At 48.9% G+C, this 70141-nt stretch overlaps 2 protein-coding genes and 1 long non-coding RNA gene across 24 annotated transcripts; 1 reads left to right on the forward strand and 2 right to left on the reverse strand.

Moving 5' to 3' along the window:
• Nucleotides 1-3432: 3432 nt before the first annotated feature.
• MPP3 (MAGUK p55 scaffold protein 3) lies at nucleotides 3433-39643 on the reverse strand. 4 transcript variants are annotated; one of them, XM_058284323.2, is made up of 20 exons: nucleotides 39555-39643; nucleotides 39154-39234; nucleotides 38363-38416; nucleotides 38014-38132; nucleotides 37697-37774; nucleotides 36588-36668; nucleotides 36202-36339; nucleotides 34859-34940; nucleotides 33613-33698; nucleotides 31362-31436; nucleotides 28126-28322; nucleotides 18424-18488; nucleotides 17064-17084; nucleotides 16438-16479; nucleotides 15215-15379; nucleotides 15017-15097; nucleotides 12596-12689; nucleotides 12310-12418; nucleotides 10763-10882; nucleotides 3433-3760 (listed from the first exon to the last, which is right to left on the reverse strand). In XM_058284323.2, exons 3-20 carry the CDS (start codon nucleotides 38385-38387, stop codon nucleotides 3584-3586), a joined length of 1755 nt encoding a protein of 584 aa, XP_058140306.1. In that variant the 5' UTR covers nucleotides 38388-38416; nucleotides 39154-39234; nucleotides 39555-39643; the 3' UTR covers nucleotides 3433-3583. The 4 variants fall into 4 exon arrangements, with proteins under 4 accessions (XP_058140306.1, XP_058140305.1, XP_004468070.4 ...); XM_058284322.1 differs by having other exon boundaries at nucleotides 15002-15097; nucleotides 39555-39631; XM_004468013.4 differs by lacking the exons at nucleotides 39154-39234; nucleotides 39555-39643 and having other exon boundaries at nucleotides 38363-38767.
• Nucleotides 39644-54935: 15292 nt separating this feature from the next.
• CD300LG (CD300 molecule like family member g) lies at nucleotides 54936-69641 on the forward strand. 19 transcript variants are annotated; one of them, XM_071210679.1, is made up of 8 exons: nucleotides 54936-55045; nucleotides 55893-56219; nucleotides 57499-57600; nucleotides 58291-58528; nucleotides 59543-59655; nucleotides 61083-61159; nucleotides 64768-64887; nucleotides 67619-69641. In XM_071210679.1, the coding sequence occupies exons 1-8, from the start codon at nucleotides 55006-55008 to the stop codon at nucleotides 67766-67768; spliced, it is 1167 nt and encodes a 388-aa protein (XP_071066780.1). In that variant the 5' UTR covers nucleotides 54936-55005; the 3' UTR covers nucleotides 67769-69641. The 19 variants fall into 19 exon arrangements, with proteins under 19 accessions (XP_071066780.1, XP_071066784.1, XP_071066793.1 ...); XM_071210683.1 differs by lacking the exon at nucleotides 57499-57600; XM_071210692.1 differs by lacking the exon at nucleotides 57499-57600 and having other exon boundaries at nucleotides 58441-58528.
• LOC131275049 (uncharacterized) lies at nucleotides 55396-59075 on the reverse strand. Its single transcript, XR_009182480.1, has 2 exons — nucleotides 58919-59075; nucleotides 55396-56241 (listed from the first exon to the last, which is right to left on the reverse strand). It is a non-coding gene; the product is annotated as an uncharacterized lncRNA (long non-coding RNA).
• Nucleotides 69642-70141: the final 500 nt, after the last annotated feature.

The raw sequence follows: 70141 nt of genomic DNA on the forward strand, positions 1-70141 counted from the left end.
GAAAACCCAGGAAATTAAGTATATTGTCATTCCTGAGATCTCTGGTCAGTTCACCTTCTTCTTTATGGCTTTTGGAGATCTTTTTATCATTCTGTTGACTAATCTCAAAGTTATTTAGTTGCATTTAGAGGAGAGGAGCAGGGAAAAGTGAGTCTATACAATCTTGTTCCAGAATCACAAGCCTGACTTTTAAAGAAGTAAAATTGGGGCGGCAGACTTGGCCCAGTGGTTAGGGTGTCTGTCTACCACATGGGAGGTCCGTGGTTCAAACCCCCAGGCCTCCTTGACCCGTGTGGAGCTGGCCCACGCGCGGCACTGATGCGCGTAAGGAGTGCCCTGCCACGCAGGGGTGTCCCCGTGTAGGGGAGCCCCATGCGCAAGGAGTGCTCCCTTTAAGGAGAGCCGCCCAGCACCAAAGAAAGTGTAGCCTGCCCAGGAATGGTGCCGCACACACAGAGAAATGACACAAGATGACGCAGCAAAAAAGAAACACGGAGTCCCATGCTGCTGACAACAACAGAAGCGGACAAAGAAGACACAGCAAATAGACACAGAGAACAGACAACCAGGGTGGGGGGGGAGGGGAAATAAATAAATAAATCTCAAAAAAAAAAAGTAACTAGGTTTGAGACTATATTCAAAAGGCAGGGAAAAAATGAAGAAACCAATCAGTATTCCATCAGATAGAGAAATGCTGCTTATTGGTTCTGAACTATATGATTTAAGAATGGGCTTTATGCATATGCTGGCCTGCAGTTATTAAATAAATTGGCAAGTGCTCTCATTTATTGGATGCATGATCTTATGATTTAGTGGCATAAAAGATGTTGACACTGGATAAGTGGATGCAAAATTTGATAGGCTACATACCTTAAAGCATGAATGTATTCAATACACAATGGTAAAAGCACAGATGAAGACTGACATATCTGAGCACTGCCTGTGAATAATAGATGCTTATATATTTCTTAAACCAGCTCCTGAATTGGAGTGGTATGGTTGGCAGGAAGGTCCTAAATCACTGGATCAGGGGTGGTGAACAGGATTAATTTACTTGCTAACTCCACTCAATTGATCCTAGGCACTTTGTCTTGAAAGATGCAGAGGCAAAGCCTAGATTCAACATGAGATTCAACATGCCGTGATCAATTGATAATGTCTGCCACAGGTACCGGAATGGGTGGTGGTAGCATATATGCCACCCATTTTACATCTCTGATCTAGAAAAGCCCTCTGGAGCTCACATCCTCTCTGGTTATAGACACAGGAAGGGAGCTTACCTGTGCCTGAAGGCCCAAGTTTTTATAAAAAGCATTTTGAGGAATATATGTTAAGAAGGAGATTTCTTGATGTGTGGACCCAAAGTGATGGACTTCTGCAAAAATTGTGCCATGGGTTCAGAACATACATACTGGAGGTTGGAATGGGACTTGAAATTGCATTTACACACATTCCACCAATATATGTGTGTAAACCAATGCTTTCTTTTGAACAACACTTTCCTATTTTTTACAAACAGTAAAAACACTTCCCAAATGACCTCTGTCCCTGGGGCCCTAACCTTTCTTCCCCCATAGATCTAGCAGCATGCAAAAAGCTGGTAGCACACAAATAGTTGCAGACATGGCTTGTTTGGGCATGGGGAAGATGCCTTGACATGAAATAAAACAGACATGTTAATGTTCTGCTTCATAATACATAAAGAAAATTACTACCATTTCATCTGGCAATTGTATAAAAATACTGAGCAGCAGAAAATGTCTGTTGAGCAGTATGAAATCCAAAATGAAGTCCTGCCATCTGGTGCTCAACCAGATGGTTGGAGGAACAACCACCCAACTGGAACTTACTAAGAGTTAGTTAGGGTCTATAATGTTGGGCCTCCCTTAGGGAATTTTCAAGAGTAATTTCAACATCTGCATTTGTTGCCCTATGAGCTGTCTTTAGATCTGGCACTCCTGCATAACACACAACTCAATGTGGCATTCAGACATCAAGGGGCAGCCCCCCTCTCTACCTTGGTTGCTGTTAAATAGTACAAGATCACTACACTACAGAGCTGTGAAGGTGTCTTTGTGGAAGAAGGAAAGATGGCAATTTCCAAATGGGCAGCAAATCTTCTCCCTGGTGCTTCACCTTTAACCTAGCCTCCTTTTGTTCTCATGAGTAAGAGAGCTTGAAAGTTTATACTTGCATAAAGAAACTCTTTTTCAGTCTTAGAAGTTATAGCCACAATGCATATTATTATAAATTTTAGCTAGAGAACATTCCTCATTTATAAGTCAGTTATTCAACTGTTAGCCTCCATTGTGGGGACATGAAATAGTGGGGAAGTATCATGCAATGGTTAATGACCATTTCTGGTATGAGGGAGATCTGGGCTTAAATGCCAGCTTTGCCACATTTTTTTTTTTTTAGCTGTGTGGGCTTGGACAAGTTATATAAACTTTCTAAGCCTTATTTTTCTCATTTGTATAAATGAGGATTTTACAAATTCCTACCTCCCAGGCTGGCATGAGTATTTGTCAAGGTAATGTATACAGAAGCCCTAGCACAGGCCTGACACAGAATAAAGACTTATAAACACTGGCTACTAATAAGAAATAAAATCTCTGAGCAGCTATGGTATAGTACAAGTCCTGTGTGTTGTAAAACACTTCTGCTCAGAGACAACCCATCAGGTTCACACTCAGAGTCTATATACTTTTATTTTAACAGTCAGAATTGATGTATAGTGTTTTCGACATAATTTTGATAGGGGGAGGTGTCTGGTTTCCCATTGTTTAGCATAACAGGGACCCCTATAATCTGAAGGAGGGGACAAGCTAGAGCCAGGATGGCTGCCAGTAACAAAATGGAAGAGAAGGCATTAAAAAAAGCAGACACAAGGCTCAATTTTAGGAGTCTGAGGATATTTAGAAAGGGGGCAAGCAACCCTCCATTCCTCAAGAGCCCCTGAAGGCATTATCAAGTTACACATAGAACATGACAGTAATTTATGTTGATGGTGACGTGCGCCTCTGTCTTCCAGAAAAAGTTAATGTGTGCTCACTATTTAAAAAGGCAGAGAAGCAGTTGTCTGTTAAGAGGCAAGCATTCATGATCAAAAAGGCTGAAATTAACGTTCTACTGCTCAAAGACAGGGAAGCTTCAGTTGCGGGGAAAATCCTTGGGTGAAACAACTTAGCTTCCAACAAAACTGAATAAATGAAGTATCCCTGTGCATATAAAGCCTGAACATCTCTGCAGACTGGGACTGTAAAATTAACCACCCCTCCCCAAAAGACAGCGGATTCTTCACTTGGGTACAAAGAATCAGGGTCAACTTGCCTGTGATACTTTAACGAACGAAATGTGCTATTTTGTGACACGCCCCTTTGAAGTTGTGTTTTCTGATCCAAAAGGGTGCAGTGAAAAACGACAAAAAACAGCAAACGAGACTTTCCACTTTACTCTTCTTGCCGAGGGAGTCTGGGGAGAATGCCGCCCCACACTGCACTTGAGAGTCCTCGGAGGGAAAAGGAGGAAGGCTGGAAAAGATGGTCGCCAAGGTCCCCTTGGGCCTGGACGGTCTAAGATAGAGTTACCTGACCCAACTAACAGGTACCCAGTGAGTGTCCTTGCTCAGCTTGTCTAAGAGCACTGTGAGCTGGCTGCACGCACCCTGGAGGTCCTCCCTCACCAGCACGGCGTCCGCCAGGTGCCCGTAATGCTGCTCTAGGAAGGCGGCAGAGGTGGCCATCTCTTGCTGCTCGTCATCCTGCAAAGAGAAGAGCAGATATAGAGCAACGGGGTTTGCAAGAACCCTAGGCTATGGGGAGATGGTCTTGAGCCACGTGCCAAACTCTAATTTTTAAACAATGAGTGGATGACCACGTCCCATTAATAACAAACTGTCTATAAGAACAGAGTGGAGTGACAGCATCAAATCAAACTTCAGGAGAGGTAATGGGTGGTAGACATGATCTACCACCTACTGAGGACCAATTAACTATAAGCCAAGATATGAAGTGCTTTGGGGGATGCTGATTTTATATCTATCCAACTCTCTACCTATCTATCTATGTCAGTAACACGCTTACTGCTCCCAAATTCTTAAAATGAAGTAGTACTATTGTGCTGCACAACAATTTGGTATATAGGTTAAAGAATTACAAGAAAGGACTATAAATAATATTAACATATAAAAGAAAATCAAGAGAATAAAAGAAAGGGAAGCAGATATGGCTCAAGTGATAAGGTCTCTGCCTACCATATGGAGGGATCCGGGTTCGATCCCTGGGGCCTCCTGGTTAAAAAGAAGAAGAGAAAGCATGCCTGCACAGTAAGCCAGTGCCTGCGTGGTTAGCTGAGTGCCCACGCGGTGAGCTGAGTGCCCGTGAGGCAAACTGAGTGCCCATGTGGGTGCCCATGCAGTGAGCCAAGTACCCATGTAGTGAGCCAAGTGCCCGCACAGTGAACCAAGTGCCCATGTGAGTGCCCCCATGGCGAACCAAGTGCCCATGTGAGTGCCTGCATGGTGAGCTAGTGCCCACGCGGGGAGCCAGTGCCTGCACAATGAGCCAGTGCCCGCGCGGGGAGCCCGTGCCTGCGCGGTAAGCCAGTGCCCGCATGGTGAGCCAGTGCCTGCGCGAGTGCCCATGTGGTGAGCCAGTAGTGCCTGTGCAGCAAGCCGAGTGGCCATGAGGTGAGCCGGTGCCCACGCAAATGAGTCACACAGCAAGATGATGGCACAACAAAAGAGAGACAAATGGGAGAGTCAAGGTGAAGCGCAGCAGAGACCAGGAACTGAGATGGCGCAATTGATAGGGAACCTCTTTCCACATCAGAGGTCCCCAGGATCGAATCCTGGTAAATCCTAGAGGAGAAAGACGAGAAGACAAAAAGAGAAATAGATACAGAGGATCTATCGAATGGACACAGACAGAAAAACAGCAGGGAGGGGAGAGGGAGGGAAGGAAAAAAAAAAAGAAAGGAAAGGAAAAAAAAAAGCAAAGCAAACATTTCCAGAATAGACTGAGGGAAGAGGTAGGAGAATGAGTAACTCTAATACCCTTATGAAAACTCCTAAATTCAAAATGTAGAACTCAAATCACCTTTTCATTACCTCATACTGGGGCCACACACTAGCACAACAGACACAGTCAATTTATTTAAGAAAGTTCTGAACAACCCTGATCAAACTCTCCATTTCCTTAGGATACCTGATTTCTTTAATCAGCTTCCTTTCCTGACACCAAACACTGGTATAAATGGCTAACATTCCTTCTTTATCCAACCCGGGTAGAGTTTACTTTTCCATTCAAAAGACCCTCTAATAAGTCACATTTTAGACAGTCAGTTGACTGACAATTAGCTTGGCTTGTGGAAGAAAGGACAGTGGCAGATCCACTCTATGCAAAATTGCAAAATGACTTTTGGAGCCAGCATTCCCCCATCTCCCTTTCTATCCCTCTCCAGTCCTGTTGCCTTCTCTCTTCTGCTTCCAGGGGCTCAATGTTTTTATGCCATGGAGTGGGGGTGAGTTCTCTTCCCCCCAAAGAGACCCCTATTTAAAATATACCCTCCCCTTCCTCTCTGGCATCAGCGATCTCTGGAGATATGCTCTAAAGATCTAGGAAACAGTTTTCATGGGCTGCTACAAAGACAGTAAAGACCTAAGAGAAGCTGGAGATATTTCCTTCTCCTTACCACTTTCTCCCAGGAGGGGGAAACTGGATTAAACAGGGGGAAGCTACCCAATTCTAAATTCTGTCTCATGGGGCTACTCTCATGGTCAAAAGCTTCCTGCAGTGCCCCACTGCTGCCCCTGGATGCCCAATCCCAGTTTCCTTCCTTCCTTGTGCACGCGCGTGCATACACTCACACTTACACAGGTCCACAAGCACATCCTGTACACCTGTCTGCTGCCTCTGGAGTTTCCTTTCCTCCAGGCACCCACACTGCTCATTCTTGGCAGCATTTAGCTGTTAGAGATGTGATCAAAGGAACATTTTTGCCACTAAGGACCTTACTCTTCCTAATAAGTATTTGTACCTTGAAATAACTCAAGGAAGATTAGGATATTTGCTTTGCAGCCACAAAGTCCCTGAAGTCTTTCCCTGGCTCATAAAAGTGGAACTCACCCACCTGTGGCTTCAGCAAGAAAATAAGAGTTCTGAAGCTCACAGGAGAGCTGGCTCCCTACGGCCTCCTTTCCCCATGTCAGATTAGCTTGCTGGTTCCAAGAGCAGGAGCCCTGTTAACTGTGGGCAGGAAAGAGACAGACAGAAGATACACCTAAAAGGTGCTTTATGCAGTAGATCTCCCTACCTGGAACTCAGGTGCCAAACAGTGGACAAATATTTAATGTTACATAAAACTCAGACTTTTATAAGGAATTTCTCCAAATGTGGTCTGGGATCTGCTTATATGAAAATCACATGGAAGGATGAGTGTTGAAAACACAGATGCCCAGATCCCGCTCAGACCTACTAGATCAAACTCTCTGGGAGGAGGGCTGGGACTTTGAATTTTATCAGCCTCCCTGTGACCTTCATGCTTACTCAGGTAGAGAACAACTATGGCTTCAGTACAGCAGAAAACATCTGGAAATGCCAGAGGAGCAAAGTGGGAGTTTACAGCTGGCGGGTGAACTGACCCAAAGACAATGAACCCTAACCAGTGGGGTTAGAGTACTCGTCAGCCCACTGGCTTGGGATGCAAGATTCTGGTGGGTAATAAATGGGACAGAACAAAATTGGTCAGGTTGGAAGGAAAGCTATAATAGATCACAGTTCCACTCTTCTAGAAAAGACAACCACAGGCCAGGAGGGTTCTGATGCCTCAAACACTGGCATCTCCTGTGGACCTGATGATCTTGCAGAACTCTTTCCAGTGCAGCTGCCGATGTCTTCTTGACTATTTTTAAATAATGCTTTTTCCCCAGATATTTAATTTTTCTCTCCTAAAACATTTGTAAAAAATAGTAAACCAATATCGTCAAGCTGATCCTAAAATTCATACAGAAATTCAGGGGACCCAGAAGAGCCAAAGCAATCTTGAAAGTTGGAGAGAACTCAGGAATTTCCTGATTTTAAAACTTAGGACAAAGCTACAATGTACTACTGGCGTAAGGATAGACATTTAGACAAATGGAATAGAATTCAGAGTCCAGAAATAAACGCTTACATTTTTGGTCAATTGATTTTCAACAAGGGTGCCAAAACAATTAAATGGGAAAAGAATAGTGTTTTCAAGAAATGGTTCTGGGACAACTGGATAGCCACATGCAAAGAATGAAGGTGAACCCCTAACTCACACCAAACACAAAAATTTAACTGGAAATAGATCAAAGACCTAAATGTAAGGGCTAAAACTACAAAAATTTTAAAAGAAAACATGAGTAAATCTTTGTGACCTTGGATTAGACAATGGCTTCTTAGGACACTAAACACATAAATGACAAAAGAAAAAAATAGGTAAAATATAGTTCATCAAAATGTAAAACTTTTGTATTTCAAAGAAAACTTTATCAAGGTGAAAAGCAGATGTGGCTCAAGCTACTGAGCTTCTGCCTACCACATGGGAGGCCCCTGGTTCGGTTCCCAGGGTCTCCTAAAGAAGGCAGTGAGCTAGTGCAATGGGCAGGCGCAGCAAGCTGATGCAACAAGAGACACAAGAAGAAAAACATGAACAAAGCAGGGAGTGGAGGTTCCTGGTGCTGAAGAAGACGAGCAAGACAGTGAGTTGACCTAACAGGCAGCTGTAGGAAGCTGACACAAGATGACGCAACAAGAGACACAAGAAGAAAAATACAGAGACAACAAAACAGGGAACAGAGGTGGCTCAAGCAATTAGGCACCTCCCTCCCATATTGGAGGTCCTGGGTTCAGTTCCCTGTGCCTCTTAAAGAAACAAGGAAGACAAATATAATATAGCAAGGACAAACAACGAGGGGGAGGGGAGAAATAAAATAAATCTTTAAAAAAAAAAGAAAGTGAAAAAGACAACCCACAGAACTGGAGAGAATGTTTGCAAATCATATATCTGATAAGGTACCTGTAGCCAAGAAATATAAAAATTCTTACAACTCAATAACAAAAAGATAACCCAATTTAAAAATGGACAACATAGTTGAATAGACATTTCTCCAAAGAAGATATAAAAATGGACAATAAGCACATGAATAGATGCTCAACATCATTAGTTATTAGGGAATTGCAAATAAAACCACAATGAAATACCAGTTCAAAGCCACTAGGATGCCTATTATCAAAAAGTAAGTGTTGGCAAGGATGTACAGAAATCAGAACCCTTGTACCCTGCTCTTGGTAATGTAAAATGATGCAGCTGGTGTGGAAAGCAGTTTCTTAAAAAGTTAAACATACCAATTTCATACCCAAGTATGTACCCAAGAAAAATGAAAACATGTTCACATAAAAATCTTGTACTTCAATGTTCACAGCAGCCTTATTCATAACAGCCCAAAGTAGAAACAGCCCAAGTGTCCATCAAACAAATGAATAAACCAAATATGGTCTATCCACACAATGGAATATTTGGCCATGAAAAAGAATGAAGTACGGACACACGACAACTTGGACGAACCTTGAAAACATACTAAGTGAAAGAAGCCAAATCCAAAAGGCTACATATTATATAATTCCATTTATATGACATATCCAGAATAGTAAAAAAATAGACAGTCTCAAAAAAAATTTTTTTTATTAAAAAATAAAAAATAGAGAGTAGATGTGGATCAAGCAGTTGAGTACCTGCTTCCCACACAGGAGTTCCCGGGTTAAATCGCTGGCCCCAGTACCTCTGAAAAAAAAAAAAAAAGTGGATTTGCAGCTATCTAGGCCTGGGGAGGGAATGGGGGAAATGGAGAGTGACTGCTAATGGGTCCAGGGTTTCTTTTAGGGGGGTTGAAAATGTTTTTATTGATTGTACTGATGATGCGATAGCTGGAAAACCCTCTGACTATATTAAAAACCATTGAATTGTATACCTTAAGTGGGTGAATTGTATGGTATGTGAGTTATATGTCAACAAATCTCTCTTAAAAAAAAATGCATATTAAACATAGAAAAGAAATAAGTCATGAGCCCACTGTTCAGGGAGAACTACATTTACCATGTTGGTGTATTTTCTTTGTGTGACAAAAAATTAGACTCATGCTGTTTTATTTTCTGATTTATTTTCACTTAACATCTTATGAATTTGGCTATGTCTTCAAATATTCCTCAAAAACATGACTTTTAAATGGCTAGATAACATTCTATTCCATCCTGTGCCTGTGTACAATGTATTCAACTGAACCCCTGCAATTGGACATTGAGGTTGTTTCTGATTTGTTTCATAAGCAGTATGATGAACACGCTATGTGTTTCTAGGTGGCTCTAGAACAGGGGTTTTTAACCTTTTTTGTTCCACGGACCCCTCTGTCAGTCAGGTGAAAACCACGGACCCCTTACTAAGTCCACACTATACTATGTATTATTCAATAAATATATCACACATGCACCAACATGACCCCAAAAGAAAAATGTTCTTTTGAATTTCAATTCAAGCTCACAGACCCCTTGTTAAGAACCCCTGCTCTAGAACCAAACTGATGTTCTCCTCCGAGTTTCTAAAGGGGGAAACTTCTAACGGAGAAGCCCTGTCATTTGACGTGATGTGTTTGGTGTGGACAATTATTACAGAGAATTTATATGAACCAGGACTGCATCCAAATCATGACCCAAAAGGGTCCCCTTCGCATGGACGAGCTTTGGACAGCCTGCTGGCAAGCAAAGTCTGTTCCGAAACTGGGTTGCTTCTGACCCCCTCAGAAAAACCTCTGGCTCATTTCCCTAATTGACCCTATTTAAACCCAGAAAATGGGTCACCAAACTCAGGTCTCCTTGAGAGAATTCTGCCAAAATATTAGATTTCGGATGAGGGTCCTGGCACAGACTGGGCTGAACAGGGAATCGATGTGAAACAAGTTCATTTAGGAAAACACTGAATGATCTCATCCAATAGTTTTAGAAATAGATTAATTTGCTGAAGAATCAAATTGGTTTACAGGGCAGTTATTTAGAAAGCAAAGAGAACCTTGTGGTATTTCGATTAAAAACTTCTTGAGATGGTAGCACAACACTGTGAGCGTAATTAACAGGCCGAACTATATATTTGAATGTGGTTAAAAGGGCAAAGTCTGGGCTGCTGTATATGTGTTACTAGAATAAAAATTTTTTAAAAATCCATAGGACTCTACAACACAGGTGAAACGGGGGCAACAGTTCACTGTACGTGCTTTCACCAACTGCAGCAAATGTACCACACTAATGCAAGGTGTTAATAACTGGGTGGTATACGGGAACTCTGTATTTTATGCGTGATTTTTCTGTGAACCTACAACTTTTCTAGTTAAAAAAAATGTATAATCATTTAAATGTAAAATTAATTAAAAGTGGGTTTGGCATAGGAGTTCAACAGATTCATGTGGTTTGTCACACTCAGTCCTTGACAGATGTCAGTCTCTTATTTTCGGGGAAGGTGTGTATGTGCGGAAGACCGTTTGGGGACACTTCTGGCTGTCCTACCTTGAGTCTTCTGGTCATGTGACCCTCTTCCCCACATCTCACCAGAAGACAAAATTAGAAAGACAGTCTCATGAGAACACCCATCCCGCGTCCCTCTTCAGCTGCGAGCACCCTTATGCGGCTGGGGGAACTCCCTGTAACAGCCCCACGTAGGCCCGCGTAAGAGAAATGATCAACTTTAAACTTACGAGAGGGGCTGCTGTGTCCTCAGACGCTGGGGACATAGGTGGCGTCCTTTTTTCCTGAATTGTCGGCTTCACCAATATAATGTAGGGTTTGAACTCTGAGGTCCTCAGGTATTTCAGTGCCTGAGAAAGTTCAGAAATACTTTTTCTTTTAAAATATTTTTCGGGGTGAAACATAATTTTTATAAAAGTTCAAGAGCCGTGTGCTTCAGTGGCCAAAGTTCCTGATGATGTTGGTTATACAACAAACAACATCGGCTGAGCAGAGCAACTGCTAATTTTCTCATCTTCCGCTTTGAGGCTGGACTCAGCCGGGTCCGGAAGGCCCACAAGCTGAGAACAGAAGGTTCCAAAGCTTCTCTGCCTCAGAGGTTTGCCAGCTCTCTCAGCTCTCACGCCTCAGGCTCTAGTCAACCCTCCTGAGCCCTTCTCCATCTCTCCACTCCTAATGGGAAGCCAGCAGGACTCAGGGTGTTGATATCTAGTCAGAAGTCGTCAGTCTGGACCACACTAATACAAAATTTGTGCTATCACACAGGCCTCCTTATGATATTCAAAGAAGAAAAGATGGGCTAAGCAAATGAAGACACCTAAGAGATCACTTGAAACAAAATCGTAAGGACTTTAGAAGGTTTTCCACATGCAAATTATACTGTTCATTACTGCACTTTATCTCTAATGTTAAGGGCCTCTATTTGGAAACACTGGTATTTCACTGTTGTATGTATTGTCTGCACATAAAATCACTGTTCTCCAAAAAAAAGTATGAAATTTAGACTTTTAATTTCAACCACCAAACTTCTAGTAAGTCCAATTAGTGAGGGTTTTCTTTTTATAGGTACAATGTGCTCTCTGAAATATCTCAAGCCAACCTCTGTAAAATGAAGCCTACCGGTTATATCAGAAAATCAGGGGTCTGTTTCTATAAAGGGAAAAAACCCAGATTGAGATCAAAGCTTGGACATTCTTCCACAGTGTTACAAAGTGGCCAAGCCCTGGGTAAGCCGACAGCATGCCGGGTGTGCAGACCTGAAGATGTTTCTGAAGCACTTTGCAGGGTCGGTTTCCCCTCCCTCTTTTCCCCTTTCATCCTCTTCTCCAAGTGCCCTGCCCCTGGGTGGTCCCCACAGCTACTAATCTTGCTTGTTCTGGGGGGGGGAGGGGAGTGGGTGCCCTGACAGAAGAGCTCGGCCCCAGCTTCTTCCTGAGTATTCACACACATCCAATTTTCTGTCACATCCCAGTGGGCCAGTCAAGGCCACCATCTCCTGCATGATTTACTCCACGGAGGGGCTGGTCATAGCCCCAGTCTGCAGGCTTCGCGAAGGTTCCTGAGCTCCCTACAATTAACGCAGCCTTTGTGTCCCCAGGTGCACACTTTGGGGTGCACAGCTTTCATTCGATCCTCTCAGGGAGACTGGAGGATATTTAACGCCCAGTGCTCCGGGCTAAGAATTTCTTAGGCTGAGGTCAAGTGTTGTGTAAAATGCACATCCCCTCGTGTACAAATCCTGGTAACTGGAAAACGGCCAGTTGGCCCAGGAACTCACTTCTGGCTCCACGTCCACCAAACAAATTTTGTTTTGGGCCATAACAGCGTGAATAGCCTCCAGGCTGGTCCCATAGAGATTTTCCTTATATTCGCCGTGCTCCAGGAACCTAGGACACCACCGAGGAAACAAGGCCTTTAGTTCCTGGGCTTTCTGCAATTAGCAAAGTAAAACAGACTTCCCAACACGACTTCTCTCCCACTTCCCCCCGTCCTGTGCTGGGACATTAGGTGGAATGGGTTTTCCACAAGATACACAGCTGCACGGACCCATCCAACAAACGTACTTGTTGTGATGTACGTCGGCCTCAAACGCTTGCTTAGAGACAAAGTGATAGTCCACCCCCTCCTTCTCGTGGCTCTTCCGGGACCTGGTGGTATCTTTTAAGGAAAAAATGAAAGCTGAGCAAAGAGGTATCACGTCACAGTGAGCGAGCAAAGCAGCAGGGAGCCCACGCCCTCCTTCCTTCCCAGAACCATTCCTCGGGGGTGTGTCTTGTGGGGACCATCCACCTGCCCTCACGGAGTGTCACTGTGTCTGTCAGCCACCGTGCCCTCTCCAGTCACATAGTTTACTCTCACAACAGCTATCTCATACAAGGAAAACGAGGTCTCCCATTTTGCAGTTGAGGAAACTGAGGTGCAGAGAGGTTAAGCACCAGGCCCGATAAGCCGGGGTCTGAAGCTAGGCCGCGGCAGCTCACGTAAAGCATCTGCCCTCAACCACACTGCTAAGCTCCTCGAACGCCGCCACTTTTAAAGAATCACTTCAGGGGTCCGGAGCCCCAAGCTTTCCTTTCTTAATTGCTTTACTCTCTGAGAGTGAAGCGGGAACAAAAACAGAGGACCCCACCGAGGGCAGGCTTCTAATTCTTGGCTCAATTATTTCTCATTTTGAGAGGAAAGGAGACACGAAGACAGACGGCCCTCTATAGACTGGACGTATTTCAGCAAAGCCGACTCTCAGAGTTTCAACACAGTGTTTTCCCGCTGATTTCCACACTGGAATTCAGATGTGCTCTTCTGGGGACAATTGGGTCCTCCACAGAACAAGGACCCAGGAAGAAACACACAAACTTGTTCCAGAACATTCCAAAAGAAAAGATGGCGTCTTGGAAGACAGTGTTTTCTGGCCCTTGGGTCACCCAGTGGGATGCCCTTGAGTTCTAGTCCAAACTCTGGCAGAGCTGCTGGGGTCGCTTTTTGAACCACGTCTTTCCCTTGCTTCCAGGTTTTTACTCACCCACAGAGGACATTCTAAGCACCTTAACCGAGTAAGTCCCGCTGCGATCTGCCCAACCTCTGGTTATGCTCCACACTAGCACGTCCTCCACGCTAACTTCTCCTAGCCCCCAGCCCTGCTGCTCTGAGTCACACCTTCATCCCTCTGCACGTGCTATTCCCTCTATATAGAAAACCTTCCTTCCTTCTCTGCCTGGAGAATGATTTACCCTTCAAACCCAGCACAAAAGTCACCACCTCTGGGAAGCCTTCCCCGACTCCCCCAATTCCTAAAACAAGGAGGGAAGTCACCTGTCAGTGGGTGACAGGTGTGCCGACCGGCCAGGTACTTTTCCCAGGGCATGGACAGGGGCTTTCTGCAAATCCTGTGGGCAACTTCCACATGTCCTGTTTCAGTCCCTCCTACCAGCCCAGAAGGCCGCAGCGCCCCAAAGCTGACCAGGTCTCACAAAGATGTGCTCCCAGAGTGGCCTCCCCTCCCCCTCCCGCCTGCCACTTCAGGCTGTGCTCTGGAAGGTTCTGACAACCCACAGATGGGTCTGTGGGCCTAGAGGTCCGAGGGAGAGCAGTGTAGTAAAAAGAAAAAACTTTGTAGCTGCCGTGCCCGAGAACTCTCTGCAAAGGCCCCATTGCCACCACCACAGCACCCCCTCTTGGTGAGGGGCCACCAGGCCACCAGGCACTTCAGAGGCCAAAAGGACAGAGGGAGTCCCAGAGAGGAAAGGGGCAGGAAGAGGCAGGTGACAGGCAGGAGGCCACCATGTAGCCTAGTTAGGACTAAGCTACCTGGGTTCAAATCTTGGCTCTACCACTTAGCGTATGACACTGGGCAAGTTACTTAACCTCTCTGAGCCTTGGTGTCTTCCTCTGCAGTACAAGACGACAATGCCTCTTCTCAGGGGTACTGGAGGGCTGACTGAACTACTGCACATAAAAGCTGTGGCAGAGTGCCTGGCACTCTTCCTCGTCCTCCTCTTCATCACATTCACTAGATCCCGGCATTCCCAGTGCCTACAGCAGCAGGAAGACTCGGCAGTCCTGATGGGCTAGGATCCAACTACAAGGGAGTACCAGGCAGTGCCACTCACCAAGCTCTCTAGTATTCCTGAACTGCTCTCTCACCCAAGCAGAGGGACAGGGTCCACAGGGCGTCAGGGTCACTGTGAAGAGGAGACTAGAAGGCTCCCCACTGCCTGGGGCGGGGGGGCCTGGTGTTAAGTCTGTCACTTTTCCTATAATGTATTCTGGATTCATCTTTCACCCTAGGAAGGAACCAGGCAGGTGGTACTCCAGCTTCTGCCTCAGAGGGTCCTAGTGGACCACTGCCTGGGTCCTACAATTTGCCTATAGCATGCAGTGCCTCGGGGCAACTCGTAGGTATTAGGATGGATGTGAAGAGTCAAGTCCCCACAAAACATCCACGTACATGCACATGTGCAACACACACGCACTGTGAGCCCTCTTACGTGGAACAGCAGCACCAAGGTGCTGTGGGTTCTCGGCCACCACCTTCTGCTTCAGCTCGTGCAGTCGAGCTCCCAGAGATCCTGTGAAACAAAGGGAGGTGGGCCAGCGTCCCTGCTCAGCTCCCTCCCCAGCCCACAGGAGAAAGCAGCCTGCCCCCCAACACACACACCCCAGACGACACCCCAGGCGTCACCTACCGATCAGAACCACCAGGCGGGGCCGCTGGCCAGGCTGCGGCTGGTACCTGGCCACCTCCTCGTAGGTCAGCAGCTCCGGAGACTCGGCAGCTGTGGCCGTCTTCCCGTCCTGTGGGCTGCCCGGCCTCTCCCTGCGACCCAGCCGGAAGCTCCTGCGGAGACCAGCTTGGGGGGCGGGTAGGAGACAGGGACACACAGCATTTGCCTAAGCTCCCACTACAAACCTCCTCCACCCGGCCAGACCAGACGCGGCAGGCACCGAGTCCCGCTGGCCCCTCCCCGTCGCCACCTCTACAGGAAGACGGCCGAGTGGGGAGCGCAGCAATGGGAGGGGACCACCTGGCACCCAGAACCCAGAGTTCACGGGCACTGTTTTACGTGGCATGAGACTGACCTCCGGCAAGTCAGTTCACTTCTCTGAGCCTTAATTCCCTAATATGTGAAATAAGGATGTAAATGGACAAATGCAGTGTGTGGTCCTACATTCGATCCTGGCTTAGGGGAAATGCTATAAAGGACATTATTGGGAAAACCAGCAAAATTTTAAGGTGAACAGCATCGTAGAAAACAGAATTGTATCAGTGTTAAATTCCCCAAATTTGATCACTGTCCTGAGGTCCTGTTAAAATATCTTTTTTCTTAGGAAATGCACAAGTAGTTAGGGGTGAAGGGATACCACGTCCACAGATAACTCTCACATGGCTCAGGGGAAAAAAGGAAAAAATATAGAAAAAGGAAGTAATAGGTAAAATGTGGGTAACTGGCAAATCTAGGTGTAGAGGATGTGGGAGTTCTCTGTACAATTATTACAACTTTCCAGGAGGTTTGAAATAATTTCAAAATAAAAAGTTAAAAACCAATTTGCCTGTCTCTAAGACCTTTGAAAAGATTGACCAGACCACAGAAGGGGCAGCATCTGGGAGACTAGTAAAAGGCTACGTTACACGGTGGTGGTGTCGACACTGATAAACTACAGTTAGGATGATGACAATTAAAAAATTTGTCATTGGCTCAGCAGTCCGTGTGCCTTTCCTGCCAGGGCTCCACTCCCAGTTGGCTGGGTGAAAGCTGGGTGGGGGGCCCAAGGCCTGGGTGGGCTCAGCCGCTCCTGAAGGGTTGCTGAAGCTCGGGTCACTCAGCCTTTGTCTCCTGACCCAGGAGCGTGTGTGGGCGGCGGAGGGTGGTGGGTGGGTGGGGGGTGTCACCCAGCCCCCACTACTCACCCACGTAGTGCCCTTTGAGGTATCCCTCACAGTCACAGGTCTCTGGGAACCAAAAAGAGAGAGAAAGGCCAGTGAGTCGCGCTGGACACACACTCGGCCCACGATGGCCAGGCAGAGCCCTCTGGGACCACGGCGCAGGAAGGCTCAGGAGAAATCCCATGTCCTGGTCACCCCCGAGGAAGCAAATCCTTCTGTTTTGCCCAGTTCTCCAGGCTTAGGCCCCAAAGAGCCTTTCCAGGCCTGGTTGGGAGTTCTCAGCAGCAGGCCCCTCCCCAGCCTCTCTGAGTAGAGGGCAATGTGAATAAGGACAGACAACAAAACCCCCCCGGCCCCACCCCTCTGTCTCTCGACAGAGTCCCCCGACAGAGTCCAGTCACATGTTCAGCACAGGCAGAATCCGGGAAAGCCAGCGCCCGGTGTGCCAGGCGGGCAGGGAGGGGGCCCCTGGCCTTAGATACCGTCCCCACAGCTCTGCACGCCCTCAGGAGCAGGCAGGACCGGCTGGCCGAGCAGAGGTGTGCAGAGCCACCCCAGGTCGGGGGAAGGAAAACAGGCCCCTCGAGCCCCAGACTTTCCACAGAAGAGGGGCCCCCTCTGTGTGCACAGGGGACAAGTACCAGGCCTACCTTTGTCACAAGGCTGATCATCTGCGGTTTGCACAAAAGACAGATGGAACAGCGTTAGAGGAGGGGAACCGGAGGCCCTGCGGCCGAGAAGCAGCCGCAGCCCGTGCACCTAAGGGCCCTCCATCTGTCCCCTCTTCCTTCCCCCTAACAAACCTGCGATCTGCGCTGTGATGCACTATTCAACTCGGAGACCTGCTCTTCTAGCCTTCCTGTGTGTGTCTTACCAGCTTATCACTGGCATCTTAAAACAGCCTCCTAGGAGCCAATTTATCCAGCGGCTCCTGCAACTTGAACCTGGGAAACTGGCCCTTGGCAGAGGCCACTGAGCCAGAAGAGCCGCTTACTCTTGGATGCCTGTGGTGGGACGAGGACCTCTTTGCTCTCTTCTGGGGCTTGAGACTTGCCTGGGCAAGTGCAGATGCCAGAGCGCAGGAGGGGCGGGGCAGAGCTGAGGGCCAGCTGAGCTCCGGCCACCTGGCGCCTAGTAGGGGTCCTCACTTGGCCACTAGTCCTTTTGGGCCAGACCCTGGAAAAGCTTCTTCTCTGTGGGGGGCGGGGGGGAGGGAAAGGTCTCGCCCGGGCGCTCTGACCACAGGCCCTCTGGAGCCCTGGCCCCAGCGCCACTTACTTAACGTTAGAGACTCTCCTCCCATAAGGGAAAAGGGGTGCCCCAATTCCACCCACTTCACAGGGCTGTCACGATGAGTAAAGGCAAGAAGGCAAGTGGAGGTCGTTTCTAAAAGGTAAAGTGCTACACAGAGTAGGCTTACCAGATAAACGACAGGATACCAGTTAAAGCTGAACTTACATAAAAACAAATAATTTTTTTAAGTATAAGGGTGTCCCAAATTTTGCGTAGGATATATTTATACTAATAAAATTATCCATCGTTTATCTGCAATTCAACTTTTACTGGGTATCTTGTATAAAAATGGAGCTTGCAAAGTCTGGCAGCCCTAAGACAGAGGCCCAGGATCACTCCAGAGCTGTCTCCTTCCCTTCCAACATCGGTGATTATTAAACTCTCTGGAGTCTAAGAGCCCCTCAGGAGTCTGTGGATCCTCTCCCAGACAAACACACATGACAGCTTTGCAATCAATTTTGGGAGCAGTGTTAACACACTCCCAGTGTTAATCTATGGACCCATGTAGAAAAGTTCCACTCAGGGAACAGCTCCGCACACCCTCACCCCCACTTTCTCTCCTACGCCCCTTCCTTCCACCTCCTTCCTCTGGAGGCCGGCAAGCCCAGACCGGCCCTCGCTGTACATCCCCCAGCCCAGTGCCTGTTTCTTCCAAGCAAAACCTGTGCGGCCCGTCCCCAGTGCCTCCCTGGGAGGCTGTCCTGCCAGTATACTCACAGGGGGGCTTCTTGAGGCTCTGGGGGCTCGGCAAGGTACCTGCGGCTCTCCGGTAGCTCAGTCGCCTATGGAGATACAAAGGAATGGGCGGGACACATGAGCTGGTCCACAAGGACCAACTGGAAGGAACATTCTGGAAAAGGCAGGCTGGCATGAGCTGGGCATTCCAAGGGCCTCCTGCCTCGCACCGAGTTCCCTCGAAGGAAGACACTTTCATGCGGGATCATCTGTTCATAAGGAGGAAGAAGGCCAAGATGGCCAAGTGCGGGACCCCAAAGCAGCGCACACGGCCACCAGCTGGCCGCTACTTTTCTATGGCTGGTTCTGAGGAAGGGAGATGCCCCTCTCCACTCTCATGCCTGCCCTCTATCTCTGGGAAAGTTGGAAAATAGTAGAGCAACTCGCAGGAGGCCGAGAGAGAATGATCCTAATCTAATGCCCCACGTCCACCCTGCCATGGGCAGCTCGGTCTGCCAACCTCATCTAATGGGCTGTTGGTGCAGAGGCAGCTGCCACGCCCTCATTTTTGAGTTGAGCAAATGCCCCAGGGCTCTTGGGGTTGTCTAGATTTCCACAATTAAATGCAGTTAAAGAGCACTCCCAGATCACCTGGAACACCGATCACTTGGAACACTTTTTAGAACACAGAATGCTGGGCCCACTCCTGGCAGTTTCTGATACAGCAGGTCTAGGGTGCTCAGGACTTGCATTTCCTACAAGTTCCCAGATGATGCTTGTGCTGCTGGCCCAGGGATCCTGAAGTCCTGCGAGCACCGTATTCTACACACCAAAAGACCACTGCCAACCTCAGGGGAAGCCCTGTGGTTCTCCTGCCACTCCTTCTAATCTAGGATTTATACTTTGGGAACTGTATCCTAAGGAATTAATTTGGAATATGGGAATCCTCTATGTGCAAGATAATTTTTACAGCCTTTTATAGTGAAAAATTGGAGATTAACTAAAAGTGCAGCTAAAGAGAAGTAGTGAAGTCACTTAGGTACAAGCCTTCTACCGAGAAGCCACCCCTCCAAGTCCAGATGAGGGCAAATCCTCCCACTATGAACTTGGCGAGCACCCTCCTCCAGCACCCATCACATTTACGTAAAGTGGATGTTTGAACAATATCCAGCTTTCCTGCTCAACTATAAACTTCTTCAGGGCAGAAACCATGGGTTCACAGCAGCAGACAAGATGCTTGGCACAAGGCCAGCTCAATTCATAACAATACTTCTGTAGTAGTTTGATATAGTTATGAATTCCAAAAATAGATATTGGATTATGTTTGTAATCTGTTCTGTACCTGGGCATGATTAAATTATGATTAGGGCTTTGATTGGGCCATGTCAGTAGGGTGTTGAGTGCCTACCCCTTGGTGGGTGGGGACTCACAGATAAAAGGCATGGCAAAGGACAGAGTTGGAGGGTTTTTGATGTTGGAGTTTGATGCTGAAGTCTTAATCTGTAGGCCCAGGAATTAAGTACATAGAGGAAAGAGAAGCAAGCCCTGGGAAGAAAAGAAGTCCCAGGAAGAAGCAAGCCCTGGGAAGACAGGAACCATAAACCCAGAGAGAGGCAAGCCCCTGGAAGGGAGGAACCCAGGAAGCCTGAACCCTCACAGACATGGGCAGCCATCTTGCTCCAACACGTGAAAACAGACTTTGGTGAGGGAAGTCACTTACACTTCATGGCCTGGTATCTGAAAGCTCCTACCTCAAATAAATACTCTTATAAAAACCAACCAATTTCTGCCATCCTTCCAACCAATCAACACTACTTTGGCTAACTAATACAACTGTTTACCTATGAGTGAGTAGTAAAGCCCCCAATGAAATATTAGGCAGCCATTGAAATCACACGATAATTCTGTTCAACCAAGACAGTGGTACAAGATGTTCCAAGGTGCCATTCCCCCAAAGAATCTTTGAACACCGAGAAAAAAACAGCAATGCCATCTTCCCCAAAACTCCAGAAAACAAAGGGTTACAGTAACTGAGCAAATGTCAGATCAAGAAAACGCAGCTTTAAAAATTGTAGGAGAAGCTCATGGTACCTTTGCAGACCGCTCTGCTACCACCCTCCCTGGTACAACGTGAAGCCAAACTGCACTCCCGTTGTGAGACCTGACCCTGTTCCAGAGGAAGCAGAATAAGTTCTATGTGCACACTGTGGTGCCCACATGTCAATGCCAATTTATCTGATGCTTGAAAGACTAAACAAGGAAACTTGGCTCTGGTTCACCCTCCTAGAACTTGCCCTGCACACAGAAGCAGCGTGCAGACACCTAAAGCAATTTAAGAAAAATTCAGTCAAAGTACCCTGTGGCAAAGGATTTCTGGCTTTAAGACATATAACAGAGCTCCCAGGAGTGGTTGGAAGTCTGTGGTATAGAGAGGACACTTGGATTCCTATGAATAGGGGAATTCCTAAGGCCAAAAAGGAGACAAGCCCAGGACAAGATGCAGGCTCAGAAATGACAGAGAAGACCCTGCATTTCACTTTTGCTGTGGGTTGATTTTCTTGATATGAGGGTTAAACTCTAAAGGGAATACCAGCCAACCCAGGACCAAATTGCAAAGACTGTGAAAGGTGTTTTTTGCATTGGTTTGTTTTGTAAAAATCCTGGAACTCAAGGAAATCTCTGTCATATCATCATCAGGATACAAACTTAAGGAATAGACAGCTCAGGGACTAAACCACTAGAATTAACACATTAAAATATTAAATGTATGAGTGCAATAAAAGATTACAAGACAAACAATGAAAGAGGAAATGAAGACACACCCAAAGGAACAAGATAAAAATTCAGAAGCCATCAATGAAGACAACCAGACTTCGGCCATCCTAGAAAAAGACTTATAAAAAATGAGCTTCAGGAAGCAAATGTGGCTCAAGTGATAAGGCCTCTGCCTACCATATGGGAGGATCTGGTTCGATCCCTAGGGTCTCCTGGTGAAAAAGAAGAAGAGAAAGCATGCCTGTGCAGCAAGCCAGAGCTCACCTGGCAAGTTGAGTGCCCACGCGGTAAGCCAAGTGCCCACGCAGTGAGCCAAGTGCCTGTGCAGCAAGCCGAGTGCCCATGTGGGTGCCTACATGGCAAGTTGAGTGCCCGTGCAGTGAGCTGAGTGCCCACGTGAGTACCCTCATGGAGAACCAAGTGCCCACATGAGTGCCCATGTGGTGAGCCAATGCCTGTGCAGCGAGTCAGTGTCTGTGTGGCAAGCTGAGTGCCCATGCAGCAAGCCAAGTGCCCATGTGATGAGCCAGTGCTCGCGCAAGTGAGTCATGCAGCCAGATGATGATGCAACAAAAAAGAGACAAAGGAGAGAGTCAAGGTGAAGCACAGCAGAGACCAGGAACTGAGGTGGTAATTGACAGAAAACCTCTCACCATATCAGAGGTCCCCAGGATCAAATCCCAGTGAATCCTAGAGGAGAAAGACAAAGAAGAGAAGACAAAAAGAGAAATAGACATGGAAGATCACACAGTGAATGAACACAGACAGCAAAAACAGCAGGGCAGGGGAGGGGAAGGGAAAAAAAAAAAAAAAAGAGTAAAAATTTTGAAAATGAGCTTCAATATGTTTAAGGAGACAAAGTAAAATAGAAGAGCTAAAGGATATTAGGGGAAGTGGATTTGACTCAATGGATAGAGTGCCTGCCTACCATATGGGAGGTCCAGGGTTCAAACCCAGGGCCTCCTGACCCGTGTGATGAGCTGGCCCATGCACAGTGCTGATGCACACAACGAGTGCCATGTCATGCAGAGGTGTCCCCCGCATAGGGGAGCCCCACGTACAAGGAGTGCACCCCATAAAGAAAGCCACCCAGTGCAAAAAGAATGCACCCTGCCCAGGAGTGGCACCGCACACATGGAGAGCTGATGTAGCAAGATGATGCAACAAAAAAGAGACACAGATTTCTGGTGCTGCTGACAAGAATATAAGCAGACACAGAAGAACACACAGCAAATGGACACAGAAAGGAAACAGCTGGGGATGGGGGTACAGGGAAGGGGAGAGAAAGAAAATAAAAATAAATAAATATTTAAAAATAAGTAAATAAATAAATAAATAAAGGATATCGGGAAAACAAGCATGAACAATATGAAAATCTCAATGAAGAAAAATTTTAAAAGGAACCAAACAGAAATACTGGAGTTGAAAACCACAATGACAGAAATAAAAAATCCCCTAGAGGCTTTCAACAGCAGATTGGAGTTGGCAGAAGAAAGAATCAATGAACTTAAAGACAGGACAATTGCAATGATTCAGGCTGAGGAACAGAAAGAAAAAAGAAGGAAAAAGTGAACAGAGCCAAAGAAACCTTGGGTACACTATCAAGAGTACAAATATACATATTACGGGAGTCCCAGAAGGAGAAAGAAAGGGGCAGAAGGAATATTCAAAGAAATAATGGCAAAAAACTTCCCAAATTTAACAAAGGACATGAATATGCTCATTCAAGAAGCCTAATGAACCCCAAACAGGATAAATGTGAAAAGACCCACACCCAGACACATAGTGGTCAAACTGCATAATTCCACGGACAAGGAGAGAGTTCAAAAAGCTGCAAGAGAAAAGCAATGTGTTATGTATAAGGGAGCCTGAAGAAGATTAAGTGCTACAGCTCAACAGAAAACATGGAGGTGAAGGCAGAAAGACGAAATATTTAAAGTGCTGAAAGAAAACAATTGCAAACCAAGAATTTTGTATCCAGCGAGTTGCCTTTCGAAATTAGGGAAGAGATTAAGACATTCCCAGGTAAACTTGCCCTAAAAGCAATGCTAAGGACAGTTCTTCAGACTGCAAGGGAAGGACACTAGACAGTGGATTAAAGTGGCATAAAAAAATAAAGAGCTCTAAAGGTTCTAAAAAGCAAATGCATAAATAGTAATCATAAATCTATGGTTTTGGACATATAATGTATAGAGATATAATTTGTAACAATTACTAGAAAAAGGTGGGAGACAGAGGGGTATAGGACCTGTATTTGTGTATGCTACTGAAGTTAAATTTGTATCAAATCAAACATGACTGTTATAGATTTAGGATGTTAAATTTAAGTCCCATGCTAACCACATAGAAAAAATTGTAAAAATACATATAAAGGAAATGAGAAGGGATTCAAAATGGTACACTACAAAAAATAAGATAAATATGAAAAGTAGGCATTAACAGAAGAATTGAAAGACACACAAAAAAAGGTGCAAGACTTACAAAGACAAAATAGCAAAATGGCAGAAGAAAGTCTTGTATTATCAGTAGTTACTTTAAATATAAATGGATTAAACTCTCCAGTCAAAAGACAGATTGGCAGAATGAATTAAAAAGCACAACCCAACTATGTGCTATTTCCAAGAGACTGACTATCAAATAGCAACTAAAAGAGAGCTAGGGTAGCTACATTAATATCAGATAAAACAGACTTTAAATCAAAAATGGTTACGAGAGACAAAGGTCACTATATACTGATAAAAGGGTCAATTCAACAAGAACTAACATTTATAAATATATACGCATCTAATGGTAGAGCCCCAAAATATATGAAGCAAATATTGACAGACTTGAAGGGAGAAATAGACAGTTCCACATTAGTTGTAGGAGATAGCAAAACACTACTTTCATAATGGATAGAACATCTAAACAGAAGATCAGTAAGGAAATACAAGACTAAAATGATACTATAAACCACAACTAGCCCTAATAGACATATATAGAATACATCACCCAAAAGCAGCAGAATAAACATTCTTCTCTAGTGCACATGGGTCATTGTCCAGGATAGGTCATTTGTTAGGTCACAAAACAAGTCTTGATAAATTTAAAAATATTGAAATCATACAATGTATCTTCTCCAACCACATTGGAATGAAGCTAGAAATCAGTAAGAAAGAAAGAACTGGAAATTTCACAAATACATGGAAATTAAACAATACATTCTTAAACATTCAGTGATTCAAAAAAGAAATCACTAGGGAAATTAGGAAATAGCTTGAGTTGAATGAAAATGAAAACACAACATACCAAAACTTCCAGGTTGCAGCAAAAGCAGTGCTGAAAGGGAAATTTATAGGTCTAGATGCTTATATTAAAAAAGAAGGGGGGAAACGGACTTTGGCCCAGTGGTTAGGGCGTCCGTCTACCATATGGGAGGTCCGCGGTTCAAACCCCGGCCTCCTTGACCCGTGTGGAGCTGGCCATGCGCAGTGCTGATGCGCGCAAGGAGTGCCGTGCCACGCAAGGGTGTCCCCCGCGTGGGGGAGCCCCACGCACAAGGAGTGCACCCATAAGGAGAGCCGCCCAGCGTGAAAAGAAAGAGCAGCCTGCCCAGGAATGGCGCCGCCCACACTTCCCGTGCCGCTGACGACAACAGAAGCGGACAAAGAAACAAGACGCAGCAAATAGACACCAAGAACAGACAACCAGGGGAGGGGGGGGGAAGTTAAATAAATAAATAAATCTTTAAAAAAAAATAAAAATAAAAAAGAAGGGGAAAGTGGATGTGGCTCAAGCAGCTGGGTGCTTGCCTACCAGATGGGAGGTCCTGGGTTCAGTTCCCAGTACCTCCTAAAGAAGATAAGTAAGATGTGAGCCGATGCGATAGTTTGGTGTGGTAAGCTGACATAACAAGACGATGCAGCAAGGAAACAAAATGAAAGACATAACAAGCAGGGATCAGAGGTGCTTAAGTGATTGGGTGCTTCCTCCCACATGGGAGGTCCCAGGGCCAGTTTCCAGTGCCTCCTAAAAAAAAGAAAAGAAAAACAAGAAAATGAACAGAGAGCAGACAGCAAGCTCAAACAACAAGGAGGTGATAGAGAAATTAATAAATAAAATAAATCTTTAAAAAAGAAGGGAGTAGATGTGGCTCAAGCAGTTGAACATCAGCTTCCCACATGGGAGGTCCCAGGTTGGATCTCTGTTGCCTCCTAAAAAACAAATAACAACAACAACAACAACAAAGCAAAAACAAATGAAAAATCAGTTCAGGTGAGCTGATGTGGCTCAGTGGTTGAGCGCTGGCTTGCAGCATACAAGGTCCAGGGCTCAATTCATGGCCCCAGTACCTAAAAAAAAAGAAGATCTCAAATTAGAGAAATAACCTCACAACTGGGAGATCTAGAAAAAGAAGAGCAAATTGTGTGTGTGTGTGTAAGGAAGAGAGAGAGAGAGAGAAAGGATCAGTTATAAGGGAGTTTTCTGAATGATACAGGGTTTTGAAATATTAACTCCAGTTCTTCTCCTGCTGTGTTGACTCTGATCCTCCCACACGCTGCCATAATTATTACACCTCTATCAAGGGGTAGATAGTTTTGTGTTCATTACTTTAAGGAAAGGCAGTGAACAAATTCATTTGAAAAAATCCAGGATTTCTAGGAAATGATGATAGCTACCTAAATCTAATCTCTTTACCTATCATACAACCACAGAGAAACAAAGAGTGCAAATAAAACTGTCCATAACCATGTAAAAATAAACTGGGGTACTAAGAATACAATACAATTCAATACACACATAAGAACAATATATATCTCAAACTAGTGGAATCAGCTTTGGACACCATTCAGGGGTACAAAGCCAGGCAGACACTGTACCGAACAATCAGAATGGGCCTTAACCCTCTTACTGAAAGTCTTTGTAGGGCAGGTCACAGAAAGGGAGGAAGCCACAGAGGGAGCAGTCAAAAGCTGAATATCAACGGAACCCAGAAGAGAAGAGAGAAGACAGCAGAGACCACCATGCACACTGCCATGTGACAGAAAAGCCAAGGGCCAGTGATCACCAGCAGCCAGCCACAGAATGTCACAGTCTTCCGGGAGAAGGCCTCACCTTGCTGATGCCTTGATTTTGAACTTCTCTTTGCCTCAAAACCATGAGCCAATAAAGTCCCACTGTTTAAGCCAACCCATTGCATGGTATTTTGCTTTGGCAGTCGGGAAACCAGAACAGGTACTATTTTATACCCACTAAAATGTCTATTATTTTTTAAGAAATAGAAAATAAATGTTGGAGAGGATATCAAGAAATAGGAACACTGTTCATTGTTGGTGGAAATGGAAAATGGTGCAGCCACTATGGAAACTGTTTGGTGGTTTCTCAGAAAATCAAATATAGGATTACCATATGACCTGGCAATTCCACTCCTAGGTGGAATTGAAAAGAAGTGAAAGTAAGAACTCAAACAGATATTTGCACACTAATGTTCATAGAAGTATTAGTCACAATTGCCAAAAGACAACAGCAACTCACGTGTCCATCAACAGATGAATGGATACATAAAATGTGATCTATACAGACAATGGAATATTATTCAGCTACAAAATGAAATGAAGTTCCGATAACACATGATGACATAGATGAACCCTGAGGACATCATGCTGAGTGAAATAAGGCAGACACAAAAGGACAAATACTGTATGATATGAAATAATTAGAAAAAGCAAAGTCATAGAGTCAGAAACTAGAATAGAGGATACCAGGGCCAGGATGAGGGTAGGGAATGGGGAGTTAATGACTAATTGGCACACGGTTGATGTTTGGGGGGGATGGGAAAGTTTTGGTAATAGATGGTGGTGTTAGTAGGACAACACTGTGAATGTAACTAACACCACTGAATTATATATTTGAATGTGGTTAAAAGGAGAAATTTTAGGTTTTATACATGTTACTAGAATAAAAATTTTAAAAACCCCATAGAACTGTACAACACGTGAACCCTGATGTTAACTATGGACTATAGTTAATGCTATAATTACAATAATATTGTTTCATCAGTCTTAACAAAGGTACCACACTAATGCAAACAGTTAATACTAGGGGAAACTGTGGGGTAGGGATATGGGAAGTCTGTATTTTCTGCACAGTTTTTTTTGGTATACCCACAAATTCTTCAATAAAAATTAAAAAAAAAAAAAAAAAGGAAAAGACACATCAGAAAGAATATGGGAAAAGCCAATGTCAAAACGTTAAGTTAAAAATAAAAAAGCTGGAAACGGACTTTGGCCCAGCGGTTAGGGCATCCGTCTACCATATGGGAGGTCCGCGGTTCAAACCCCGGGCCTCCTTGACCCGTGTGGAGCTGGCCATGCGCAGTGCTGATGCGCACAAGGAGTGCCTTGCCACGCAAGGGTGTCCCCCGCGTGGGGGAGCCCCACGCGCAAGGAGTGCGCCCGTGAGGAAAGCTGCCCAGCGTGAAAAGAAAGAGCAGCCTGCCCAGGAATGGCGCCGCCCACACTTCCCGTGCTGCTGACGACAACAGAAGCGGACAAAGAAACAAGATGCAGCAAAAAGACGCAGAAAACAGACAACCGGGGGGAGGGGAGGGGAATTAAATAAATAAAAATAAATCTTTAAAAAATAAAAATTAAAAATAAAAAATAAAAAAGCAAGACTCCAAATTCTATATGTGGTTCTCACACGAAAAACACAGGAAGAAATTAAGCTGTTTAGACAGCGGCAAGACGTTAGGTAATTGTCTTTTCCTAGTCCTCCTTTTCTGCATTTTCATATTTTATTTCTCAGCTTTCTCTAAGCATGCGTTATGACTACACATTGATTTAATAACATACATTTCCATTACTTATCTAGATTATCAACAGCCATCCCCACCAGTCATGGGACTGGCACTGCCCTCAGGGAGCGGTGCCTAGGAGTGCGCCCCCTGGCGGCCCCAGAGCCAGCCCCCTACAACACACCCAGACCCACCTCTCCTGGAACTGCTTGGAGGGGATGAGGCCGGCTCGAAGGTTGGTGTCCCCCACTCGCTTGGCCTGCCACCATGTGGGGTCGTCCTGGCTCACCACCTCCAGGACCTGCCTGCGCTGGAAAGGCAGGCCCGCCTCCTGGCAGGGAATGGCGCGGTCCTCCCGCGGGTCGTAGTGGAAGAGGGCACGCATGTACACCTGCGGAGGAAGGCTGCGGTGAGGCTGCCCTGCTCCACGCAGGCAGAGACGTGCCCACGTCCTCGTCGGAGGCTAAATGACAACCACACCTCACGATTACGAAGAACAACAGCCTTGAGAACAGAGAGCTAATCGGAAGCACAGTGCACACATTTTCTTGTTCTTCCACCATTTTGGCCAGAAAATCCATCAAGCATCAGAAAATGAATAGGTGGGGCCCGTGACCGCTATTTCTCCTTCCAGCCTAAATAGTCACTTGGTCTGCCATCCTCTCAACGGCCTCTCTGCCCACGCAAAGCAAGAGCTAGTCCTGGAGGGAAAAGGGAAGGCAAGTAGAATCTGCAACTCAAATGTTATTTTTGATATGCTCACTGCCCCTAATGAAGTCAGCAGCCATCTGTTAAATAAGTAACTTAGATGTTGCCGGGAGAACACAAATGTCAGCACAGCTATTGTTACTGATTTCTCACTGTGGCTTTTCATTGGGCGATTGACATCCACATTTTTTCCAACTCCATCTTACCTCTTCTGTCACTTTCTGGGCCAATCCCCAACTTCCCACCCCTTTACCCTGGCATCACTCCCTTTGGAGAAGATGATGGAAGGGCACAGTATTTTGCTATACTTCCTTATTCTGTAATTCAGTGGCACGGATTTATTTATTTCTAATTCTGGACCCGAAGGACTGAATTACAACAATGACAAATAGAAGAAAAAAGGGTCAGAGGTCTTTAGAGAGATCCAAATCATATTCCTTTACGTGCCAACCAGAAAAGATACAGTTAGACCAGGGGTTCTTAACCTTTTTTGTTCCGTGGACCCCTATGCCAGTCAGGTGAAACTCACAGATCCTTTACAAAGTCCAGACTATACTGTCTATTACTTAATAAATACATCACACCCATATCAACACGTCCATACAAGAATAATGTTTTTTTGAATTTCAATTCAAGCTCATGCCCCCTTGTAAGAACCCCTGGGTTGGACAATAGTAAGAACTTCCTGGACATAGATTGTGGGGATAGATACCCTCATGCAGCTACAGAAGTTACCAGAGTCTAGGCACTTGGCAGAGAGTCTAGGTACTTGGCCAGCCCTGATCAAGTATCTGGCTCAAGAAGAAATATGTAGGAAAGATGGGCTAAGGGACAGGCTGCCCATTTCTCCTCCGGGAAAGCCAAGCTCTCTATCAAGTTAGAGCACCTGAAAGCTGCATGTGGGAATTTAGCTTGTCCCAGGAAGAATCAACTTCCATCAGGTGAGTCAATATTGTGCCCTAGGGTTTCATCAAAAGGCGCAAATAAGTCACAGCCATATAACGATCACTTCTTCATTTTCTGTTTAAAAAAAAAACACAAACTGTCCTTGAAGACATGTCATTCATTAAAATATTGACCTCTACTATGTGCCAGGTACTGTAATGTGGTGGGAGGTGGGAAGTAGGAATCAGTTATCTTGAAAAATTGGCATGCTTCTTTCTATCTATTGGCAAGAAAGCATGTAAATCATTATGTTCTCCTTTCTGCCTTGGCTGCCAGGAAGTTCAGATCCAAAATTCCTGCAAAACAAAGTGATGCTTTCTTCTCTAGCCCCTCTTGTACCATCTCACCTTGGGTCTACAGAAACTCTCACCTGGGCTTTTCCAACAGCCCCCTACCAGGTCTCCCCTCCTCAGGTCTCCCTCGACTCCACTCTCCTCTACGTGGCTCCCCAAGGGAGCTTTCTAAAACACAAATATGATTCCAGCACTCCCTTTGGAAAAAAAAAACCAAAAACCTTTAAGAGCTTCTCACCCCCGATGGGATTGTAAACTGAGCTGTGGGACGTTCCCAAGGTCCTAGTGCACCCCAGGCTGTCCTCCAGCTGCCAGCACCCACAGCTCTTTACCAAATCCTTTTGCCCCTGGGGCCTGCTCTGCCCTAATCCAGCAGGTAGTAATTGCTGGGAATTAATCCCCCAGGGGCAGCCTGGCTGGAGTTGGTATAGCCACGCCCCAGCGCTGATTCCTTGGTGGAACCACTGAGGAGTGTGTGCTCTTCCCCAGCTGGATTCAGTTCCAGGTGCCCACAGGGGAATTTACTTGATAGCAAACCCTTTATTGGCTGCCTCACCTTCTCCACTCCTGGACTGGCATTTCCTGGGGTCACCTTCTAAGGAAACTATTTTGCACTTGAACCCTTGTCTCATGATCAGCTTCTAATGGACCCGAGACTAAGCAAAGATCACGGCTGAAACCCTCCATAAGGCAGTTGAGGCCATTCAGAATGCAGCTTCAACTACCTCCCCAGCCACTCGCCCAGAGCCCTCCAGAGCGCTCCACGTTGCTCTTTCTCACTAAAACCCAAACATGCTCCTCTCTGTGAAGCCTTGGAGCCTCTGAATCTACAGACCCCTCTGTCTGAAAGCATTCCCCTTCTTCACCAGGAAAGTGTGACTTATCTTCACCTTCCTTAAGCCTCAGTGCCAACAGCCTTACTCCCTGGCGCCTTGCAGGCACCCGTAACTCATGGTACAGAATCCTCCCTGAGTGTTTCTCACACAGCCACAGAAGGCTGGCTCCCCTGCCTCCCCTCTCAACTAGGAACCCCAGGGCCATCACTGTCCCTGTCTCCAGCATCCCCGGGCCTGGCACGGAGAAGCTGCTCCAAAAAGGTTGGCTCAGCAAGTCATTCAACAAGTGGCAGTTCCTTAATTGGTCCAGAATCCAGCACATTTGGTTCCTTCTCCACCTCTACATGGCCCTGATTTTCTATTTCAATTAAAATAACCTTGTCTTTTATTAGTAAGTCACGTCAAATCCTGTTTAGAGAGAGGTAGGGTGCAAATAAATGAATCACTTGTAACTTCAAGTCCTCTAGTGGGTATGCGTTACTAGGAGCTGACTATGCTCTCTTCCTGTTACAAAAGGCCGGGCTGGAGCCCTCCACCCCCCCCTGCCCCCCTCCATCCCCCCTCCCACCACTCCTGCCTGCCCCCCCGCCCCAGGCAGCTGCATCTCCCAGGCCGAGCCAGGGCCCACGTGAGCCTGGCTCCCCATACCTTGCTCTCCTTTAAGCGATCTTCCTCCTGGGTGGCTGGGATGATTTTCAGGGTGATGGATCCCTGGGACTGGGCCTGGAAGGGGAGAGAGCCGGGGCTAATCGCCTCTGTGGTCTCGCTGCCCTGAGTTCCAGTCCTACTTTCCAAGTCTAATAACTCACACTCAGAAAGAAAGGCAGGGCACTGCCACCCCTGGGGGCCCCACCCCTTCTATATGGTGCCCTGAGCAAGAACTAGCTAAAGCAAAACTCAGAGCCCTGAGACGGAGGATGCGTGTTTTCATGGAGCAAAGGGACAGAAGATTTTAAATGAGACAGCTGGTGCCCTAAAGGGCTCCCCTTCTCTCTTTCCTCTTGGGTTATTTAACAGTCTCCTTTCAGTGTCCTCTTTTCTGCCAGACCTGGGGCTGGTCCCCAATTGGTAGTTCCCTCTTTCTTTCATCTCTTCTCTTGTCACCTCTACCCCTTCAGGTGTTTCCATCCCCCAACCTGAGACCCCATGCCCCACAGGGAAATGAGCTCGCCAGACTGTCCCCCGACCCTCCTCCGCCACACAGAAAGCCCAGGCTGCCCATCCTGGAACAGGGCAGGTCGGCACTCAGACCAGACAGGAAAGTGAGGCAAAAAGGCCATCTGCAATCGGGGTCCCCTAGAGTGGGGTGCCTTAGAGGGCAGGCCGTCGCTCTTCAGACTGCATCGTGTTCCACCCTACGGACCACCAGAAGTCAGCAAAGAGAATTATGTTGGGGGCGATGCCTGAGGATGAAGACTACAAAACTATAATATGGGGGAAGCGGATTTGGCCCAATGGATAGGGCATTTGCCTACCACATGGGAGGTCCAAGGTTCAAATCCAGGGCCTCCTTGACCCTTGTGGAGCTGGCCCATGCACAGTGCTGATGCGCGCAAGGAGTGCCCTGGCCACGCAGGGGTGTCTCCACGTAGGGAAGCCCCACATGCAAGGAGTGCACCCCATAAGGAGAGCCGCCCAGTGCGAAAAAAGTGCAACCTGCCCAAGAATGGCGCTGCACACATGGAGAGCTGACACAGCAAGATGACGCAACAGAAAGAAACACAGATTCCAGGTGCTGCTGACAACAATACAAGTAGACACAGAAGAACACACAGCAAATGGACCCAGAGAGCAGACAACTGCGGGGGAGGGGGAGAGAAATAAATTTTTAAAAATAAATCTTAAAAAAAAAACTATAATATGGGAAGTGGACTTGGCTCAATTGTTAGAGCATCCATCTACCATATGGGAGGTCCATGGTTCAAACCCAGGCCTCCTTGACCTGTGTGGAGCTGGCCCATGCACAATGCTGATGCATGCAAGGAGTGCCGTGCCACGCAGGGGTGTCCCCCATGTAGGGGACCCCACGCACAAGGAGTGCGCCCCATAAGGTGAGCCGCCCAGCATGAAAGAAAGTCCAGCCTGCCCAGGAGTGGCACTGCACACACGAAGAGCTGATGCAAGATGACTCAACAAAGAGAGACACAGATTCTCGTGCCGCTGACAAGAATAGAAGCAGACACAGAAGAACACACAGCGAATGGACACAGAGAACAGACAACTGGGGTGAGGAGGGGAGGGAAGGGGAGAAATAAATAAAAATATATCTTAAAAAAAAAAACAAAAAATTATAATTGGAGATTTTAAATCCTCAGTTTTTACTTAAACTCCCCAGAATGGACAATGTAGGTTGTTTTTGTCCCAACATTTAACACCTGAAGGCCCTGAAGTGCTTAATCTTTTTCCAGATGTTCAAATTTAAAGTTAACCACACGTTGGTAGAGAAACCATTCCCATCCCTGCTTTACAGAAAACGAAACGGAAGCGTCAAGGTTTGAAGCAGCCTCACACGTGACCTGATGACTTGTCTGAGGTTGCAAAGGTAGAAAGTGGCGGAGCCCGGGCTCAAACCCAGGACCCGCCGACCCCCAAGTCTTAGCCTCCCTGTGCTGTCACCTCCTAGCCCACATTCCTCAGCCCCTTTGGAAGAGGAAACCCTCTTAGGAGGGTCCCCGGGCAGGGGAGCCCGGAGGGGTGACTGCTGACGAGAGGGCCTGGGAGGGCAGGTGGGCTGGAAGCTCTGCCCCCCCCAGCCGCCCCCCCCCCCCCCCCCCCCGCACAGCTGCCTCCTCAGGACAACGCAGGTGGAGGCAGAAGCTGCCCAGGCCCCAGGCGGCGCCATGGGGCGGGCTCTGAAGGGCCACCCCCTCCCTCCCGGCAGCACGCATCAGGCACAGACCAGAATCTGGCTGATCTCATCCGGCCGCTTGTGCAGGACGGCGATCCCGTTCACTTCCCGGAGCTCATCTCCCACGTGGACGAGGCCTAGAGAGACCGGGCAGGCCGTTGGCGCCGGAGGAGGTCCGCCCCCGGGGTCTGAGCCGGACGCCCCTGGAGGGGGGGGGACTGGCCACACAGGGAAGGTTCCAAAGGTTAAAGGGTTAAAGGTGATGGACAGGAGAGGAGTCAACTGCACGCGGGGTGCCTCTATTACACCACCGCAGCCTCACAGCCAGGCGGGGACACCCCCAGTTTACAACTTGACTGCTGAAACCCAGAAGAATTAAGCAGCTTGACCAAGGCCACGACGCTAAGGTATAATGGAGCCAGGGTTCAAACACTGTTATTCTGACGTGAAAAATGTGTTCTTTGCGCCATGCCCTCTGCTCTTGAAAAATATTAACTGTTCACCTTCCTGGGTTTACAGAAACATTCCGAGAATGTTCTTCTTCAGGTCTTAACAAGGAAACTTAAAGGTGCCGGTGAAGATGTCCTCAAAAGCATTAAGCACACCCACCTGTTAGCCTCTGATTTAATGGCAGCTGTCTCTGAATATCAGGGCCCTATTTGCAACTCAAAGTGGTCCCTAACCCAGCAGCACCACCTGGAAGCTGGCTAGAAATGCAAAATCATAGGTCCACCCAGACCAGGGGATTCAAATGCACGTTAATGTTTGAGAAGCACTGGTCTAGGATCCTCCACAACAGTGATCTCCAACTTTTGGGGTAATACCCCCTACTGGGCTTGCCTCCTAGCTTGGGAGGTCTTCCGTATACCAGTGATTCCCCATCTGTTTTCACCCAAACAAAGCAGGGAAATGAGCAGCCTCCCCTCAGTCACAGGGGCTTGCTAAGGCAACTGGAGTGGAACAGGAGGGGTGCCTCTTCCGTCTCCCAGTTAAGAATTACCCACCAACCTCATGCTACATGCTTAACTCTCCCAGTCCTCAGGCCAAGACAATGCATCGGCCCTTTCCTGATCACCCCAGAAGTACTCCATGCATGTTATATTGCCAAACAATTAAAATTCCTACTAGGTTTTAAAAGATGAGAATTCCAACCCCACTCCCAAAGAGCAAAATGTATCTCCAACAGGTGACCAGATAGAAGTGGGGACAGGGGAGCACAGGGGAGGCCTGTGGCCAAAGGGGACAGGCCCTGGGACACTGGCCCTCACCGCACCAAGCCTGCTTTCCCGCCACTCACCGCTCCGGTCTGCTGCGCCCCCTCGCATGATCCTGGCCACCACCACGGCCCCTGAGTGCTCGTCCCGCCGGATTGTAGCTCCCTGCATCAGAGACAAGAGCAGGCAGGTTTCTAAGAAGCAGCCCCAAACCTCGGACCGCAACTCTCTGGGCGCGACAGAGCCACCCCTGACCCTGTGGGGAACTTCCCAACCTGAGGACACTCCACAATAAAGCCAACACCTTGCATGAGTATCGCACAGCACTTCACAGTTGACAAGGCACAACTAGGTGACAGTCCCATTTTAGAGATGAGGAGCTGGGACTCCAAGAAGTTAAGCCTTCTCCCCAAGAAGTAAAGCTTTTTGTGATCCTGAAGCCAGTGCTTTCTCTATCCTCTCAGTCACTTGCCAGGGCATTTAATATGAGGCTAATCCATTCCAGCAAACTCTCAACCTGCCTTGATAACCAATCACAGAGTTAGGAACCCTCTATCGTGGCTAAGGGGAACAAATTACATCCTAGACTGAGTTCTGGGGCCAGGACTTGCCCCGCGAATCACACTGAGCCGACAGATAACTGCCCCTTTGTGCAGATGAGGAAAATAGAGGCAGACGAGAGATCCTCATCTGTTTGCAGTAGTGGCTCATCTGAGATCTTTCGCTGAACATTGCAAAGAGAAAAGGCCGGCTGTGATATTCTCTGGGGCAAGAGCCCATTTCTCTGGGCTTTCACCACAAGCCTCCATCCAATAAGCAGCCCTGTCCTTGACTTGGGAAATCAATGCTGAACCAGAACCAAGATAATAACAATTTGTTACCAGCTGGGCAGCAGAATGGCTAGTGCCCTGCAGCAGAATGGCTGCTTTCTTAGTACTCAGAGCAGGAATCAGCAAACTTTTTCTATCAAGAGCCAGAGAGTAAATATTTTAGGCTTTGAGGGCCACAGGGTCTCTGTCACAACTCAACTCCACTGGTATAGTGTCAAGACAGCCAGACAATGAGTAAACAAGTGGGCGTGGCCGTGCTCCACCAGGACTTCATTTACAAAACCAGGTGCATTTGGCCCATGGGCTGTAGCTCACCAACCTCTGGTTCAGAGCTGGACGATCAGGGTTGCCCCTCACAGCTGTGCAGGCTCATTACCGCACAAAGGGGCTGGCCATGAACTGAGGGGGGCTGCATCCAAAAATGCAAAAGGGGTGCCCTTCACGTGAAGGTGCCACCAGCTGGCAGCAGCCCCGACAAAGCGGCCACTGCTGTCTGTGAAGACTTCAGGAGGTCCCCTTCCCAGTTTTCGGGGCAGAGGTGGGAGGCAGGGGCTGGCAGGGAGCCAGGGTGGGGAGGACAGGTGGATGCCACATACCAGGGGTTCTTTGTTCTTCACCAGACGGACAATCTTCACCGATTCCTCATCAAAATCCTCATCAATATTATCAGGCAGAGGTGGCAGAACAGGGTCGAAATTCTTCTGGGCAACCGTGTCATGGACCATGAGCACAGCCTGTCGGAGAAGCAAGAGAAAGGAGAGGCTGGTCCCATGGCCCACGAGGGGTCAGGAGGCCTTGGCTGGGCCGTGGTGTGGGGGTCTCGGCTCTCACACCAGGGAGACAACCACCCCCGACAGACCCCGGGACTGAAGAGCCCTCCTCCGCGGTGGCTCTTCCTCAGTCTCACGACCAAGTGCTCCCTCCCGCCCCCGCCCCCAGGAGACACGAGCTGTGTGGGTGGCAGGGACGGCGGCGTGACTACCCTGAGGTGGGGGGTGGACAGCAGCTGGAGCAGCTCCCTCTCGTCGCTGTGCGCAGAGGCAGCCTGCAGCTCCTCCATCACCTGGAGCAGAACAAGACAGACCGCCACAGAGCTGGGGGTGCCGCCGCCCGACCCCCGCCTGCAGGGCGCCCCGGGGGGAAGCCCTCCCAGGAACTGTCGCTGCGCCCAGGGGTGTGTGCCACCCTCAGCCACCCCAGGACTGATGCTCTCGGGGAATCATGCCAGAGGTCGGGGAGCTGAGCTGCTCTGCAGGGTCATCCAAACAGAAGCTACCATTTATTAAGCCCCTACTGTGTGCTGGCTGCTCTATGCAGGGCTTTTCATTTAATCCTCACAACAAACCTAGATGAAGCCATTTTTACAGATGAGAATCCTGAGGTTCAGACAAATTAAATATCTTGCCCAAGGTCAGACACTCTAGGTGGCACAGCCAGGACTGGAATCTGGGCTTCTCTGGCTTTATAGACTGTGCCCTTCACCATTATGCTATTTATGGATGAGAACATTAGGGCTCAGAGAGGTACAGTGACTTTTCTAGGGCCACAGAGCTAGCAGAAAAGCAGATTGGAACCTGGGAGCCAAGCAGTGGAACATGCTCCATGTCACGATTCCACAGTGGAGAAAGGCAGGGGACCTGCACCCACCCCACACCAGGCCATCTCCCGGGGCCAGGGGCGGAGCTGGAACCGTCCAGCTGTTGGCAAGCCAAGCACCAGAGAGCACTAGGTCCACCAGAAACTAAGAAGCATTCCTTTCAAAACTGAGAAGCCCGAGCAGGAAAGGGGATGGGGGGCAGCACCTTTACTTCAGGGCTGCAGGCTGGGCCTCTCCAAGACACAGGCACATGTGCGTATCTGACCCATTCATATCTCCAGTCCTGAGAGGAGTTTGGGACCTGCGGAGCTGATCTAAACACACTCATCTGATTCAGCTAAGGAAGCAGACTTTCTCAGGAACACACAGTAAGTGGGCATCAGCATGTCACCATGGCTCCCAGCCCTGTCCACAGCTAATGGGTCCCTCCTGGCTGTGGGTTTGGGGGGCGTGGGAAGTAGGTCTGACAGTGGCAGGGAAAACCCCGGGCTTACATCCTCAGCAAGGGCCACGGCGCTGTGCAGGACCGGGGTTGGACTTTGCCTCTCGTAATAGCGAAGCTTCTCATGAATCTGCAAAGACAGCTGATTTCAGGCGGGGTCTCGCAGGCCAGCTGCCCAGGTTTACTCCAGACCACACCCTGCCCCAGCTGTGGGGATACCTGGACCTGCAGGCTGAGTCACGACGGGGGCAACGAAAGAGAAAGCCCTGCCTAGCTGTGCTCGTGAGATCTGGCTGGGGCAGGGGGATGGCTAGGATGATCTCTGTGAGCCACAGACTGCCTCACGAGGTGGGATGACATGGAAATTACCTTCATTAAGTAACTGAGGCTTTTTTCACTGAACACGTCCCTCAGGAAGCCCATCTCCTCTTTGTGGTTGGAATCAGGTCTGAGCTGAGAGGTCAGCAGTGCCAGGGTTTCGTGCAAACCTGAGGAAGTGTAAGAAGAAAAATAAAAAATACAGCCAATGCAGTGACATTCCGCCCTGCAGGCCTGAGTGGACCCTCCACCCGCACGCAGCCCGCCTTGCAGGATGGAGACCGTGCAGCTTCCGAGAGCCAAGCCTGGCACAGCTGGTTTCCTTCCAGCCCTGGGCTGCTGGGTGGGCTCTTGGCTTCAGCGCTGTGGCAGGTCCCAGTCCCAGGAAGTCGTCACTCACCTGAGTCCTCGGACAGCACCGGCATGCCTGTGTCTGGGGGATCCAGGGCTCTGCCTGTGGATCGGGGAGACAGGCGGAGAGGGGGAGCTGGAGCTCCACTGAGCACATTCATTCAACAGTTACTGCCCATCTACCCTGTCTATCTAGGGGACAGAGGAGATGGGGACAAATAGCTCTCTTCTCACTTGCTTCCGGGAGGAAGGAAAGAAAATTAAGACTTGCTGAGTGCTCCCAAGGAGCTGGGCGGTTCCACATGACACTTTTCTTCATCTGCACAAAACCCTGAGGAATGCTGATATTCCGATCTTACCGATGAAGAAGCAGGCTCTGAGGAGTTCAGTAACTTGCTAAAGGCGGGTCAGAATCCACTCTGCTCGGCCCTGCCAGGACCAGGCTGGCCTCGGAGGGCCCCAGTGGCCCCCAGCACCTCCCCTCCCTGTTAGCCTTCTGCCGGCCGGAGCCCCCTGCCCGCCCACGCCGGTCCTGCACCCTCCCGCTCCCCCCTTCCCCAAGCCTCCAGCAGGAGGGAGCGGAGCGGAGGGAGGAGGTGGAGGGACAGAGGCGGCTTTCCCCTGTGCGGGAGGAGGGCCCCGTCTCAGAAGTCCCCCCGGGTGCTCGGCAGCACGTGGACCTGCAGAAGTCCTCCTTCCGAAGGGGACGAGGACAGTAACGACCCCATTCCGCAAACATGGAGCCAGTCCCACCGCGCCACGCGCCGGGGCCACGAAGACACCCGAGAACGGGACCCCCGCCCTCCACTCCCCGCCCCCTCCCGCCGACCCCGGACTCACCCTCCGGCTTCTTCCAGCTGCGCAGCCCCCACCTCCCCCCCGGGCGCCGAGCACGGGCTCCGGCTGGCTTTCGGCAGGAACCTGTGGGACGAACAAGGAGCGCGGCGGGGCTGGAAGGGAGCCCCGGGGACGCTCGGAGGGCGGCCTGGGAGGACGCGAGCGGCGGGCGGGAGCCGCCGAGAGCCGGGCGCGTTGGCGGGGCGCGGGATGGGAAGGCCGGGGGACCCAGGGAGGGGGGCTGAGCTCCACCGCCCCCACCCCCACCAGGCGGGGGGCTCGCCGGGCCCCGGGGACTGCCCGTGGAGACGAGGGGCGGGTTCCGGCCCAGCCTCCCCGTCCCTGCCGGGCTCCTCCCGCCGCCGCTCCGGGGTCCCTTGTCTGTGCCCCGCGCGGATTCCTACCTCCTGGCGCCGGGAGCTCAGCTAGGCGACCCGGAGCCGCGCGGGGGCCCGGAGCCTCGGTGACCGCTGGCTCCGCCTCCCCGGCCCCTCCCTGCCGCGGTCGCGCCGGGCGGGGGTGGCGGAGCCCGAGGAGAGGAGGCGCGGGGAGGGCGAGGAGCAGCACGAGGGGAGGAGGGGAGGGGCGGGGGGCGCTCGGCGTCGGGCACCGCCAGCCCTCTGCCGGCGCGGCAACGCTCTCCCGCCTCGCACCCTGCTCGCCCTCCGCTTCGCCGAGACCGAGGAGCCCCCTGGCTTGTGCCACACACCCCCAGAGCCTTTTCTTCTGCCCCCACCTCCCGCACATACCCCATCCTCAGCGTGTGGACGGCGGCCACTTATTCAACCAATAATTCGATTTTGCAAACATTTAGCGAGCGCTTTTCAAGTGCTAGGCACTGTACCAGGGGCTGGGGGTTCAAAGACGACCAAAGCCAAGACCCTGGATTTGAGGGGCTCCCAGGCCGGGGCAGAGGACCTGGAAGAGGCGAGAGCAGCTCGCTGTAACCACGCAACGTGCTGGGAAAGATTTATCGTGCACGATGCCCTGGGGGAGCCAAGGACAGCGGGGAGAAGACCGGATGGGAGATGGTAGGGGGAGGTGCGGCTGCAGGAAAAAGGCGTCCTGTGCCCACGCCTCTGAAATGACCCTGAAGATCACTGCTTTTTATTGTGCTGTCTCTATGCCCCGGGCTTTCTGCAGATCACTTCACATCACAGCCCCTGAGATAGAGACCATCATTAGCTCCAGTCTGTCATCCAGGAAACAGGCTCAGGGGTGGGAGCATGTGCATGGCGGAGAGGGCAGGGCAGGAGTGTTGGAGCTGCTGGGTGAGTGAAGGGGTGGTAGTGGGCTAGTGAGCCCACCTTTTCTCATCCAGCAGTGAAGGGCAGAGTCGGGTTTATAAGGAGGAGCTGGACCCAGAGGCTGAGTGGTGGCAGGAAGTAGGGGCCTGCCCTGCTGCTCTAGCATGTCAAGGGAAGAGAACAAGCTGCAGCAGTCCACGCAGAGTCTGTGAGAGGAAAGGTATGTCATGATGACATTCCCTCCCCCCCCTTCCTCCAAAATTATATACACCAGTGCTTTTCAACCCATTGTGTGTCTATGAGTGACCAGGGGATCGAAAACACAAAGTTTAGTTCAGTAGGCCTGGGATGGCGCCAGGTTCTGCATCTCTAACAAGCTCCCAGGTGATGCGATACTCTCTTGGTCCTCTGAACACGCTTTGGCTAGCAAAGGACTACACAAGGCACATATTTACCTGGGGCACTTAGTGTTAGAGAGCTATCAAGAGCTGTCCCCAAATAGGCTAAAATGAATTTTGACAAGGGCACCAAAGCAAATCAATGGGAAGAGAAAAATCTCTTCAACAAATGTTACTGAAACAACTGGATATTCATTGGGGGCGAGAGGAAGAGAGGAAACACACCTCTACCTCACATCATATACAAAAATAAATCCAAATACCATATACAAAAATTAACTCAAGTGGATCAACAACCTAAATATAAGAGCTAAAATCATAAAACTCTTAGAAGAAAACACAGGGGGAAAGCCTCACAACTTAGCAATGGATTCTTAGACACAACACTAAAAGCATGAGCCATAAAGGAAGAAGTGGATGAATTGAGCTTCATCAGAATTAAAAACTTTTGCACGTCAAAGGACATTACCAAGAAAATGAAAAGACAACAGATTGGGAGAAAATAGTTGCAAATCATGTATCTGATAAGAATTTAATATCCAGAATATATAAAGAACTCTGACAACTCAAAAACAAAACAACAAGCAACCCAACTTAAAAATGGGCAGAGTATTTGAATAGACATTTCTCCAAAGAAGATAAACAAATGGCCAATAAGCTCATGAAAAGGCACTCAGCAACACGAGCCATTAGGGAAATGGAAAATCAAAACTGCAATGAGATTCCACTCCAAACCCACTAAGATGGTATTCTTTTGAAAACTAGAAAATAATAAGTATTGGTGAGGATGTGGAAAAACTGGAACCCTCGTGAATTGCTGGTGAGAACGTAATATGGTATACTGCTATGAAAAACAGTTTGGTGGTTCCTCAAGAAATTAAACATACATGTACCCTATGAACCGCAGTTCTACTCCTAGAAAATATACCCAAAATAATGAAAACAAGGATTCAAACAAATACTTGAACATCAATGTTCATAGCATTATTCATAATAGCCAAAAAGTGAAACCATCCAAGCGTCCATCAAGAGATGAATAGATAAACAAAGCGTGATATATACATGCAGTGGAATATTATTCATCTGTAAAAAGGTATGAAGTGCTGATAAATGTTACAATATGGATGAACCTTGAAAACAGCCTAAATTCAATAAACCAAACATAAAAGGACAAATATTGTATGATCCCACTTACATGAAATATCTAAAATAAGCAAATGCATAGAGACAGAAAGGAAGGAGGGAAAGGGGAGTTATTTCTTGGTGGGTACAGAGTTTCTACTTGGAGTAATGAAGGTGCTTAGGTAATGGATGGTGGTAATGGCAGCTCAACATCATAAATGTAACTAATGACACTGAATCATGCACTTAAAAATGGTTAAAGTGACAAATTTTATATTATATCACCTACCACAATTTTATTTTGTTTAGTTTTTAAAAATCACTTGAAAGGGACCATTGTCCTAAACCTAAAAACTAAACTGATAAAACCACTAGAAGAAAACATAGGAGAATATCTTCTCATCTTGGAGTAGGCAGATTTCTTTAAAAAGACATGAAAAACTATTATGTATATATGTCACTATTGCAGGGTGGTGGGAATGTGAAGAAAGCATGAGAAAAATACAATTAATGTAATCTATGGACTATAGTTAGCAATAGTGTAATATTCTTGCATCAATACCAAAGATGTACTGTGTTAATATTAATATTAAATAATACTTCAGTATGGGAAAAAATATGCCAAATGTACGCTATGGACCATAGTTAGTGGAAATAGTCTGATGATATCATCTCACAATCTGTAACAAATGTTCCACAACAGTGTGGTGTATTGGTGAAGGGCTGTTGTGTGAGAATTCTACACATGTGCATGATTGTTTTTTAGGTCCACAACTTCTGTAATAAAAATATATATATTTTTAAAAAGGATTTGAAAGCATGGATCCTAAAAAACACTAATAAAGGAACTTCATCAAGATGAAAAACTTCACATCAAGAAGCATCATCAAGAAAACAAGTAAGCAAGCCGCAGCCTGCAAGGAACATTCATACCACATATATCTAACAAAAACTTGTATCCAGAATAAAGAAATCCTGCAAGTCAATAAGAAAAAGGCAAACAATCCAACCCAAATAATGGGCAAAAGACTTGAATATGTATTTCACACACAAAAAATATACAGTCAATAAAGATATAAGAAATTGCTCCTCTTGCATAACTTGTCATCAGGGAAATACCAATGAAAGCCACAACAAGGTATCGCTATGCATATACAAGAGGGTTCAAGTGAAAAGTAATGACAGCACAGCAGTTTGGGAGTTCTAGCTGTTCCAGCTGTGAGGCTGTGGAGCAGCTGGAACTCCCAAACTGCTGTGCAAGTAGAGTGTGGCACAACTGTTTGGCAGCTTCTTTAAAAAGTTGAGCATACATCTACCCTATGATCCAGCAATTCTGCTACTAGGTACAGACACAAGAGAAATGAATACATACGCCACCCAAAACTTGTACAGGAATGTCTGTTCATGGCAGTCATATTCATAACAACCAAAAAGTGAAAACAATCAAAATGTCCATCAATAATGAATGGATAAATAAAATGTGGTATTTCCATACAATGGAATAGTATTCGACCAAGAGTTTATGGAAAAAAGTGAAAAAGAAGTGGTGTTGGATTCCCAACCCATTTTCCTAATGGATATATTTTTATAATCTTGGAGTTAGGGAAGTCCTTTCTAAGCAAAATCCAAACCTAAATCTATCAAGAAAAAGATGGACATGTGTGACTAAATAAAATGTGAACACTTTCATAAGCAAAAATATTATTTGTGACATATGTGATAAAGTTACAATCTTTAAAAGAGTCCATGCATATCAATAAGAAAAGATGAAAAATTTAATAAAAAAACAGTTTTTAAAAATTAGGCAGGGGAGGGAAGTGGCTGTGGCTCAATCAGTTGTGTTCCCATCTTCCATATGGGAGGCACTGGGTTCGCATCCTGGGGCCTTCTTGTGAAGGCAGGTTTGCCCGCAGATGCCACAGAGAGCCAACTCAGCTAGGTAACACACAAAAAAAAGGGAGACAAGAAGAAAAAAAAAAACACAGAACAGCACACAGTGAATGGACACAGAGAGCAGACAGCAAGCAAGCCGCAAGGAGGGAAGGGAAACAAAATAAATAAATATGGACACAGAAGAACACACAGGGAATGGACACAGAGAGCAGACAGCACACAAAAAGCCATGGGGTGGGGGAGAGGATAAAAAAATGTAGGCAGGGATCAGATGTAGCTCAAGTGATTGAGCACCTGCTTCCCATGTACAAGGTCGTTGGTTCAATCCCTGGTAACTCTTTAAAAAAAAAAAATTAGTCATTTCGCTACAAAAGAAATATATACATCCAGGAAACATAAAAAAAATGCACATAATCAGAGAATTCTAAGTCAAAATAGAAAACTATACCCCTTTACACTTATTAAGACAAAAATACTTAAGTTTATTGACATCCAGTGCTGTCAAAGATATGGGGAAATAAACACACACAGTTGGAAGGAGTGTTGAAGAGTGCAAGCTTTCTATAAGATAGTTTAGCAAAGTTTACCAAAATTTGATGTGTGCATGCTCCGTAGCCCAGGGCAAACAGGTTGGTAGGAAAGGTAAGCAGAGAGCCAGGTGTTTGGATGTATGAGAGTTCCAAGAAGGGGTGCTGGGGAGAGGCTGCTTCCCAGGGTCCAGGAACCGTAGAGGCCTTGGGAAGGACAGAGAAGGTGACATGAAGGTAGAGTTGGCCAAGATGGCTGAAAGCCCAGGCAGGTGTCACCTCACCAAGCCAGGTCTTGGCCAAGATACTGGAGCCAGGGCAGCCACAGGGGGAGCGGAAGGACGAGCTCAAAGCCAGAGGGAGTTACACCGCGGGCTCCACCCGAGCAGGGAGAGGAGTGCTCTGGAAAGGACTGAGAATGCCAACCATCCTCAAAGAGGTGACAGAGAGACTGCCTCAGGCTACAGGTCTGGCCTTCAGCCCAGACATCACAGGGGTGACCGACTAATTCCAAGAGGAAAAACGGGCTCACTGGCAGCAGGCACAGGAGGATGACTCAGAAGGCGGCTAAGAAAGGGCAGGCTCGGCTCCATCGATATCGCAAAGAGGACGAGAGAAATTCCTGTGAGTACATTTTTTTCCCTGGTTTCTGATAACTTCTCCTATTGTTTGTGGTTTTTTTCCCTATCCTGGCACTCTTCCCTTAAAAGAAAAAAAAAGTATTACAAAAAAGAATATGCACACAGGGAAGTGCATAAAAACATAAGACAAGTTCACAAATTAATGAGAAGTGAACCTTGTATAACCACCACCCCGAAGAAGAAATAACCCCCAGAAGCTTCCCTGTGCCCTCTTGGAGATTACCATAACCCCTCCCCAAAATAACCACTGCCCTGAGCTTTATCATCTAAGTAGATGGATCACCATACAATACCATTGAGTTTGGTCTGATTTTGAACTTCATATAAATGGAATCACGCACTATGTCTTTTGTGCAGGTGACTTCTTTCAATAAACATTATCTCTCTTTTTTTTTTTAACAATTTACTCATGCTGTCTGTGATATGTGTTGCTGATATTTTCTCCTACTCTGTAGTATGTCCTTTCAATTTTCTCAAGCTGTCTTTTGATGAACAGAAGTTTATAATTTTCATGCAGTCTAATTAAACAGTCTTTTCCTTTGTGGTCTTTCTGTGTCTTGTTTAAGAACTGTTTCCTTATTCTGAAGTTGTGAAGCTATCCTATATATCATTTTGCCTTCTACATTTAGTTAATTCACCTAGAGTTAAATTTTGTGTCTAATGAGAGGGAATTTCATGGGTTTGTTCTTTCCTTCCATGTAGGTACTTAAGTGTCCCAACACTGCTTACTGAAAGACCATCCTTCCCTCACCACTCCACTGTGCTACCTTTGTCGTAACTCCAATGTCCATGCGGTGCCTCTCTTAGACCCGGGCAAGAGGGAGCACTGCCCCTGGCCACGTGCAGATCACAAGTGCACACCCACACAAATCAGTGTATTTAAGAACACACTGGGAAGCGGACTTGGCCCAGTGGTTAGGGTGTCCATCTACCACATGGGAGGTCCGCGGTTCAAACCCCGGACCTCCTTGACCCGTGTGGAGCTGGCCCATGTGCAGTGCTGATGCGTGCAGGGAGTGCCCTGCCATGCAGGGGTGTCCCCCATGTAGGGGAGCCCCATGCGCAGGGAGTGTACCCCATAAGGAGAGCCGCCCAGCAGGAAAGAAAGTGCAGCCTGCCCAGGAATGGCGCCGCATACACGGAGAGCTGACACAGCAAGATGATGCAACCAAGGGAAACACAGATTCCCGTGCCACTGACAACAACAGAAGCGGACAAAGAGGATGCAGCGAATGGACACAGAGAACAGACAACCGGGGTGGGGTGGGGAGGGGAGAGAAATAAATAAATAAATCTTAAAAGAAAAAAAAGAAAACTTATTTTAAAAAAAAAAAAGTTAATTCTTTAAAAAAAAAAAAGAACACACAATGCCTTTTACCCTCAGGACATCAACACTCACCACTGGCACAGCACAACTCAGATGCTAAACATCTCTCTTGTGGTTGCCACTCTTCAGGTCCCAGGAAAACATTTCTCCACATCTCTTGACCTGTGTCCTCAAAACATAAGTTTGCTGGAATCTGAACACCTCAGAAGTTTGTGGAACGTGCTATTGCTAACTTCAGATGATGGACCCTGCTTAAGAGTGCAGGGAGAATTAGTAATCATAGGTTAGGAATGGTTGTTCCAAACATGACATAAAAAATTTAAACTGTTAAATTTTGCTGCATGAAAATGTAAAGAAAAGGTATCAAAACCAATAACAAACTGGGGGGAAATATTTGCGGTACATATAACTGATAAAGCGTTAATATCTCTAACATACAAAGAATCCTTATGAATCGATAATAATTAGATGGCAACTCAATAGAAAATAGAACTACTTGCACATTTCACAAAAGAGGAAACATAAATGCGATTGAATGGGAACCTACTGCAGGTGGGACCGTTTGTTTACATTACTTCAGTAGGGCGTGAGCCAGGGAAGGTCTGTATCCTCTTACGGAGTCCTTTATAAACGGGGTGCATACGGAGAGAGGGAGCTGCAGAGAAAGAAAAAAGCCCCAGGGTTCCTTGGCTTTTCTGTCACATGGCGATGCACATGGTGGCATCTTCTTTCTCTTCCGGTTCCACTGACTCCAGCTTCCGGCTGCTCCTCTTATCTTCTCTGGCTGTGACCTTCCCTACAAGCCCTCAGTAAGAGGATTAAGATCCATCCTGGTTCATTTGGGCCATGCCCTTAATTAAAGGAATGGCATCAAAAGGTCCTGTTTACATAGGTTCGTACCCACAGGAATGGATTGAGATTCAGAACATGTTTTTCGGGGTACATAACTCCAAGCCACCCCACTATACAATGTATTTCCATTTTGGGAAAGTGGATCCAAATATCATAGGTCATGAAATCAATGGAGCCCCAGAACTTTTACTCCCATTATTTTTCTGTAACTGAACTTAGCTTCCATCTCCATTACTGGACTTGTGTTTTGAAGGAGATTTTATGTGTTGGAATAAACTTTTACATTTGTGCTTTAGTCAGTATTTCAATTTGTGAAAGATTTCACAATCTTTAAAACCTTATTTTCTTATACCTGTGAGCTCAATGTAGAGATTGCTTTGTTATTTATAAATTCAGATATTTAATATAAAATAAGAACAATTTGATTGATAAGTATTGAATTGATTCATAATTTCACAGGTCAAATTCCCAGAACTAGTTGCACATTTAATCACTCAAATTCCCTCAGGCATTTCAAGCTACAATTACAGACAGGATATATTTGATTCTCTCAATCTCTTTAAACTTCTAACAATGCAAAACTAACAAGCAAAATCTTACACACTTACACAACTGAATAAATCTTTTAAATAGTGTAACTTTAACCAATCAAACTTGATGTAATGGCTCGAATTCTTTTAAGCCTCTCAAACATCTTAAAAAAGAAACAAAGCAGTCACAAAGCCACGTGGTCATCCCAAACTTTGTTACTTGTCTGTATAAGCACAGCTTACAAAAGTACAATTTTTTTTTACAGATTTATTCATCCAAGACAGAGGAGCTATTTTGCCCCCCAGGGAACATATGGCAATGTCTGAGACATTTTTGGTTGTCACCACTGGTGACAGGAGGGCCACCAATATCTAGAGGGCAGAGGCCAGAGATGTTGCTTGTAAAGACATAAAAGAAGGGAAGCAGACTTAGCCCAGTGGTTAGGACGTCCCATGTCTACCACATGGGAGGTCCACGGTTCAAACCCCGGGCCTCCTTGACCCGTGTGCAGCTGGCCCATGCGCAGTGCTGATGTGCACAAGGAGTGCCCAGCCACACAGGGGTGTCCCCCGTGTAGGGGAGCCCCACGCGCAAGGAGTGTGCCCCGTAAGGAGAGCCGCCCAGTGCGAGAGAAAGTGCAGCCTGCCCAGGAATGGTGCCACCCACATGGAGAGCTGACACAACAAGATGACGCAACAAAAAGAGGCACAGATTCCCATGCCGCTGACAACAGAAGCAGACAAAAAGAAGAACACGCAGCGAGTAGACACGGAGAACAGACAACTGGGGCGGGGCGGGAAAGGGGAAATAAATAAATAAATAAATCTTAAAAAAAAAAAGACATAAAAGAAATTATACTTGGTGGCCTGCCATCCTGCCTGGCCCAATCATAAGCTCTCCTTTTGAGTGAACACCCCAGCTAGCCCTGCCCTGGGCGTACCCCAACTGGCAAGGCCTGTACCTCTATTGTATATGGTTTGGATGATAAGAACTGCCCCTGGTTTCTCCAAACGGCCCCTGCCACTTCTTCTCTGAACTTCCCCTTTTCCTTTCGTGCCACATAATTTTTCTAGCAAGGCCTCTAGCTCCACAGGACTTGGATGATAAGAAGTTTCTCCAAACGGCCCTTGCCGCTTCTGCTTTTCATGCTGTATCGTTTGAAACTTCCAATCCCCAGTATCTGCAGGAAAGCCCTGCCCCTCCCCCTCTGCCTCTGGGAGCCCGGAACCCACAGGTACTCCCCTCCCTCCTCCACCCCCACAGACCCCCGCAGGACCCTAGGTCAGGTGAGCCCAGGGTCCCTCCACCGACCTCATTCTCCCCCCTTCCCCCAGGGCCTCTGATCTAACAAAGCGGACCGCTCGTGTACTCTCGGGTGGCTGGCGCTCTGTGTTTGTGCCTCATCACCCTAAGAGCTTCCACATAACTCTCCTAAACAGCTGCGGTAGGTTGAGACTGCATGTACCCCAGGAAAGGATGACCTTGACACTTGCCCCTTGCAGTGGATGGGAGCCTACTGCAGGTGGGACCGTTGGTTTACGTTGCTTCAGTAGGGCGTGACCCAGGGAAGGTCTGTATCCTCCTACTGGAGGCCTTTATAAACGGGGTGCATACGGAGAGAGGGAGCTGCAGAGAAACAGAAAAAAAGCCCAGGGGCAGAGAGAGAGCCACCAGAGTAAGAAGCCAAAATCAACGGAGCCCGGGCGAAAGAAGCCAATGGAGCCAGAAACCGAAAGCAACGGGGCCGGGAGGAGAGAGGAGAGGCCAGTGGACGCCGCCAAGTGCCTTGCCACGTGCGAGGACTCCAGGACCGACAGCAGCCGGGCCTCAGGGGAAGATGGCGCCTCCTGATGCAGACTTGAGGTGGACGCTTTCACAGCCTCCACACTGTGAGCTTGTCAGCTAATAAACCCCTATTGTAAAAGCCAACCCGGTTCTGCTATATTGCTCCCGGCAGCCTTTAGCAAACTAGAACAACATCCTCCAACGCATGGGACACCACCACGCCACCACCACCAAAGAATTATCTGGCCCCAAATGTCAACAGTGCTGAGGCTGAGAAAATCTGATCCAGAGGGAACGAATTAGCATCGTAGACCAGCTGAAGTGACTCAGTCTAAGATAGAGGTGTACAGGACTTGGGTGATCATCAAAAATCAAATGGGGGAAGCAGATTCGGCTCAATGGATAGAGCGTCCGCCTACCACACGGGAGGTCCAGGGTTCAAACCCAGGGCCTCCTGACCCGTGTGGTGAGCTGACCCACACATAGTGCTGCTGTGCGCAAGGAGTGCCATGCCACACAGGGGTTTCCCCTGTGTAGGGGAGCCCCACGCACAAGGAGTGTGCCCCATAAGGAGAGCCGCCCCGCACAAAAAAAGTGCAGCCTGCCCAGGAGTGGCACAACACACAGAGAGCTGATGCAGCAAGATGACACAGCCAAAAGAGGCACAGATTCCCAGTGCCACTGACAAGAATACAAGCAGACACAGAAGAACACACAGTGAATGGACACAGAGAGTAGACAACTGGGTGGGGGAAGAGAAATACATTTTTTAAAAAAATGAAATGGAGGAAGCAGATATGACTCAAGCAGTTGGGCACCTGCCTACCACATGGGAGTTCCTGGGTTCAGTTCCAGGTACCTCCTACAGAAGAGGAGCAAGATAACTAGAGAGTGAGCTGATGGGACAGGCTGGCATGGCAAGATGACACAGTGAGATGACTCAACGAAGAGACACACTGAAGAAACACAAGGAGAGACAAAGCAAGCAACAGAGGGGCTCAAGTGATCAGGTGCCTCTCTCCCACATGGGAGGTCCCCAGATTTGGTTCCTGGTGCCTCTGAAAAAAAGAAGATGAACAGAGAGGAGACCACGAACACAAAACACCAAGGAGGTAGGGGGGAGGAATAAATAAATAAATCTTTAAAAAAAATCAAATGGCACCCAGCAAGCTAGGATCTTTCATTAGCTAGATTTTGTCTGCCAGGTAACAGGCCATTCTAATAAGCCCCACTCCTCGGCTGAGTTCCAATTCAAGGTTTTCTCAGCTGATTCTGAGAGTAAACTCAATCTCTCTAGGGGTCTTCCTGTTCCTCTCTTCTCCCCAAGGAGGCTGTAACTTACCATCAGGGCCTAGAGAAGGAGAAGTCAGGGCAGCCTTGCTCCTTGTCTGCCCATGCTACCACCTGCTGAGCTCTCTGAGTTCCCCTGCTCCACACCTGCTGCCCCCACCCCTCATCCCAGCCAAGGTGCCTCCAGACGCCAGGGTGCTCAGAGACACAGCTGAGTCACCCTTGGCCACCCGAAGATGCAATGAATCTGCCCCAAGCCCAAGGGTCTGGGGGCCACTGTGCCCCTCTGCTCTCCCACCCTGGAATGACAGGGACACTTCCCAGTGCTCCAGACAGGAAGCAGGGCACAAGATCCTCTCCTCTCAGATCCCCAAACTCACCAGGGGAACCTCTCTCCACACAACCCCCCCTAACCCCAGGGCATGGCCCGAGGGTGGGACCAGGAGCAGGGCTCACCCCAGCACCTTACTCTATAACCCTCTTTCCCAACGCTTGCTCCCGGTCCCTGGCCCGGAGAATCTGTTTCTAATGGGTTTCTCAGGGCTGACTCCTGGGCTGGAGGTGGGGCTGCTGGGTGGAGAAGGACTTTAGAATATGCTTGAGGGGAGGCAGGGATGACTCATATTAGACCCAGCACCCTTGTTATATAAATAAACATTTTGGTAACCTCCTTTACTCTCCTGCTGACAATCATAAATAATATATGCCTTCCTACACACTTAATTTTTTAAAACCATAGGCTAATGCCTGAGCTGTAATAGAGAGGAAAAATGAAAGGAAAACAATGTATAACCAAATAGCCTATATTTCAAAATGTCAGTGTTCAGGCCCTGTGTCACCAGAAGACATATTCAAGTGTCAGATGCTTGCCCCCGCTTATAATAAATAAGTTAGGATTTAAGAAAAATAAGACAATCAGAAAGCAAGCTGAATAAGGACAACAAAATGAAAGCGCAGAGATAAACTATCAAACACTAGAACAAATACTGTTATAATCTGCATTTTTGAACTGCAATAGACAATTGCATTTTGTAGTCTGCAAACCATATCAGGTTCCAGGTTGAGATTACCGTAACAGATTTGTCACCCAGAAGAATGTCTGGGACATTTGAAGAGTTGTGTAGAACATGGATGATTCTTCACAAGAACTCTCCCAGGCCGGGCAGGACATCGAGCATATCCATCCTGCCCTTTAAATGCCATCAGTGTCCCCCATCATTGTGAAACCAAAACGTATCTCCCCACAAAAATCTCTCTCTCACACGCACACACACACTCTTCCCTCCGAGGACTACTGAGTAGTTAATGCTTCAAAATGTTAACCTGCCAAGTGGGTAAACTTCCAACCCTACATATAGAAGGATGTGGGCCAAAATGTGAACAATGATTTAATAAAAGTGAAGGGGGGTGTATTAGTCAGCCAAAGGGGCATTGATCCAAAATACCAGGAATTGGTTGGTTTTTATAAAGGGTATTTATTTGGGGTAGGAGCTTACAGACACCAGACCATAAAGCGTAAGTTACTTCCCTCCCCAAAATCTATTTGGAGCAAGGTGGCTGCCGATGTCGGCAAGGGTTCAGGCTTCCTGGGTTCCTACTTTCCTGGGGCTTGCTTTTCTCTGGGTTCAAGGTTCTCTTCTGCCTGGGACTGGCTTCTCTTTCCTCTATGAACTTACTTGCCAGGGCTCCAGCTTAAGTCTACAGCATCAAACTCCAACATCAAAACTCCAACATCAGAAACCCTCAACTCTGTGCTTTGCCATGCCTTTTATCTGTGAGTCCCCACCCACCAAGGGGCAGGAACTCAACAATATAATCATAACTCAGTCATGCCCAGGTACAAATCAGATTACAAACATAATCCAATATTTCTTTTTGGAATTCATGACATTTACAATGTGTGCTACCACCACCACCGCCCATGACCCAAACTTCAGCACCTCCCACAGAAGCTCTGCACCCATTAGTATAATAATAACGGCCCCACCCCCGGTAATATACCTCCTGTCTTGGTGAATTTGTTTATGCTAGGTGTTTTGTAGAAACGAGATCATACAATACCTGTCGTTTGTATTGTGTAAAATTTTGCCTACAACATGTATGAACTTTGCAATCAGATAAAACGACAGCTATTTTAGAAAACATATATGCCAGGGCTCCCTCTAGTACACGTGTTTGTTTTGTTCCTTTCAAAGAAGATTCAGATATGCGATGCGGAAAACCCTAACTCACTTCTTGCAACTCAAGACAGTTCAGCCAGCTTGGGCAACCAACCTCTCGGAGCGACCCGCAGCCGTGCAGGGTACGGCCCAACCCTGCGGCTTCCCTCGCCGCTGCCGGCACCGCCGCCCGGTGGCTAAGGGCGGTACTGCGCCCTCCGGGAGGCGATGGGCGTGGAGAGGCCCGGGGCGCTGGCGGAGGCGCCCCTAACTTTTATTCTATTGACTCCCTGCAGTCGAGTAAATCTGATGGACCCCTTCTCAGAAGAGTGCTCTTTAAATATATAAAATAAAATACATATGCTTAAAAGAAAACCAATAATATTGAAATAATTTTTTAAAAATTCTGTATTACAGTAATAAATCTGCTTCTTTATCAGTGCTTTAAATAACCAGCCCTAGAGGCAGGTCTCATAATCACAGTAATTCTTGCAAGTAATGATGAGCACACACGATATTCAGAGTTACCAGTAATTGCGATGTAGTATGTGTTCCTAGAGGTGACAAAGCCACAGGCACTACCCTCGCTACACTCCTACTAGAAGGAAAAGCTCGTCAGTAGAATCCAAGTCCCCAGCACACACGAGGCTGCGGCTTATTGAAAGACTCCTGGGAGAGGGAGACCTCACACCAGGAGTGAGAATTTCAAGATGGAAAGGAGATTAAAGCAACTTGGAAAGGTAACTGGGAAGAGCAGATGTAGCTCAAGTGGTTGAGCACCTGATTCCCATATACAAGGTCCTGGGTTCAATTCCCAGTACCTCTAAAAAGGGGGCGTGGGGGGAGGAATTAAGGGATCTCCAAGATTACAATAATGGGTTGACACTTAAGTTCTTCATTACACTGGAAAGTCTTACAAAGGAAGCAACAGAAATCCATTGGTTAGGATAGCATACTGGTCCATTTTATAACAGGCGCTATCTCTACAGCCGGAGACCAGACAATCACTAAACCTTACAAAAAACCCCACTTTGATGGGACTGCTCTGTTCTAGAAAATCTCTTCTTTGGACAGTTTTTTCCCTTTAGAAAAGTCCTGCCATGTCTCAGAAAGTGGGCTGCTCCTGGCAATTCCCAAATCAGGTTTTAAGATTTGTTTTGTTTTAAGATTTCTTTTTATTTTCCCCCCTCTGCCTTCCCCTCCCCATCCCCTCTGCTTCCCCCCGACCCTGCTGTCTTTTGTTTTGCTGTCTGTGTCCATTTATTGTGTGACTTCTGTATCAATTTCTCTTTTTTGTCTTTTCTTATCATTTTTCCTCCTCTAGGATTCACTGGGATTCGATCCTGGGGACCTCTTATGTGGAGGAGTTTCCCTGTCAGCTGTGCCACCTTTGCTCCCCACCTCTGCTGTGCTTCACCTTGACTCTCCCCTTCATCTCTTTTGTTGCATCATCATCTTGCTGTGTGACTCACTTGCATGGGCACTCAGCTCGCCGCACGGGCACTTGGCTCACCACACAGGCACTGGCTCGCCGCACAGGCACGCTTTCTCTTCTTTTTCACCAGGAGACCCCAGGGATCGAACCCGGGTCCTCCCATATGGTAGGCAGAAGCCCTATCACTTGAGCCACATCTGCTTCCCTGACTGTTTTGTTTTTAACAAGTTAAAGTTCAGTTAGAGCTTAGTGAAAGTCAAGGTGCAATTTTTTCCCAACCAAATTCATGGACTCCCTGAATTCTACTCACTGACCCCTCGGGGTGCGGCGCCCACAGTTTAAGATCCCCAGGGTGGGACACGAATTTGGGAGAAGTGCTTCCACGAGTTTTCAGGCCGGGGGAGGTAAGCTGCAGAGGTGGCCCGCGTGGAGAGGTGAGTAAAGGGCCCGGCAGAGTTGCCTTCCCCCACCCATCCACCCACTGACTCCTCCTTCCTGGTTGTGCAGATGGGTGGCCCAATATGGCCCTTGCCCCTCCCCTCATCTCTTTGTCCTGTTCCCCTGCAACTGGAGGAAGTTAAAGGCAGAGTCTGCTGGGGACAGGAGCTCACACTTCCCTGCGCCTTCGCCCACTGCCCGGCGTTCATCATGCAGCTGCTCCTGCTGTGTGGCTGCCTCGTGCTCCCAGGTGAGATGGGGTGGTGGTGGGAGGGACGTGGGGCTCGTCCCCGAACTTTTCCCTAAGCCAGTGGCCTGCCCTCCTGGCCTCCGTTCACCCCTGCGCTCAGCCTCCTTGGACCTCAGAGGGGCTCCTGCATTGCTGCTTCAGGACCCAAGAGCCTTCTCCCAGGAGATGCCAGGTTTTCACCCCCAGCCTGTGGATTCCGGGCCAGGTGTGGCTTTTCCTCTCTCTCCTACATTTTCGTACTCTGGAGGCAGGCAAAGCATGCCCTATGGCTGTCCCACTAAACTAAGCAAGTATTGATCCTTTGCTCTGTCCACTCGCAGCAACCCCGAGAGAAAAATTCTCACACGTCATCAATTCACAGGCCTGCTTTTTTATTATTTTAAAATTATTTTACCTTTCAACATTAAAATCAGGATGCATCTTAGAAATGATATCAATTGTTCAATTGGCAGTATTCTTTCTTAGTGATAGATAAAATTATGGCATGCCACCTATCTTAAGTTCAGTGAAACAGGATATTATCGTCATCTATAGGTGAGAAAACTCAGCGGCCCAGAGGGGTGCAGCCACTTCCCCGAGGTCACACAGCTACTAAGTGGTAGTGCTGGGATTCAAACTCCCATCTGGAGCTAAAGTCCCCCTTCTCTTCACTGCACCAGGCATAGGGGAAACAGCAACAGCCCTGCCCCAGGTCCCGCAGAGAGAGGGGAGTTCCAGCTCTCTCAAGGATGGCCCTAGAAGGGGGTGACCAAGAAGAGTCTTCCTTCCTGTGAAATGGGAGCTTCCAGTCGTGAGCCCGGGGCTTGGATTCGGGAGGTTCTGACCTGCACCCCTGCTGTGGTTTCAGGTTATGGAGCCGTGGTGGGCCCAAAGGAGGTCAGCGGGTTTGAAGGTGACACTGTGTCCCTGCAGTGCTCGTACGGGGAGGAGCGGAGGACGTTCAGGAAATACTGGTGCAGGATTGGCGGCATCTTCATCTCCCGCTGCTCCGGCAGGGTCTACGCGGGAGGAGACAGCCAGGAGGGCAGGGTCTCCGTCCGCGACAGGCGCAAGGAGCTCAGGTTCACCGTCACCCTGCGGAACCTCACCCTGCAAGACGCTGGGCAGTACTGGTGTGGGGTCCAAAGGCTGGGCTTCGATGAGACTTTCCTGGTCTCCCTGCTCGTCTTTCCAGGTAACAAATGCCTCTGCTTCCCCTGGCAGGGAGTCAGAGGAGGGGAGGGTGAGAGAGACGGGTGCACCATCCGAGAAGGACCCAGTTCCCCCCCCCAGAGGACGCGCACCGACGCGGACTCCGCAGTCGAGCAGGCACGTGCCCGGCAGCCTTGGGCGGGAACACTGCGCATGCGCCTCCGCTGCTCTTTCCCTCTTGCAGCCCAAGGCCACACTCCTAGCAGGTGACAGGAGGGGACCCAGACCTGTCACCCTCCGCGTGCAGGGCCTTTCCTCTCTGCCCAGATGTGTGAGAGGACATCAGGGTTGGGGACGGGTTGGGGACAAGATGGACTTCCCAGGGAATTAAAAAGACTTCCTGGATTTAGAGAAATTCCTGAGGACTCCCCGGCCGGGACCAGCCAGGGCTGCGCCCCAGACCCACCCCACAGAGCCACCCATGCCGTGGCCACGCCACCCTCACCCTCCCGTCTCCCTCTCCACCTCCTTTTCCTGGATCCTGAAGTCCCAGGCACGTGCAGGGGGCGCCTGGAACCACCCCCGGGCAAGGGAGCCTGAAGGTTTGGCCGCAGCAGGCTTCTGCCCGCTGGATTGGCCCTGGCCCCGTGCGGGCACAGAGGACAGGCATTTTGCCCTCGAGGAGTCCCAGTCTAGCAGGGAAGTCCCCGAAAGCAAGTAAGTGCTGCACATCAAGTCCAAGCTCCACAGGAGGCGTGCACAGGGTGCTGTGGGTGCAGAAAGGAAAAAGGGATTTGCTGCTTCTGAGGAAAGTGTTATGGAAGTGTCTTTGAGCTGGAGGCACCACATGCAGGGGACAGCATGTCAAAGGCACAGAGGCAGGCAGGAGGCTCGCTTCATCGGGCAGCTCTGTGTGGCTGGAGCGTGGGATGGGGAAAGGGGAAGCTGCCCAGGCGAGTTGAAGTCTGAGTTTGAAAGGCCTTGAAAGGCCTGCTGAAGAGTTTGAATTTCAGCTTAGAAGCCATGGGGAGCCATTGACTATTCTGAAAAAGGGAGAGGACACAGATAACTATTTTAAAGAAAAATCTGGCATCGGTGTGAAGCATGGCATGGTAGGGGCAGGCCGGTGGGCCGAGGAAAGCTGACAGGCTGAGCTGGGGAGACACCCCGATTCTACCACCCTTGACTTCTTGGCTGAGGGGAGTAGACGATGATGCTCTGAGGTGGGCATGGGGGAGCGGCTGGCTGCTCCCAGGGAAGGGCAGCTGGTTCTGAGCAGTGATGTGGGGCTACCCTGAGACCAGCTTCTCCCTTTCCTCCAGGGCCCTGCTGTCCTTCCTCCCCTTCTCCCTCCTTCCAGCCTCTTACTACTACACGTCTCCAGCCCAAGGCCAAAGCTTGGCAAACTCAGCCCCCAGAATTGAGTGAGTGAATGATTTTTCTCTCTCTCCTCTGCCCCTTTGGAAAGAAACATCCAGCGCCTACCAGCTGCCAGATATGGTGCTTGATGGCCGCCCAGGTGCCCCCATGAGCCTGGGAGCTGGGTTGTCCAGCTGAGGAATCAGAGGCTCAGAAGGGTTGGGTCATTTGCTCAGGCTCACCCAGGAAGTGGCAGAGCCAGGAAGGGGACGCAGCCTGACCGCAAAGCCCGTGCTCTGCCGGGGTCTGGGAAGGGCATGTCCCTGCCACCCTGCCCCGCTCTGTGGCTGTTGGAGGAGGTCAAGGCCTCCCTGAGTGGTAGATGGTGAGGCCTGACACGTATGGTGGCATGAGGACTTGTTTGTCCGGTGATGGAGGAGGTGACCATTAGGCAGGGCTGCAGGGGGAGGGAAGGAAGGCAGCTACAGGGGTGGTCATGGGGGACGGGGGTACTACATCTCCCCAGAGGCAACCAGCTGGGGGCACAGACAGCTAAAAGCTTAGCCCAGGTGTGGGCTGTGTCTGACATATGACCTGTTGCTCAGAGCGGCTTCCTCGAGGCCTCCCTTAGCCAGGGAGGCTCTGAGAAATTGGTCCCGGGGAGGCTATGGGTCAGGGGTCCAAGGTCAGCAGTCTGGGGATGCTGGCGCTCAAGGGTCAGGGAAGGTGCTGAGGCACTGCTCTTGGACTTGTAGCTTCTCCTGGTCTCCACCCGAGAGTCACCGCAGCCAAGCAGGGGGAGACAGAGCCCAAGGCCCTGCCGTCCACAGGGGCCTCCTGGTACGTGCACGCAGCCAGCTCCCCTGCACGGGCCTCCCCTCACGCGGCGACCTCTCCTCATGCAGGGATCGCCTACCCGGCTACACAGCTGCACGCCACCTCGACAAAGGGCCCCGGCCCAAGAAGCAGCAGCAGCAGCAGCTCTAGGCCCAGGTAAACCCCAGGTGACCCAGGTCACTGTCCAGGCTGCTACTAAACCATGGGGCGCCTTTGTGCAAATAAGAACCTGACGCTCCTTCCTCTTACCACCACAGCCTGGGTCCAGAGGGCCGGCTGGGTTCCAGCCCCCGCGGCCCCTCAGCAGGGCCCTTGAGCAGTCAACCACCTGCACCTCAGGAAGCAGCCGCCCTGATGCCCAGGAACGCAGGCCCGCCCAGGTGGAGGGGTCACCCTAGGCCCAGTCTCCCCGCCCCCCGCCTCTCCCCACGCCAGCCTCAGGGGCAGCCACCCCGGTTCAGTAGTTTCTGGCTGGATGCTTTGCCCTGGGTCTGCGCCAAGCACTAAAATACGGAACTATTTTAAAAGTTAAAGTCCCAGCCTTACCCAACTGGAGTTCCCAGCCTGAGAATCAGTTTTGGGGGATCGTGACTGTCCTCGGCTACTGACAGCCAGGCCTGGGGTTGGCAGCGGGAGCCGGGGGGCGCCCTTCCACACCAGACGCGGTCCCTGCTGCCCGCTGAGCTCAGGAGACACAGCACTGTGGCTGGGACCCAGAACAAGCACGCCGTGCAGCCCAGCGTGATGGCGTCATCACCCGGGGTGCAGGCCATTGAAAACTGACCCCGTGCGCCACTGCCCTGAGTTGACACCCTAACGGTCGTGTGATCCCGCGCGTTGCTTAATCTTTTCACGTGTCAGTTTCTCCTGCATGAAAGCGGATCAGTCTGACCCAGTTAGACAGTGCTCATGAAAATTGCTAGCTGGCGCTGACTCAGCGCTTAGCCCGGGTCCGTGGTGGAGCCAGGGTTTGAAGCAGGCAGCCCAGCCTCAGGGCCTGAGCTTATTAAATAAACTAATATATGGCAAGTGCCAAGAGCAGTAAATGCTCCACCGGGCTTTGCTGCGTTGAGTTGGATTTCACTCTAGGGGTTGGCTTTCTCAGGCCCCAGAGGTGATGCACTGGCTTATCTGGTGACAGCCACGAGACTTCTTCCATCTCCCCCCCAGGGTGTCCATCCCGATTGCCCGCATCTTGGCCCCAGTTCTGATACTGCTGGCCCTTCTGCTGGCCACGGCCCTGGCCGCCCTCGGCAGCCACGTGCTCTGCAGGAGGAAGGAAGGTGAGCCAGGTAGGCGGGAGGGGGTGGGAGGCTCTCAGCCAGGGCGCCCCCTGGGACTCACAGTCCCCCCTCCCTCACCAGGAGACCCTGTGGCCTCAGTGGGTCCATCTGAGATGTGGGCATCAGGATCCCTGCTCCTCCTTTCTGCAGGGGCCACAAGGCAGTTGATACAGGGAAAAAATGTGCCCATGTGGGAGTGGGAAGAAGGGGGGGTTCTGGGCTTCCTCATTCTGTCTGGGCTCGTCAATCACTTGTCTTTATTGGTCCCAGTGAATCCATCTCCAGTCTGCAGGCCTAGCTCCTTGGGTGGGAACTGACTGCCCAGGGCAACACTAGACTGAGCACTTGACCTTGAGCAGGATGGACCTTAGGCCCCATGCCTACAGAGTCTCTAGAGGTGGTCAGTCCCATCCATAGGCTAGGATTCAAATCCTAGCTCTGCCGTTTGTCAGCTATATGACCTTGAACAAATCGCCTAATTTCCCTGAGCCTCAGTTTCCTCAGATCACATATTATCCAGTAGAAATACAACACACATCACCTATGAAATTGAAATTCTTCTAGTAGCTACTTTAATAAAAGTAAAAAGAAACAGGTGAAGTTAATTTTAATGATATAGTTAATTTAATCCAATATATCCAAAACATCATTTTAACATGGAAACAATATAAACAAATTAGTAATATATAGTCTACATTCATTTTACCATATCGAGTCTTTGAAATCCAGTGGGTGTTCTACACTTAACAGCACAACTCAGTTTGGAGTACAACACAATTCTAGGGCTTGATTACGTGGCCCGAGGCTCCCCTATTGGACAGTGAGGACTAAGAAGGGTAACTGGAATAATGAAAGTTAGAGTTAGCATGTGCCAGGCACTGTTCTTGTTGAATTTCGTCAACACTGTGGAGTTAAGAGTACATACACTTTACAGGAGAGGAAACTGAGGCACAGAGAGGCTAGGCAGCTTGCCTAGTGTTGCACAGCTCCTCACTGGAGTCCTGGAGTGCTTCCTGACCCCTCCCCTGTGTGACCCTCAGGAAGACACCTTTCCTCAGCTCTGAGCTGGGCTGAAGCCTGAGAACTCTCAGCGCTGACCGTCAGGGGGCCTGGCCTGGTGCCACGACCATGGGTCCACCTGCCTGATGTGGGTGCCGCGGCACTCCTTAGCCTGAGGTCTCAGTCACCCGCAGGCCCGCCCCCACCTCTTGGCCTCCCCACAGCGTGCCTTGGAGCAGAGCATCAACCAGGCTGTCGATGGCACTGGCTTTAGACCTGCTCACTCCCACGGGGCTGAGCTGGCAGGGGCTCCTCTATACAGACTGTCCTGCCACCTCCCCCTGGGAAGGCCCCGCTCCCAGGTGCTAGGGGCCAGTTGGCCTCCCTGGGAGCTGCCACCGCCACCTCCTGCTCCTCCCGCCCTCAAGGTGCCCTTCGGGGGTCTCTTTCAGTTCCACTGGCCAAGGAGACAGAGAGGAGCGAGAAGGTCGACTTCGCACACTCGGTAAGGACGAGGCCCGCGGTAGCCCCGCGCAGATCCCCGGGGCCCTGACTTGGTGTCTTCTCACCTGGTGCTCCTAGAGCCAGGCCCTGCTCCCCACCCTCTGGGGAGCCTGTATGGGTGAGGGCGGCCCTCCAGGGTGCAAGCCAGACCGAGTGCCTACCCCACCTCCTGTTTCCTACCAGGTGCTGGGGAGTGGGACAGGAGCGGGGTCACAAGGAGACGCGGGGCCCCCTGACCTCTTCCCCAGGCCCAGTGCCCTCTTCCCACCCCCTTTATAAAGTCAGAGGACGTGAGCGCTGGATGCAGGGGTCCTCTGAGCCATCTAGCACAGTGTTCCTCTAAGTCTGGTGCAAAACCCCTTTCAGAACACCTGGCAGGAGGTGGGGTGGGGGTGGCAGGTAAGCAGTGCACTCTCCTGAGTTCCAGCCCCTTGTAAACACCGCCCCCAGGATTCTGACAGCAGGGCCAGAGTGGGACGGCTGCACTGTCTAGTCTGACTTTGCAGAAGAGGAACCTGAGGCCCAAAAAGAAAAAAGTCTTGCTCAAGGTCGCCCGGCAGGTGGTGGCCCAAATGGAGGGCAGGACCTAGTTCCCCCGACTCCTGTCTCTCCTCTTTCCAGAACACCCTATATGCCTTCAGCAAGCAGAGGGTGGTGCGCTGGGGAACAGACAGAGGGAACGGAAGGCCCGCAGGCGCTTGCCTGGGAGAGGAACCTGCCCCCAGGCCCCCTGCTCCAGGCTCCGCCCTGAGCCCTGAGCCCTGCAAGAAGAGCCCTCCCCTCCCACCCCCTCCTTCAGCAGAGAGGGCTGCAGAATCCCCTTTCAGAAAACAGAGCCCTGCCCCACCCCAGGCCCCTCTCCAGTCTTCTCGGCCCTCAGCTGTTTACTGAGATGCCTCTTCTCGAGTCCCCCAGTCACGGCAGCAGGAAAGGGGGGCTGTCATTCCCTTCTTTCCTGGCGCCAGTGAGGACAAAAGACTCAGGTCCGACCCCACCCCCCCAGGGAGGGGCTGGGTGAGAAAGGGGTAGCAGGACTGGGCTGAGGAAGCAGCTGTTGTTGTCGTAGGAAGCTCATCTAGGCCAAAGGTGGTGGAGGGAAAAGTCAGGGCCAGGAGGGCAGGGCTGCCACTGGCAGGGCACCTCCTCCCAGCGCTGGGTGCAGGGGCCAGAGTTCACCCCGCCAACCCCCAGAAGAGGGGCTGGACCGTGAGCGCATCAGTGCTGTCCCGCTGTGGTCCCCGCGCAGCCGCCGCCCTGCCTGCCCTGGGAAGCGCGGCCCATCTCCCTGGGAGCGTAGGTGCGTCTGTCCCTGTGCCTGCTGACAGGCCAGGCCAGGAAAAGACCAGCAGGTGGGAGCTCGGGAGACGGCCCCTTGTTGGAGAAAGGGTGGAGCAGGCCTCCCCAGCCCCAGAGCCCTGGAAGCACGACCGGCTTAGAGCTTTGCCTTTTCTTGATCTATTTCCCTTTTGTTTTCACTGTAGTTTTTCACAGTCTGGAGGTGGGACTGAAGCGGGTTGGGGCTTCCATTGCCTCCATTCAGGTCAAAGAGGAAAGCAGAAGCTCTGTTTACCCTGCCAGGGAGCCCCCAAGGAGCTGTGAAAACGGAGGGAAGTGTTAGGAGACCGGCTTCTCCTTCCCAAGGGCTCTATTGCCAGAAGGATTATCATCAGCCTCGCATCCATTTCCTCTTTTACTGAACACCTACTATGTGCTGGGAACCTCATGTCTGTCACTGAATCTTCATAGCAGCAAGAGATAGGTCTTATTATTTCACCCACTTTACAGATAAGAAAATAGAGGTCCAGAGAGAATAAGTAACTTGCCCACAGCGGCCCAGCCAGAAAGAGGCAGAGCCCAGATCTCCAGCCCAGTCCGTGAAGCCACCTCCCAGGCCCTGTGTTTCTTCCAGTCTTCCACATTGAGGTGCCAGGAGTTCAAGGAATGTAGCCAAGACCATTGCCCAAGACTCCCCCGCTAGACTCAGGAAGGGGGACAGTCCTTGGCCCAGGGGCGTGGGAGGAAGTGAGAGGGCCCAACTGGGGTGCTGGGCTTAGACCAGGACTTGCCAAGCCTGCCCGCCCCCGCTGTGCTACTACTTTTCTAGCGCCTGAAGCAGGGGCTCTCGTGGATATGCTCAACAACCCCCAGGAGGCGTGCCCTTCGTAGAGAGAAAACGCCTCCCTGCTTGCTGCAACAGGCAGGCCGTCCAGAGCGTGGGCCCGTGCGAGCGCCACCCTGCGGGATCCAGCCGGGCCTACGGTTGCGGTTTGGTCTCTGCCCTGTGAAGGTCTTTCCTGCAACTCGGTCCCCCTGCTGGTGTTAGCAGTTGTCATGGCCAAATTGCACAGCTGGAAGTATGGTATTAATGGGAAATGGCTCTGATGTCAGCAGTCCTCTGGTCTGGCCCAACTCTGCCATGAACTGAGGACTCCTCTGTCCCCACTCAGATGGTCAGAGATTGAAGGGACAAGCCACAAATGCTGAGCAGCATTTGTAAAATCTCCTTCCCCCGTCTCTCCTCCCCTCAAAGAATTCTCCCTAATTTTTACCTCCTAAGACTGGAGATGTCACCCGAGATGGTTCAAACACCCGCATCTGTCCCCATCCCCTGCAGCTAAGGTCTTGAGGGAGCAGAGGCCCAGGCAGCAGACAAGGGACTGTGAGCCACAAAGGGAAGTGTGGCATGAGCTGCCCAGATGGCAGCACAGTACAGGGAAGGAGCTTGGGCCCTGGGGTCAGTCACGGGTTCAACTCCCACCTCTGCCACTTGCCAGCTGCGTGGCCTCGGGCAATTTACATCTCTCCGAGCCTTGGTTTCCCTATCTCATAGGAATGAGTGAGACAAGACACCCCCAAGTGCCCCCAAATGGGGGCTTCTTTTTTTGCCTTTGGGCCCTCAAGGGGCCCACCTTGAGGTGCTGGGCCAGGGCCTCAGCTGGCTCTCTCCTCTGCTCTGAAGGCACCTGCCCATGTGCTTGGACAAGGGGGCGGGGGTGGGGAGGCCTGCGGTCCTGACCTAAGGACACATGGCAGCTGCCAGGCCCGGCCAGGAGGGGGGCCTCCGTGCTGCCTCAAGACCGCCCACCTCTCCTCTCTGGGCCTCGGTTTCCTCATCTGATAATGAGAGGCTTCTTGGACTGTTGATCTCGTAAGGAGTTTTCCTTCCCTCTTTGGTGAACTTCACTATCTCCGGGTCTATTAAAAAGGCAGCAAAAAGGCAGGTTGGCTAACTACCCCCTCCACCCCCCACCCCCTCAAAAGGCAGCAGCCTGCAGTTTCTTTCTCCTTATAGAAATAACAATAAAGAAAACAAATTTGTCATTTCAGGAGTTCCCATTTGTTGAGTGCTAAGTTGTTATCATGACAACTCGTTATAACCCAAGAGAAAAATGATCATCCCCGTTTTACAGCTGAGTCGCTGAGCCTCTGAGAGGTTGAGTAGCTTGCCCAAGGTACACCGCGACGGAGGAGCTGCGGAGCCGGGCCTGGGGCCAAGGACTCTAAGTCCAGATTGTGTCCTTGCGCCGCCTGGCCTTGCCCCGCCCCTCCCTGCGTTTCCCTCCTGCCCCTATCGCTGACCACCCCTACTGACCCAGTCTCTTGTTACAGCCCCCGGGCAATAGCTGGGTCCCGGAGTACACTGTGATTAACCTTGCAGGGACCTCTGGGCCTCCACTCAGCCCCCAGCCCTCTGCCAGCGCCTACAAGGACATCCAGCTCCTGAGCCAGGTGTGGACAGAGGGCCCCGGGGGTCTGCAGCCACCTTCCCAGACTCCACTCTGACAATGCAGGGAAGTGGGGGGGCTCTCCGCAGCATCCGCTCGCCAAGCGCCTTTCCCGGCATCCGCCTACCTTCTCCATCGTAACCACAGGCCATTTCTTCTGGGAAGCCTGGGCTCTTGACCTCACAGTCCTTTGTCCTGATCCAGAGAATTCTAGAATATCTTGTTGGGAGTCCCGGATTAAAGAGCTCTGGGCTGGCGGGATTCCCACCCCTGCAGCAGGAATCAGGCCTGAGGCCGTACGGAAGCTCTTCCAGGGCTGGGCGCCCTTGGGTGGGGTGGGAGGAGGGTGAATAAAAGGCTGGGGGTCCTGGGGAAGGAGGTGCCAGTTCCTGAGCCCCTGCGATGGGCAGAGGCCCAGCGCTCCGGTAGAGAGCCACCCCACGTCAGCTGGGCGCTGTCTTCTTTACAGACTTCAGTGGAAGAAGAGGTCCCCCAGGACCCCGAGGGGGACAGGATCCCAGTGCCTCCTGCCCCCGGATCTGGGGAGGAGCCGGGCCTCCCGAAGCTCACCTCTGTCTAACCACGGAGTGCCCTCCCCAGGACTCTCCCCCCACCCTCCCCAGCCCAGGCTCCCCTCCAACTTACTCCAGCCTGACCTGGAAGCGTTTTGTCAGCCCTGGAGCCTGGAAGTGGTCGCCTTCCAGTTCCAGGTGGAGACGGAGGCTTCCGGAGTCTGTTCACCAGCCCCCATCCCCACCCCCCCGGGCAGGGCGTGCACCTGCTGACCCCTTGCAGGGCCAGGCTGAAGTTTGTATCCGTGCTAGGAAATACCTGGGCCTGGGTGCCAGCAACGGGTTCCCCCTGCCTCCTCCTCCAGACCCCTCCCTCTCCCGCCTTCCCATCCTCAGACTCAGCCATGTTCTCCTTCATCAGCTGACGATGAAGAGGAAGCATCAGACCAGATTCTGGTTTCTCACAGTGTGCCTGTGAACCATCTGCAGCCGGGGCCCTTCAGAAAGGGGCAGGGCAGGGGCCCTAAGTGACCTGAGCGAGACCCTCGTGAAATGGGGGTGGGGGTTATTCAGTATAGAAAAAGGAGAAAGATGTGAAAAAGGAAAATAAGAAGGGAGGAAGGGGAGGAAGAGAGACAAAAGGAAGGGAGGAAGGGAGGAAGGAAGAAGGGGAAAGAAAGAGTTACACATAAAGTCCTACCACTACCCAGAGACGATCATTACTTCATTTTGTTCTCTGTATCTTCTTTTAGTCTTTTTTTTTCCCTCTGAATAATTTTTGGTGTCTTTTAACAGAGTAATTATTTTGTAATATAAGTTTATATCTTGCTTTCCCCACTTAATTATATCATAAATATTTCCCCATGTTATTACAAACCTTTTATAAATAAAATGTCTAACAACGGTGTAATATTTCATCTGTTGTACTTTAATATATTTAACTGATTCTCTCTCACTAGACATTTAGTCTGCTTCCATTTTTATTATTATAAATTACCACATAGTGAATCTTTGTATAAGGCTTTTCTGCATTTTGGAGATTTCTTTAAGAAGGATTTGCATATGTGAAAGTGCCAGGTCATACAGTGTGCTGGCTTAAGTCTTTTGTGGACCCCAGAAAATCCTGTTCTTAAAGCAAACACATTCCTGTGCCTGTAAACCATTGTAAATGAGCCCTTTTGATTAGATTCAGTTAAGGGACCTTTTGATTACATCACTTTTGATTAGATCACTTCAGTTAAGGGCCTTCAATTAGATTGTGAGACCCAGAGTCCTTTATAAACAGGGGACTAAAAAGCCACAGACACAGAACAAAGCTGCCGAGACAGAGAAGAACAGAAACTGGAATCAATAGAATACAGAGGGGAAACGGACTTTGGCCCAGTGGTTAGGGCGTCCGTCTACCATATGGGAGGTCCGCGGTTCAAACCCCGGGCCGCCTTGACCCGTGTGGAGCTGGCCATGCGCAGTGCTGATGCGCGCAAGGAGTGCCGTGCCACGCAAGGGTGTCCCCCGCGTGGGGGAGCCCCACGCGCAAGGAGTGCGCCCGTGAGGAAAGCCGCCCAGCGTGAAAAGAAAGAGCAGCCTGCCCAGGAATGGCGCCGCCCACACTTCCCGTGCCGCTGACGACAACAGAAGCGGACAAAGAAACAAGACGCAGCAAACAGACACCAAGAACAGACAACCAGGGGAGGGGGGGAAATTAAATAAAAATAAATAAATCTTTAAAAAAAAAAAAAAAAAAAAAAAAAAAAAAAAAAAAAAAAAAATAGAATACAGAGGCTGAGAGTAATATAGCTTGTGCATGAATTCAAAATTATCTAATTCTGTATCCAAGTGTGCCTAGTTTCTAGAAAGCTAATTAAATAATATAGGCCCTATGGGCTTTAAATATTCAGAAAGAATATGAAGTGAATGTGTATTCAAAGTTACATCCAGACGGAATGTGGGCCATATGTTCATTCAAGCTTACCTGGAAGGTAGGCGATATGGTAATTCAAGCTTACCTGGAATGTGGGAGATATGTTAATTCAAAACCTATCTGGTACTCAGACAAACACTTAAAACTCTAAGAAACTAACACAGAAAAGTTCTTTTTTTATAAAAGCACCATTTAACTCATAGCCTCAGTATAAAAGGGACCCAGAAATCCTATTCAGGGCTTGGCTTTTTGGACAGGAGTCCCTGGGACTGACCAGTTGTAATAAGTTTTTCCTTCTCCAGAATATTCCTGGGTCCTGGCCTTCAGTATTACTGAATCTCAGCTTCCACTACAGGAGGAAGCCACTTCAGCCCAAAGGTGAAAGAAATGAGGCCCTGAGGGGAAGGGAAAATGAGCATTGTTTGCCTAGATTGCTTGGAAGAGACTGTTGATAGCAACATGGATGCTGAAGAGACTTTTTATGATGCCTTAGAAGTAAATGATGAAACTATTATTGGAAACTGGAGGAAAGATGATCCATGTTTTAAAGTTGCAGAGAACTTAGTAAGATTAACTCCTGGTGTTTTATGGAAGGCAGAATTTGAAAATGGTGAGTCTGGGCATTTAGCTGAAGAAATTTCCAAAGTAAACCCAGAGAATGTGGCTTGGTTTCTGCTTGCAGCTTATAGCAAAATGCTAGATGAGAGAAATATGCTAAGGACTGAACTGTAAGGTTCAAAGAAAACAGAAACTGATTCTGAAAATTCTAAGCCTCTGGAAATCAAGATCCCAGATGAAAGTGCCTCACTGGAGGACTTAACTAAACTTGGAACTGTTAAATCCAGATTAAAGATGCAGTTATCTAGAAAAACTTGTGGAAAGTCTTACTGTCTGATGGCTTTGACTCCTGCTTCCTGCATGCCAGACCAACAAGCTTTTTGAGAGAGCTGTATGAGCAAAACCACTGTCAACCTGAAATAAAAGGGACATGGAAAGGAGGAATTGAAAAGGAAATGACTTCAAGAGAAAAGCCATGGAAGCTGAGATCTGGAATTAGGACATCACCTTGGGCCAAGAGAGGAACCCCACCCATGTATACAGAGAGGGTGAGTTTGCCCCAGCATTTGAAGAGGGTGGATGTACCCACTCAATGTTCTGGGAGAGTTTTGCCACCCCAGGGTAGAGAGAGGGTGGAGCACATTCCCCAAGGATGAGAGCAGTTAAGGTCAGCACCCCACAGGTCTGAGATGGGTGGACCAGTCCCCCAAAGGTTAGGGAAGGCAGGTGGTCAACTCGTTGCTCTGAGATGGTTGAGCCTGTATGCCAAAGATTAGGGGGAATGTTGTCTTTAAGTCACTGTACAAGGGGGGTTATGACTCTAACCCAAAGATTGGGTAATGTGTGGCAATCACCCCAACACTCTTGGAGGGAAAGGTCTGGAACTTGGTTGACACCCAGATGCTTAATGAGGATGGAACCAAGAAAATGGCCATTGGGCAAGCGTGGAAAGGGTAGGTTCCCATAAGACCCCAAGAAAAAGAAACCATCATCTTAAGAATGACTCTCAGACTTTAAAATCTAATGGAGGATGCCCTGCAGGTCTACTGAAATGTAGAGAAACTGTGACTCAGGTTTCCCTCCCAATTTCTCCTTTTGGTAATGAAAATGTTTATTCTTTATCTGTCCATTTGTGTTTTGGAAGAAGATGAATTGTTTTGTAAATTTCAGAGGTCTATATAGCTGAGGGGACTTAGCCCCAAGATGAACTGTATTTCTTTAAATTGATTGTGATATGATTTAGTACCTGCATTGTTACTAATTTAAGGTTTTTTTTGAAAATTGTAATTCTTTTTGGAATTCAGATGGTGAAGTGTAGAAGTCTGATATGGTTATGAATTCCAAAAATAGATATTGGATTATGTTTGTAATCTGGTCTGTACCTGGGTGTGATTGAGTTATGATTGGAGCTTTGATTGGGCCACATCATGAGGACTCACAGATAAAAGGCAAGGCAAAGGACGGAGTTGAGGGTTTTTGATGTTGGAGTTTGATGCCGAAGCCTTAAGCTGGAGCACCGGGAAGTATACTCACAGAGGAAAGAGAAGCCAGCCCCAGGAAGAAGCAAGCCCTGGGAAGAAAGGCACCTTCAACCAAGAGAGAGGCAAGACCCTGGAAGGGAAGAACCCAGGAAGCCTGAACCCTCGCAGCTGTTGGCAGCTATCTTGCTCCAACACTTGGAAATAGACTTTGGTGAGGAAAGTAACTTATGTTTTATGGCCTGGTATCTGTAAGTTCCTATCCCAAATAAATACCCTTTATAAAAACCAACCCATTTCTGATATTTTGCATCCTTTGGCTGACTAATACTGTTGTAGAATTTGAGAGAAGTTCAATTATTTGAGTATAGAGAGGCCAGGCAGGACTCAGGAATGATTTTGAGAAGGAAAAATGGTTTATTTGAGTATAGAGAGGCCAGGACTCAGGAATGATTTTGAGAAGGAAAAATGGTTTATTGACGGCCGGCCGGACTTTTCTGTTTGAATCCCGAGCCCTGAACAAGATTTTCAAACGTCTTTTATACAGAGAGGAAAGGCCAAATGGTCCCTTTGTTTCAGTTCTCAATAGGCTTCAATTAGCATATATATCTTCCACATCTTAGGTAAGCTTTTAGCATGGACTCCAGATATTCTAGATAAGCTTTTAGCATATTTACTTTTTGCATTTCCCCTAAATACTTAAAGTTTATAGCCCTTGCATTGTTAAACTGTTTCTTCGGACTGGAGCCTGTTGCCATTGTCCCTAAGGGCAGGACTGCAGCCTCTTAC

Source organism: Dasypus novemcinctus, chromosome 21, assembly GCF_030445035.2.
Source record: "Dasypus novemcinctus isolate mDasNov1 chromosome 21, mDasNov1.1.hap2, whole genome shotgun sequence".
NCBI lineage: Eukaryota > Metazoa > Chordata > Mammalia > Cingulata > Dasypodidae > Dasypus > Dasypus novemcinctus.

Excerpts from the sequence above, each read along its gene's own strand:
- MPP3 (XM_058284321.1), bottom strand. The coding sequence starts at position 38,474 with ATGAATGTGCTCAGTGGAGCTCCAGCTCCCCCTCTCCGCCTGTCTCCC. Across the intron at positions 15,380-16,437 it reads CCTCAAAGGGCACTACGTGG|CTGGTCTCCGCAGGAGCTTC; the intron begins GTGAGTAGTGGG and ends CCGCCCCCCAAG. Across the intron at positions 12,690-15,001 it reads TCCACGTAAGAGGGCTCACA|ATACCACCAGGTCCCGGAAG; the intron begins GTGCGTGTGTGT and ends TTTCCTTAAAAG.
- CD300LG (XM_071210678.1), top strand. The coding sequence starts at position 55,820 with ATGGGAGCTTCCAGTCGTGAGCCCGGGGCTTGGATTCGGGAGGTTCTG. Across the intron at positions 57,601-58,290 it reads AACTCAGCCCCCAGAATTGA|CTTCTCCTGGTCTCCACCCG; the intron begins GTGAGTGAATGA and ends TTGGACTTGTAG. Across the intron at positions 64,888-67,618 it reads ACATCCAGCTCCTGAGCCAG|AATATTCCTGGGTCCTGGCC; the intron begins GTGTGGACAGAG and ends TTCCTTCTCCAG.